The sequence below is a fragment of the Panicum virgatum genome, chromosome 6K (genome assembly GCF_016808335.1).
Source record: "Panicum virgatum strain AP13 chromosome 6K, P.virgatum_v5, whole genome shotgun sequence".
NCBI lineage: Eukaryota > Viridiplantae > Streptophyta > Magnoliopsida > Poales > Poaceae > Panicum > Panicum virgatum.
In genome coordinates, this window is record NC_053141.1 from 34390989 (window position 1) to 34461681 (window position 70693).

Here is a 70693-nt window from a genome sequence, read left to right on the forward strand (position 1 = left end):
CGGTCTCCGTCTATCAGGAGTTCTAGGCTTTAACCATCGGGTGCATCGCTGTGGTTTCGTCTAGATTCACCTACAAGTTATCAGGTTTGCTAGGCTTTAATTACCGGCGCATCGCTGTAATTTCGTCTAGTTTACCTACCAGTTATCGATTTTTATCGTATCTTGTAAAGCCGCATCGTCTGATCGGCTAGATGTGGTAGAATCACATTTATCTTGCCTTGATTAAGTTTGCATCGGCTAATATTTCTATAATCCATCGCCTTGCTATTTGATCGGCTTTAATTAGCTTTTATCCTGTTGAGTAGACGATTGATTATTTAATAGCCTGTTGTGTCTTGAACTTGGCTACCTCTCAAGTGCCGTTGAAATCAAGTTCTGCCGTGATTAAATCTATTAGCTGGCAAAGTTTAGATTAACCTTTTGCTGGCAGTATTTTTAGATTGCAACTTCCGGGCGCATCGCTGTCGTTTTATCTAGAAAATACTGATGGTAAAGTTAGTTGAAGCTTTATTGGATTATGGTTCCATTCATGGTGGATTAAGAGATGAATGGCGCCCTGTTTTCTATCGGCTTCCTAGCCTATAGCTTTCGAGCCGTATTGCCATTAATTGCACAGATCTAGTTCGGAATCAGCCTTATGGCCGATTATTTATTTATCACGCTTCATTATGTTATGCTGTTATCGCTGCTAGTGCTAGGATCAATTCGGCCTGATCGGCGGATCGCCTCTAACCTTGAAAGGATTATTTTCACCTTGTCAGTTTATAGGTCAAATTGACTGGCACGTTTGGTTTATTTCTAAAGCTTGGCGGACGGTGCCTTCAGATTCCAGTGTGTTGATTTTTGCGTCAACAAAAATGTAACGGAGGTGAAGCATGGAGGGGGTAGTTGCCAGTGTACTTCTCCTCCGTTCTCCTCTCTGCTCAGTGTTGAGCCAGTGCTGAAACATCCGTTCCTAAGTTTAGAGACCAAAGAACCATGAGAGTTTTAGTTGAATATAATTTGTCCATATTAAATTTCTCTAATATTTTTTAGATATAGATTGATGCACTACTACTCTACTCTAGATTGAAGGCGCGAAACTCAAGGGAGGAGGGGAAGGAAAATGAGAAAAAAAGTTCAAAACTTAAAGTGAGCCTCAGAAGGCCTGCTGGAGTTGCCTCTACTCCATCTAATAAAAGTACGATAACGAGATATCTATGTTAAAATTGTCTTGGATATTGACGACATTGAAAGTTTGTCTTACAATTTTATAAATATTATCTACAAAATAGAAAATGATTATTTATGATGAATCTATAATAATGAGTTAATGCTCAATTTACCTATTTCTTAATATATGTTTTCTAGGGTATATTTGTTAATATATTGATGGAAATTAAAAAGGTATACCAGCTAAAAATATTAAAATGACTTCTTATTTCTTACCGAAAGGAGTATTAGCTTAATGGCAATATGTATTTCCAAAATTGTTTGTTCAATCGTTCTTAAATACCATAGGCATAGTACCTGATCCCTATTAGTACTTCAATTGTTCAAGTCTTTGTTGAATTGTTCATAAATATTGTATTAATGCTTAATGAACTTGGTCCCTATTAGTACTTGATCCAAAAATTAGCATGTTCTATTCATTATGGATCATTATCAACATATCCAAAAAATTGTTGGGAAAAGATCCAAAAACTGTAGACACCGTCATGCCTGTAACATAATATTTTATATCAGCAGTAATTATATGGTCCTTATCAATTTCGTTCCACTTTTCAAAGTTCACAAAAGTTGAGGAGGGCTCAAAAAATTCTTGAGGAAATTTATAGATGCCGTTTGTCATATACTTTAACGTATTTGAAGCATATTTGACTAAGGCTTTGTATATGGCAGCATCAGATACATCCTTGGTGACCCAGTTCTTTGCAATATTGGCGCCCTGCACCCCGGCCTCCGTAAACTTGGATGCAGGGGTGATAATGGTCCTATTTGGTTACTGTTCTAGAAGTCCTAGAAAGAATTTTGACTGCTAATTAGAAGTGTCAAACAAAGACAGTTTATAAAATCAACTCCAAAACCCATACACTAGGAACCTGACAAATCTAACGAGGCATTTGACCTTTATAAAACCAACTCCAAAACCCATACACTAGGAACCTGACAAATCTAACGAGGCCTTTGACCGCATGATTTGAGAATGGTTACTATAGCATCACTGTAGCCAATCATCGATCAATTACTGTCATTAGATTCGTCCTGAAAAATTACACCCATTTGTGAAGAAGTTTTGAAAATAGATTTTATTTAGTACTTAATGCATGAAAGATTCTCTTCTAGAAGTTCTGAAAAACCAAACGAGGCCGGTGCCCATAGGGGGGCACTTTTGGCCGGGTGGCTGGCGCATAGGTGATCCCTCCCATCTGGACCTCGGTGGCGCCGGTCATGCCATGATGATCTCCTTAGGGAAGTAGCTGATGATCTGTTGGCTGAGGAACACCTACCAGTTCTCAGTCTGGCCATCCTGTATCACTTTTTGTGTTGAAACACTTGTGATGCTCGCATTGTATGTATTGTGCATTAATGAATCTTGTGCAATGAGATGTCAGATGCGAAGGGTCGGGATTGCATTCAGGTTCAGTGGCTACCTTGGAGATATTGACACCGACTGTTCCACTTCCAGTTGGAAGGACCATGCGAGGACCAGCATTTTGGCTGAGCACCACAAAGCTAGGGCAGAGCAAGTTGAAGCACCCAGTCGTTTTGTATTGTAGTCGTCAGCCTGCACCACAGGATCTCAATTTGTTAGATTGTACAAATAAACCACAAGAAAATTGATAGCTACATTTCAAAAAAAAAGAACGGAAGAAAATCGATAGATATAGCTATGCTTTGAAGTATATAACATCTGAAACAGCACTTATTTGTGATCAGAAAGAGGGTGCCAAACCATAACGTCCAGTAATTCATAAAACGTGTTTGGCTGTTGCCTGCGAGATCAGGAGTGACCTGCACGATCGTAGTCAAAACAGACAATGTGTGAGACGTTTCACATAAATTGCCTAGGCTTTACTTGTGAAACAAAAATGCCAAAGGGGAAAAAAAGGTTCATATGCGTACCCTAGCTTTCTTGTGAGTTGTGATAAGGTTAGGTTGAGCAGACATGACCTTTTTTAGAGAAAAATGAGCAGACATGACTTACAAGCCATCCCACGACGCTGACTCGGCTGGAGCTATCGTCGACGAGCAGTATCTGAGCTGACGAACGCTGGCCGGTTAGCACCGTCACTGTGTCGACCTCGACGATCGCGCCGGCCGCTTGAAACCTGGAGCCTTCATCGCTATCGATCAGCAATTGGGCGAACTGGTGGATGCCCCAAAAGGAATAACAAACAGAGAGAACGGGCGTCTTTTACTTACTGCTCATTTTCAGGTAAAAACTGCTGCGTGAACAGCCCGGGCTCACATGCTGTCCAGCAACTCCGCGAGACTCCTTGTCCGGTCTGAACCTTGACAGTGACAGGGACAACGATGCGCTTGTCTTCGCGAGGTCCCGCCACCGTATCCGTATGGGAACGGTTCCATCGGGGCAGCTCTCTCGCAAGCCGAAACAGATGCTGGGTTCTCCAGATGTCGATGGATCGGCCCCGGTGCTGCTCACATCGGAGATGAGCTCTTGGCGATGTCAGGTTCAGATTTCCAAACAGAGTTAGTCCATGCACTTTCGTCTTTTTCATTCAGTGCATGTCAGGAGTTTCAACATACTAGCCCAGGTTGGTGATGAACTTACTACTGATGGGTTTCACAGATTTTTAACCCATCTAATTTTACTATCTGGAGAGTTTGTTTCTCATGATGCAATAAAAGTGCAAATTATTGATCCTGCAAAATGCCAACCACCTACTATTAATAATAGCAAGTTATCTTAGTCTACATATATACTCTCTCCATTCACTTTTGATAGCCATATTTCAAAAACTCAGATATTCAAAAATAATAGCTATATTTGCTATTGGCATGAACTGTGACAATAAATAGCGCTAGTAACGAGGAGTTTCCAGTTAAAATATTGGAGGACCAACAAAAAAGTCTATGTTGCATTTATTAGATTGATAAGCACACTTGATGCCCTTGGTCATTGTGTCATATGAAAATATATCAATCAAAACTGAATGGAGGGAATATGTGGCAAAGCCCTATGAAATGAGGGTTGTATTCTTGTAGGTAATGTTGTAGTAGGTGCTAGGTTCACTTTCTTTTGGGATCACACAGGCCGAAACTGAGCAGAAAAGGTAAATAGAGGGCTAAAACTCAATGTAATAACCTTAGAGTGAGAAACTCAAGTGAGCAAGTGGCCAAAAGTTCTCTCCTCTAGGCCCTAGAGATCTATTTATAGGGATGAGGAGACGGTTTTTATATTTATTCTATTAGTGAGGTCAAATATTATAAGAAGGTTTCTGAAAATTTATAAGGCTCCATTTGGATGTCGATATTGGAGGCCTTGGCATTGAATTGGGTTCAATGCCAAATCAGCCTAGTATTGGTATTAGGTTATAATATCAAAGCCATTGTTTGGATGTGGATGAAATCGCAAGATGGAATCGAAGCAGCTGGCGAATACCAACGCCGAGGGAGGCAGGGGAGGAGCCACGCGGCCCGCCAGTGAAGGAGCGGCGCAGGGCTCGCTGTGGAGGGGGCTATGGGAGGGGCGCCGCACGGCTCGCCGTGGAGGGAGGCAGGGGAGGTGTGCTGCGCGGCTCGCCAGCGGAAGGAGAGATGGAGCCACGCCACGGAGGTCCTCCTTGCCGTGCTCGAGCTTCTTGCCCCGGAGCTCCTCCCTGTCGTGCTCTTGCTCCCCATTCTCCTTCGCGTCGATGGAGAAAGGTAGGAAGGGGCAGCACGGCCTGTCGGAGAAGGGAGATAGGGGAGGATGGGCAGCCCCCTGGATGTGTACCCCCGCCGGTGAAGGGAGGAAGGAGAGGGGCGGCCCGTCGGAGAAGGGAGGCAGGGGGCGCAGGGTTGGCTCGCCGCTGACCGTCAGAGGGGGTGCCGCTAGCTGTCGGAGGGGGAGCGGGGCTGGCCAATTCCTCCCAATACGGAGGGGGAAGGGTCTGTTTTGAGGAAGGGGTATTTTAGTTGTGGGTTGATTCCATGGTATTGACTCCTCAATACCAACTCTCAATTCCACTGACATCCCAACAGCAGTATTCGTGGTATCCAATTCCAATTCTCAATTTCTGAGCTCCAATGCTAACATCCAAACGGGGCATAAATGAATCTCTAAAACTTACAAACAAATCTCTGGATGCTATAACTAAATCTCTAGACCTCACTGACAAGACTGTAGACCTCTATTTAATTTGGAGGCTCTTTTGTACACAAAGGCGGTCCTTGTCTTAGAAAACCTAAGGCGTACCCCAACACTTTCCCTCATAAATTGGTTATGAGATATTATGGTCTCCTTCTTCCCACAAAAATTATTATTATTATTTGTAGATTGCAATATATATTATAAATCCAAACAGCAATAATGAAAGACAATAGTGGTGCTGTCCGGTCGGCACCTGAAGTGTGTGGTTCTTGAGCAACGGATGATCCAACGCAGGCTGCTTGTACATGTCCACGCAGTCAAAATCTACACCGTACTCGTCCTACAATTCCACCAAATAAAGACGAGGTCACACCTGCAAACATGGCCGGCGTCCGTCTCCATGTCCTCTCAAAACAAAAAATCGAAGAAAAAGCGTGGACGTGAAGGTTACCTTGAAAGATTTGACAAAGGGTTTGTTGAGCATCTTGAGCTGCATCTCCTGCACCAAGTCGTCTTTTTCAGAGAGGAGTGAACTTGTCCTGTCCCATGGCTGCGTAGGAGCCGATAGGAGAGCATGACGAAGATCAAAGAGTGCTTCATTCTAACTGTATCGTTCACGTTACTATTGAAGCGCCTTCTGAAATGCTTTGTAATACTACCATGGCTGTGTTTAGTTTCCCCAAAATTTCCAAACTTTACATTACATCGAAATCATATCAAAACATTAAATATAGCAAATGACGCCTACATGGAGTCCTAAATGTGAGTAAACAAAATAATTTATTGCGCAATTTGGATGTACGTTGCGAGATGAATCTTTTGAGCCTAGTTAGCCCATGGTAGGACAATATTTATCACATACAAAAGAAAAGTGCTACAGTGCTTTTCAGCTTCACTTTTCGCATCTAAACACAGCCCACATATATGTACAGTACCACGTGCATGCGTCTTTTGGGGAAATATTAAATGTCATTTTTTCAGGAAAATAATGTTATATCTGTAAGATAAACTTATTTTCATACTTTCTGATTTGATAGCCGCCCAACCCCCCCCCCCCCCCCCCCCCCAATTCCAAACTTCAGCTGCCATCCCAGCAGTGACGGGATATTTTGGTCGTGATTGTTAACTCATGTCCAAATTTGTCTTGGATTTAAACGTCTCGCCTCTTTGGACCAGGAAATGTATAGTCAAAATGGAATGTATTGAGTATTAATAGAAGTAAAACAATATCAAATATATCATCTATTATGTACCTTGGAAATACATATTGTCATTAAGCTAATACTCCTATTGAAAAAATTATAGAAATCCTTTTAAGATTTCTAGCTGTTATACTTTTGAATTTCCATCAATATATTAACAAATATTCTCCTGCAAAAAAATATATTAAGAAATAGGTAGATTGATGCATCATAAATAATCATTTTTATGTCGGATATAACATTTGTAAAATTGCTAGACAACCTTACAATGTCATCGATATCCTAGACAGATTTTTTTTCTGACGAACTATCCAAGAAAGATTCAAAAAAAATATCCTGTTATCTCGCTTTTATTAGATGGAGTAACACTTTCATCTTACTATGCTTATAAATATTTTCTTAATATACACAGGCAAAATTGGTGTCAGTGTATCAACAGTTTTGCTTAGCTTTTTTTATATATAATAACAGAGTTTGCTTAGCTTGTTATACACTTTGTATACTTGCTCATGATCATGGCTATACGTTTCCATGTTATAAACTATGACGGTAGTGAATTGTATGCTCCATGACTTCGCCTGACACACACATTTGATTCGTTAAAATTAAAAAAAAATCTCGACCACAAATAGAAACGTCCCTTGCTTTGTCTTAAGAAACATCGAGCTCTTTCGGAAGGTTAAGGGGGTATTTGGATCCAAGAGGCTAAACTTTGGCCCACTAATTTACATTACTAAATAGTAGAAGTAATCAACTAAACATGAGCTAATTGCTTATCTAATTACACAGATGATAGCTGATTGGTCCTTAAGAGTCCATTAGCTCTAGATTAGATCTCATTATTAGCTCAAGTTTAACCCCATTAGAACATCTAGAGCTAAACTTTAGCACCCTGTTTTATTAGCACATCCAAACATCCCCTAATACATGACCTGCCATCCTGCTCGAGTTCATAAATAAAACATAAACATTCTGAAAAAAAAATGTCAATAAACATAGTGGAGTAGAAGCTTCCAGCCCAAGTGTACCATAAGCTAAACCAGGTCGTAATTGAAGATAGGTCAGGTCCTTATTTTTTAAATTAAATTTGGACCAAAAAATATAAAAGTTCATTGAGTTGCATGCACCAACCAGCTCAACCCAAAAACTTAAGCTTATGAGGAGAGGTAGACAATTCTCTTATATTCCAACACTCCCCCTCGCGTGGAGGCTCGCTCATGCCTAGCAATTATTTTTTATTTAATTGAGCTAACATGGATTCAAACTGAAGACTTCTGTCTTTGATACAATATTAAGTTGCATACACCAACCAGTTCAACCCAAAAGCTTAAGCTTATGGGGAGCGGTGGGCAATTGACTTATATTCCAACAAAGTTGTACAAATAATTTACACCAATTAACAGATAAAACGTATTTATCGTCCTGCTGATACTTATACTCCAGAATAATTTATAGCACGTTAGTAAGTCTTCAATCAAGGCAACCACATATATCAACACTAAAGAGAAGTTGATAAATTACATAATTGTAACATATCTGAGGCTATATACAAAGAAATGAGATAATATATGCCATAATGAGGTCAGTCAAGTTAGACCTGTGTATTCACAGATCATATGACACGTCCCTTGAGCAAAAGTAGCAGCCCTAAGAGCAAAGGGCGCCATGCACAGAAAGAAACCTGTAACAACAAATTTCAACTTTTATCATGAAATCATCAAAGATAATTAAGTATTGTCCACCAAACACAACTATAAAACAGTTTACTCACCATTTGAAGTATCAGACTAAGGAATCCCATCATAAACTTCTGGATAATCGCAGCTCTTAGCTTGCTTTAGTAGCAGAGAACATTATATAGAACCCATTTCTGACAAATTTGAAATCAACCAACCCACATGCTTTGCAAAGATCTTCAAATTCCACTTCAGATAAGAAGGTATTATTGCCAGTGATTTGGCTAATGTACTGCAAGATAATTCCAAGCGAAAGAGTAAGGCAACAAAGCAAGGCAAAGTGAATCTACATATAGCAAAACCAGATTATCCAAAGTTTAACCTCCCGCGCTCTGACTTGGAGGTGTCATAACACTAAAGAATACTTGAGGTTTAACATTACTTGATCTATTGTGGTCACATGAAAACCACTGCGTGTGCATGATTAGGAGTAGGGCCATTACCGGGCGTCCAATCCTCAATAACGGGATAGCTGGCGGAATAATATCTGCTACAAATGTAGAAGCAACGAAAACTCCCCCTGGGCGAAGGACTCTACTGATTTCTGCAACCTATGAAAAGATCACAAACATAATAAGAATTTTCACCAACCATCACCAGGTAGGGGGAAGAGAAGTTGGATAAACAACATTGTTGATGGACGGATCACTGAACATCAAGTTTCATGAGCTTGTAGTAAGTATTCCCTCCATTGTTTAATGTTTGATGTTGGTGGTTAATTCAAGTGTTCGACCAACATCAAACATATAAGAACGGAGGTAGTACCCTGAATTTCCTGTGTTGTTGGGTTACTTATTTGGTGGTTGAGTTCATGCACTCACATGCTTGTGAAACTGGGGAAGGGAAGGGAAATACAGGGACACAGATATAAAATGCATGTGGGTTCTAACCTTCAAGGCGCAAGAGTAATGTTTGCAATGCATGTACATTTTGAAGGAGCATTATGGAAGTTGCAAACTAGTGTGCTGGCATGAATTTGAGTGCACAGAAGAATGTGCAGCAACACCGTAGATATGTTAATACAGAAAATACATGAAGTGAACTATTTTTTTAGGATGTAGGGAAACTAGCATGTTGTCATTACTATGAGTGGAAGAAGGGATTATTATTATTAAGCTCTTCAGCATTGCAATTAAGAAACACGTAAATCAATGAGAGCCTTTTGTTTGACATAAATTCGCAATTCATATAGGGATCTTACAGCACAAGCTGGGGATGGCCAACAATGAATTGCAGCGCCTGCATGCACAGCATCAATTGAGCCACTCACAAAAGGGAGCCTGGATATGTCAGCCCTCACCAATTCTAATCTCCTGAAACAGAAGCAGAGTAACACTAGAGTTTACATTTGATGTTACAATAAACTAATAACAATGGTCACAAAACTAGAAAGCATGAATACTGACATGACGGAGTAAATGACAGCTACATCTTAATAGAACATGACAAGTAGTTACAGAAAAAAAGACAATGATCAAAATCATACTCATCTGAAATATTTTCCTGCTTGATGTATTCATTGCACTGCTTCAACATATTCTCTGAGAAATCTAGTGCCACGACAAGAGAATATAGTCCGCTCTTAACAAATAATCTTGAAAACAAGCCACTTCCACAACTAGCATCAACAACAGTCCCTCCAATTGTCGGCTTCAAATAAGTTTTTGCCATTTCAAACTGCAGGTGTAGCAATGCTCTTTAGAAAGTCTAAAAAGTTATATTTATATGGTCATACAAATGATACATAAATGCTTATATGTAGACCAAAGCAGGGGCGGAGCTGCAGCTTCTCACCGGGGTCCGCCAACCCCAACGAATTTTGTAAAATGCAATGGAAATCACTGTTCATACTTGTTAATAGTGCTTGATGACCCCATTGTTTGATAGATAGGACCCAGTGAACTTGTGGTCTGGCTTTGCCCCTAGACCTAAGCAGCTAAAGAAACTAAACCTGGCTCAAGCTTTGGATTGTGTGGGTTTACATCCAAGCTAAGACTGACATTAGAGGCTTGTTTACTTACTACTAAGGGATAAGGCTACACCCTGGCCAAAACCCAGCTCACCTGAAAATGGCCTGGTGCCCAGAATAAAACAGTCAGCAGTGTAGGAAAGGTAGGATGCGTATATTGCGTGGATTGTATTACAATGAGCCCTTTGGGCGGTATATATAGGAGTACAAGGCTTGGAGGGCAAGACACCTCCCCTAGAGATAAGGAAGGCTATCATGGGATTACATCAATCCTAAACTACCATATCTGGAGTTGCCTAATATACTCTAACATCCCCCCGCAGCCGTAGCGGTAGCAACACGAACGGTCAGACTGGAGAACAATGGAGACGTATCCCCCTGCAGTCGGAACGCCGGTGCGAAAGCTTTGACTAGAGACTCATGCAGATGATAGCCCTTTAGTGTCGTAGTAGCCGAAGTCGAGGTGGACGTGGTCGAAGCCGTGGAGGGGGCGCGGGTTGAAGCGTCGTCGAGGTGCTCGAGTACACAAGCTCAGCAGCTTCTTGCCGAAGACAGCAGCAGGACGGTGCGGCGGATGATGAAGGTAGACGGCGCGGTTTGCGACTTAGGTCACGCTCAGGACAGGGGTGGCGACGGCGCAGGTTGCAGCAAGTGTCATGCTCAGATCAGGGGTGGCGAGACGTCTTCCTTCAGGAACATCGGCGGCGATGTGCCTAATATACTCTAACAAGCAGCTCAACAGCTAAAATGGGCCCAACTTGGCCGCAACAGGGCCATTTTTTCTAGCATGGCCATTCCCAGAAAGTTCTCATGTCTGAGTAAAAGATTATAATCATATGGTTTTGAAGAATTGGTTGCAGCTTACCACCACAGTAAGTAATGTTTTTTTTTCGTGTGTGTGTGTAAGGGAAGAGTATGTACTGATTGACAGAGCTCTTGAGTACCATTTTTTCTCATGGGAAAGAAAAAGGAGCTACTAATCAAATTACATTGTGATGACTATGATGTTAGATGTATCCCCCTTGTTGTAGTTAGATACAGTGTAGGGGGCTTTCTGCATATTGTACATGCTGTATACATCCCGTTTGGGGCACCACATTGAGTTGAGTTGCTATTCCTAACATGTGAGACTGTTTCACAAAAGCAATCGAACAGCCTTATGCATACAACATAATTAAGCAGCATGACCTCTCTCTCTAGGCCTGGGAAACCACCCCATATGAAATTTTGGCGCCATCCTCTCTCGTAAAGAAATGATACCAGCGGAGTCCTGTTTGAATAATCATCTGTAAGGGCTAAGAAGTAATCTCGGTAGAACTAGTTGACAAATGCAGAGTCATATTCTTGGTACCCAGCTCCCAAGCAAAAAGAGTTCGGCAGACATCAATACTAGTAACACCTTATATTGGAGCTTTTTTCCAAAACAACCATTTATTTGATCATTCCCTGTCTCCAACTCTATGCACAAGAAAACATGTTTGCTGCAATATTTTCAAGGCTTCATAAAGACGTGACGATTTCTTGCACTACAGATTTAGAATCTTAGGCATGCTTTCAGCTTTAGTTAGTAGAAACTAGAGAGTAATTGTTAAAAGAATTGCAACTCTCTTTAGACCTGAAGCAGAAGGTCCAGTGAATCATTTTGCCCATCTGAAGCAGAAGTTGAGTGAATTATGCCCGTAATATGAATAATTTCAGGTTGCAGCAGGTTAATTTCCTCATATAATTAACTCAGCCCCTCGTTTCACCCAAACTCACCATGCTAACGAATTCCAGAAGAAACAAACCTCTTTACCTGAATAATTCAGTTGCTGCCGGCATGGACTCCGAGTACTCGGACGAGCCAACTGCCACAGTAAGGTCCCAGTAATCCTGCTTATTGGGGTACACCTTTTTGCAGGTAGAACACTCGAGACTCGAAGCATCACTAGAAAGGAAGAAACCGTCAAACCGGGAAGCTGCGCGATAAACAATTGGCAGGTAAGATGATGCGGGACGAAATACGGAAACCTCGCTTACCCTGACTGATCGCTCGCGCTCACGAGGGGATAGTAGCAGATTGGGCACGCCAGCTTGCTCAGCTTCGTCTCCGGCGCCGGTTCCACTTCCACCAGAGGTTCCTGGAAATAAAAAAACCGTATTCAGTTGCCGCGGAGCGTGCGGCCCGAATGGGCTCCTCGCTTGCTCGACGGAATGCGTCAGCGACGCTGGAGGGGCGGAGGGCACTCACCGCGGCCGCCTCGTCGGGCGCGTCCGCTGTGACGGCGGGTGAGACGCCCGCGCGCAGCTCGAGCCTCCTCGCCGGGACGGCCCGGCCGCGGCGCGCCGCGACGCGGTGCCGTGGGTGCCGGTTGTTGCCGCACGGCGCCGCGGGAGCCGCTGCGGGGGTGGTCGCGGCGCCCAGCGCCGCCATGGGAGGTCGGGAGAGGTGGTGCAGCCCCGGAGACGTGGCCGCGTGGGCGTCCAGGGACGACGGAGGAGGCGAAGCGGAATCCGAACAGCAGCGGGCAAGCGATGGAGGGAGCAGCTGGGCAGCGTGGCTTACGGGGCGTCGGGGCCGCCGGGCCTCCACGACAAGACACTGTTTGTGGTGGTGAGGACGTGAGGTCGTCGTGCGATTCTGAGTGGGGCCCTTCGCTCAGTGTGATATACGGTTTTTTTTTTTGAGGGAGCGCTCATTGAGATATACATATACGTATACATTTGGTTCAAAAAAAAGATATACATATACATGTCCATTTGGGCCACCCGGCCGGCATGAGCCCTCGTGCCTGGCTCGGGCACAAACTGATCAGGCCAGGCCCGGCACGACCAAGCTATCGGGCCGTGCCATACCGCTTGTCATGTCACGCCCTCGCCCAAGCACGAGCCTATGGGCCCATTTCGTGTCATGCCGGTTCGAAAAGCATAGGGCCTTCGTCGTGCCCGCGTCGTCCGTGACCCACGCGCTCCAAGCTGTTGTGCCTGCCAACGCTGCCGTGTCCCCGGACCTCCCCTGCACCTGCCGTGCTCGCTGGTCGCCAGCCGCGCTGGAGGCTGCGTAAGCCTGTCGTGCCACATGTCGGAGAAGCCGAGAAGGAAAGGAGGCTTGAGGCCAGAGCGCGGAAGGGCGAGGACCAAACCGGTGAACAGGGACCGCCGGCGGCGGAGGGGAGGCGACAAAAAGGATAAGTGAGAGAGAGAAGTGCGAAGAGTGGGAGTTAGCCGGTTAGAATTTGGACTATAGTTTCGAGAGAAGGTATTTGGCGGGCTGGTGGGATTGAAGTATTATAGGGGCCGTTAATGGGCTGATCCTAAATATGAAGCCGTGGCGTGATGTTGGCTGTGCTGCACTGGCGGTCCAAGCATGGCAGGCCATACTAGGTCGAGCTAAAAACTTGGGCCTCAAGCTGAGTCGTCGTGTCTCATGCCTTTTGGTCGTTGTCGGGTACCACGATTAGGGATACCCTAATCGGGGAACTAAGACCGCTTTAAAAATGCAAACGCCTGTTAGAGCGACTGGGCCCACAAAGGCCCACGGCCTGCTTCCCATTCGGAAAAAGGGAAAGGACTCAAAGAAGCCCGGCGTGCAGCCCATGCGCATCCACCTCGAACCCGCGGAACGATCTCCGCCCCGCTCGACGGTCCCTCTCGGGCCCGCTGGACAATCTCCGCCTCGCTCGAGGGTGGCGAATCTACCCTCGAGCGGGTGACTCATCTCCACCTCGCTCGAGGCCACCCCTCGGCACAAAGGACGAACAGCCCCGCCGCCCAACTGCTCGCCGTACGAAGGCATTAAAAGCCAGCCACTCCGCCACGGCACCAAGGATAGGCGGCGTTAGGCCGCCATTCCCACAGTGGATGTGACCGGGGTCCCATCAGCTGACTCCGGTCACCGCTCCGCCATCCCGGATGCTGTAGCAGGGCTTTGGGACCTGCGACGCGGGACAAGACAGGCTCGGCACTGCTCCCGTCACTATGCTGCCGACACCGACCATTTAGACCCGCCTCTCACTGGGGAAGGGTCCGGCGACGCCACGTGTCCTTGAGGAATCCGGGACCTCCATGCGTCCCCCGGACCTCCAAGTGTGCACGCCCGCACTCCGACCAGGGGGTCCGGGGCCGCCACGCGCCCCGCTACCACTGGTGCTGGTGCATGCAGGACCCTAATCCGTAGGGCCCACCGAATGCCCTCGCGCCGTATATAGAAGACCATACATCAGCAACGACTACGCCGCCTGCAGGGGCTGGCAGGACGGCCGGCACGATCTTCGCAGTACCAAGAACGATACCCAGGACGACTGCGACGCACGCCGCCTAACCACAGTGTACTTCCTACAGTATCCGACCACTGTACCCCGCGATACAGGGGAAAACGATGACTTCCATGCCCCCACTCATGTGCATCGCCCCTCCTTGTAACTATAAAAGGAGGAGGCGGGCTTCCTTTAGCGGGGCTGGGAGGGTTGGTCTCTCGCTCTCTGGCTTCTCTCTTCCAAGAGGACGTTCATGGACTACTGAGCACTCATCTCCACCGACTCCACTTCTAGCAGAGACTTGGGAGCTTCCCTCCCTCTCTCCCCTCGCTTGAATCCCCTGCTACAAGCACTCCGGGTGCAAGATAATACAGTGCCCTCGCACACCCCCTTTGCTGGACGTATGGCCCCGCGGCCGGAACCAGGATAAACCGTGCGTTACTGTGTTGCCTCTTGCATCATCATCTGGAACGAGGGAGCACGCAGCATTTACTAGTTCGGATCCGGGACCCCGGGTCGGGACACCGACAGTTGGCGCGCCAGGTAGGCTAGCACTACGTGACATTTTCTCTCTTTTTCCCATTTGATCTCCAGGGATGGCGGGCAGATCCAACCCATACCCCATGGGTGTTTCGGATCCGCTTCCAGCAGGACGCGTGATCTCGTTCGGGAGTCTCGAGTTCAGAGCAACCGGCAACGGTTACCTCATGCAGCTCCTCTTGCCCGGGCGCAACCCCGTCACCCCAACTTCACCAGCCCGGCGCAACAAGCACTCAGGCCAACGTTCGCGACAGGCACGGGCGGAGCGGCGTCGCGCGGCACGCCACAACTCCCACACGTGGGTCGAGGCTGGCATGTCGCTGCTCAGCATCACGACTAGCGGGGCCACCGCCTCGTCATCACGTGCCTCGGCGTCATCTGCACCGACATCGTCACCTGCTGCAGCACTAGTGCCTCCCAGGGGGGCTTGACTTCGGCGTCGCCCTTCCCCTTTGGAATGCGCAACGCTGCCGCCCACGCCTCATAAACCAGCGCTAACTTCATCGAGCATGAGGATCTGCCGGGTCATCATCTTCTGTCGATCCGCAGCCTCATCGCGTCGTCTCCTGACGAATCCTGCCCCGAGACGGCGAGCTCGATCGCCGACGACATCGACTTCTTCATGAACAACTTCACGGCCGAGAAGGTCGAGGACTACTCCGGGGTCCGCGACCCCGACGCTCTCCGCACGTTCCAGCTGGCGACGGCTTACTGCCTCACCTGCTCCGAAGACTCCAGCGAGGGGGATTTCGATCCTTCCCGAGAGTGCTTCATGGCGGACCTCGCGGATGAGCAAAACGACAACGCCCCGAGCAACGACGGGGACGGCGGGGCGGACGCGCAGGCAAACCCACCGCTGGTGCCGCTTGCAGCCCCTTCTTCGTCAATCTCGGCGGCGCGACAAGCTCAGCTGGCACAGCTCAATGAGCTTCAAGCCAAGCTCGACGAGCAGCGTCAACAAACCCAGGAGCTGCACGCCACACTCGAGCAGCAGCGTACCGCGCGTGGTGTACACGCCCAGGCGGCGGGACGTGTTGCCCGGGAGCGCATCCTGGCCGACGACAACGTCGACAAATCTCTGGAACTGAAGACGGCCGGCGAAAAGCTCGCCGCTGCGGCCTACCTACTTCAAGCCATGCCCGAGCCATCGACGCCTTCGTGCCGCAACCTGCGCCGCGAGGCACAGGAGCTCATCGAGCAAGCTGCCGTGCAGCAGGCCGAGAGTTCTGTGTCTCGTATACGCTCGAAAGCCCCGGAGCAGCCTGATGGTACTGCGCATCAGGACCACGAGGTGTCTGTGCACACACCCCCAGCAGGGAAGGGCAAGGCAGCCATAGCGCCCGGTGCGAAGGCACCCTCGGTGCACGAGCGCATCGGGAGAGTTCCCGTGAGGGAGCGAATCCGTGACACTCGCGGGCACGCTGGCGACGGCGACGCCCGCAACGTCATCGACGGCAGGAGGTACATCCCTCAACGGGGTGGACGCTTCGACCCCGAGCACGACAGGGGTGAGTCACCGGAGCCTCCAGGCACCCGGGTGTTCAGCCGGGAGATTCGAACTGCATCCTTTCCCCCGCGCTTTCGACAACCCAACACCCTCGTCAAATACTCGGGCGAGACTGATCATGCAGTCTGGCTCAATGACTACCGCCTAGCGTGCCAGCTAGGCGGCGCGACGGAGGACGCGGTCATCATCCGCAACCTTCCTCTTCATCTTGCTGACGCCACACGAACGTGGCTCGAGCACCTGCCTGCGGATCAGATCCACAACTGGGCCGACTTGGTCCATATCTTCGTGGGCAATTTCCAGGGCACGTACGTGCGCCCTGGGAACTCCTGGGACCTCAAAGGGTGTCGCCAGAAGCCCCGCGAGTCCCTGCGTGACTACGTGCGATGCTTCTCCAAGCAGTGCACCGAGCTCTTTAGCGTCACCCACGTCGAGGTCATCAACGCTTTCCTCGAGGGTACGACCTGCAGGAACCTGGTGCATGAGCTCGCGAGAAGCCGACCCGTCAACACCAATGAGTTGTTCGACGCTGCCACCAACTACGCCGCCGGCGAGGAGGCCGTTGGTGCCCTCTTCGATGACAAATTGAGCAAGCGCAAGGACGATGCGCCCGCGGAGGGCAGCAATGTCAAGCCCAACGCTCCCGCCAAAAAACTGAAGCGAGGGAGGAGGGGAAAGAAGCCGGTCCCACCGAACCAGCGCGGGTCGGGGCAGGCAGAGGACTCCGAGGAGGCCTTCGCTGCCGCCCCAGACCGCAAAGGACCTCGAGGCCCCCTCGAGGTGGTGGTGGCCAGTTCGACGACATGCTTAAGAAGTCGTGCCCTTACCACAAGGGTCCGGTCAATCATACCCTCGAGCAGTGCGAGATGCTCAAGAAATACTACAACCGCGTCGCGCACCGCGACGAAGACAAAAAGAAGGATGCTGGCGACAAAGATGGAGATGACGAGTTCCCCCAGTGGAGAACGCCTTCTTCATCTTTGTAGGAGCAACGACGAACATGACTTCTCGGCAGCGCAAGCGTGAGCGCCGGGAAGTTTTCTCCGTCACCAAGGCCACGCCATCCTACCTCAATTGGTCGAATGATACCATCACCTTTGGCCGCGAGGACCACCCTGACTACGTCCCACATCCGGGACGGTATCCGCTCGTTGTCGACCCCATCGTCGGCAACACTCACTTCTCCAAGGTGCTCATGGACGGAGGCAGCAGCCTCAACATCATGTACGCCCACATCTTGGAGCTCATGGGGATCGGACTGGACAAGCTTCGCCCCAGCAAGTCGCCATTTCACGGCGTTGCGCCAGGGAAGCGAGTCCAACCCCTCGGCCAGATCGATCTGCCTGTATGCTTCAGCACAGCAGCCAACTTCCGCAAGGAGGTACTCACTTTCGAGGTGGTGGGGTTTCGAGGATCCTATCATGCCATCCTTGGTCGGCCTTGCTACGCCAACTTCATGGCCGTCCCCAACTACACCTACCTCAAGCTCAAGATGTCGGGTCCAAAGGGCGTCATCACCATCGGCTCTTCGTTCGAGCACGCCTACGAGTGCGACGTCGAGTGCGTTGAGCGTGCGGAAGCTCAAGCGGAGGACGAGGCCCTCGTAGCCACCCTCAACAAAATGGCAAGCGAGGCCTTGGATCCCACGCACCGACACGCCGGGAGCTTCGAACCCGCCGAGGGTATCAAGAAGGTGCCCCTCGATCCGAGCCACTTCGACGACAAGGCGTTGCAGATCAGCGCCACCCTCGACGGCAAATAGGAAGTGGTGCTCTTCGATTTCCTCCGCGCCAATGCAAACATCTTTGCGTGGAGCCCCTCGGACATGCCTGGCATACCGAGGGGGGTTGGCGAGCACTCCCTTGATGTCCGACCCAACTCCAAGCCGGTGAAGCAGCGCCTACGATGCTTCGACGAGCTCTAGCGCCGGGCGATCGACGAGGAGTTGCAGAAACTTCTGGCGGCCGGCTTCATCAAAGAGATATTCCATCCCGAGTGGCTAGCTAATCCAGTATTAGTGAAGAAAAAGAGTGGAAACTGGAGGATGTGTGTAGATTACACTAGTTTAAATAAGACATGTCCGAAGGTTCCCTTTCCTTTGCCACGAATTGATCAAATTGTAGATTCTACTGCGGGGTGTGAGCTTTTATCCTTTCTTGACGCTTACTCCGGTTACCACCAAATCAAGATGAAAGAGTATGACCAGCTCGCGACTTCTTTTATCCCACCTTTCGGCATGTACTGCTACGTTACGATGCCCTTTGGTCTCAGAAACGCCGGAGCTACCTATCAACGGTGTATGCTCCACGTTTTCAGAGACCATCTCGGGCGGAGCGTAGAGGCATATGTCGATGATATCGTTGTAAAATCCAGGAAGGCGGACGACCTGGTTGCCGATCTCAGAATCGCGTTCGATTGCCTACGGGCCAAAGGGTTGAAACTCAACCCCGAGAAGTGCGTGTTCGGGGTGCCTCGAGGCATGCTCTTGGGCTTCATTGTCTCCCAGCGGGGCATCGAACCCAACCCTGAAAAAGTCTCGGCCATCACTCGCATGGGACCGATCCGAGACCTAAAGGGGGTACAAAGGGTCATGGGATGCCTAGCGTCCCTTAGTCGGTTCATCTCGCGTCTCGGCGAGAAAGGCCTGCCCCTGTATCGACTCTTGAGGAAAACCGAATGCTTCACATGGACCCCCGAAGCTCAAGAAGCCCTCGAAAGGCTGAAGGCGTCGCTCACTCATGCCCCCATTCTTACGCCACCCACGGATGGTGAGCCCCTCTATCTGTACATAGCTGCGACGACCCAAGTGGTCAGCGCGGTAATCATGGTCGAAAGACAAGAGGAGGGCCATGCTTTGCCCGTCCAACGGCCGGTGTACTACATCAGCGAGGTGTTGTCTGAAACTAAGACACGCTATCCCCAGATTCAGAAGCTGCTCTACGCAGTGTTTTTGGCTCGGCGCAAGCTGCGCCACTACTTCGAGGCCCACCCCGTCATCGTGGTCTCGTCTTTCCCTTTGGGAGAGATAGCCCACAACCGAGAAGTTGAGGGTAGAATCGCCAAATGGTCTGTGGAGCTGATGGGAGAAACTCTCGCCTACGCCCCCCGCAAAGCGATCAAGTCCCAAATCTTGGCCGACTTCGTGGCTGAATGGACGGACATTTAGCTACCTTTGCCACAAATCCAGAGCGAATGCTGGACTATGTACTTCGACGGGTCGGTGATGAAAACCGGCACCGGTGCCGGCCTCCTCTTCATCTCACCCCTCAGAGAACACATGCGGTACGTGATACGCTTGCATTTCCCCGCTTCGAATAACATGGTGGAGTATGAGGCCCTCCTCGGTGGCCTCCGCATCGCCATCGAACTCTGCGTCAAGCGCCTCGACGTACGCGGGGACTCTCAACTCGTCGTCGATCAAGTCATGAAGGAGTCTAGCTGTCATGACCCGAAGATGGAGGCGTACTGCAATGCAGTGCGCCGCCTCGAAGACAAATTCGACGGCCTTCAGCTCAATCATGTCCCGCGCAAGTACAACGAGGACGCCGACGAATTAGCCAAGATCGCGTCGGGGCGGACCACCGTCCCCCCGAACATCTTCGCTCGCGACATCATCAAGCCCTCCGCCGAATTCAAGGATCCGGCGGAGCCAGGCCTCTCGTCCACCGGGTCCCCCAGCGGGAACCCTCCGGCGGACGGGGTCGAGCCCATGGACATTGACTTCGGGACCACCTCCGCTGACGAGGCCGAAGCAATGGAAGTCGACGAGGCCCCCACTTCGCGAGACTGGCGCGTCCAGTACATTGACTGGATGACTCGAGGGGTCCTACCCTCGAACCGCGCTCAGGCACGGCGCCTCGCTAGGTGGGCCAAGTCCTTCGTTCTAATCGACGACGTGCTATACAAGCGCAGTCCCTCGGGCGTCATGCAGCGATGCATCCCCGTCCCCGAGGGCAAGGAGCTGATCCGCGACATCCACGCCGGCATATGTGGCCATCACGCTGCGCCGCACACCCTCGTGGGTAACGCGTTTCGGCAAGGTTTTTACTGGCCCATCGCGCTCGCCGACGCCACCGACGTCGTGCGGACTTGCGAGGGTTGCCAGTTCTACGCTCGAAAAACACACCTCCCGTCTCATACTTTGCAGACCATCCCCATCACGTGGCCGTTTGCCGTGTGGGGACTATACCTCGTTGGTCTGCTGAAGAAGGCGCCCGGGGGCTTCACCCACTTGCTGGTGGCGGTCGACAAATTCTCCAAGTGGATCGAGGCTCTACCCATCGGCAAGATCAAATCCGAGCAAGCAGTTCTATTCTTCACCGACATCGTCTTCAGGTTCGGGGTCCCGAACTCGATCATCACCGACAACGGCACCCAGTTCACAGGCAAGAAGTTCTTGGCGTTCTGCGACAGTTTCCACATACGTGTGGACTGGTCGGCTGTGGCACACCCACAGACGAATGGGCAAGTGGAACGTGCCAACGGCATGATCCTCCAAGGACTGAAGCCGAGAATCTTCAACAAGCTGAACAAGTTTGGCCGGAGATGGCTCACGGAGCTACCATCGGTCATTTGGAGCCTGAGGACGACCCCAAGCAGAGCCACGGGTTTTTCCCCGTTCTTCCTCGTCTATGGCGCCGAGGCCATTCTCCCCACTGACTTGGAGTACGGGTCGCCAAGGCTCGAGGCATACCAAGAGCAACAAAACCAACAAGCTCGCGAAGACTCGCTAGACCAAGTGGACGAGGCTCGAGACGTGGTGCTCCTCCACTCTGCGCGCTACCAGCAGTCCTTGCGAAGGTATCAAGCGCAGAGGGTCCGGCGCCGAGACCTCAACGAAGGGGACTTGGTGCTGAGGCTTCGACAGGACAACAGGGGCCGCCACAAGCTCTCTCCTCCATGGGAAGGGCCGTACATAATCGCCGAGGTGCTCAAACCCAGCACGTACAAGCTGGCGAACGAAAAAGGCGAAGTCCTCACCAACGCTTGCAACATACAATAGCTACGTTGCTTCTATCCTTAAAATTTCAAGCTATTTGTACATCGTTTGCACTCACATTTTCAATTTCCCGAAATCATAAAGAAGTACGATTTACTTGTTTATTTTTGGGAAACATCCGGGCCCTCGAAGGCTAGGATGCGTGCTAACACTGAGGTACGCTCGGCTTTACCCTCGGCAAAGCCGAGCCTCCCTCGGGGGCTAATACGGGGGGAACCCCCGAACGTCCCCAAAAAGTCGCCAATGTTTTTTCGAAATATTTCCGTTTCGACCCTAAGCTTCTCGTATCCTTGGAAAAAACAGACGCGAGGCGTAAGCAACTATGGTACGGGGCTGTCCGAGTCGTGGGGCCGCCTACGCCTCCGGGATATGGCACCCCCCTCACCACCCTACGCCTACGTTGCTTATGAACGCGAATTTTCTCGCAGATGTTTATCTAAGTGGCATATGAAGAACACGGAAACAAAGTAAAGAAATATAGGCTCGAATGCACGAGGCCTCGACGGGCCACACATTCAAATTATGAAAATAAAATCTCTTATATTCATAGGATGCGATTACAAAGCGCGACTATGATATATTCACTAATCTATTACATGGGCTTCGAGCCCCAGTTTTCCTACAGGCTACCATCCCCCCTTGCGGGCCCTCAGGGGCGTCGAATTCGGCGATGGGAGGGATGTCTGCTTTGAGCTTCTCGGCTAGGACAGTGGCGAACTCCTCCGCGGCTGCGTCGGCTTCATCCATGATGACCGACACAGCGTCCGCATCAGCATCATCGGGAACGACGTACCCCGACGACACCTTCTGGAGATCCATGAGGTAATGCGTCGAGGCCATAGCGAGAGCCTGTAGGACACCAAGGCGGAAGGTGCTCTTGGCGTGTTCGGCAACCCGGCCGCCGAGCGCGCACAGGCGGCTGATCACCGAACTTCCCGAGACGGCACCCTCCCCCTCGAGCTCTTGACACACGCTCCTGGCGGTCTGCTCCAGCTCAGCAAACTCCATCTGTGCCGCCGTGAGTGCGGTGTGGACCGCTTCCTTCGCCGCAGTCTCATCCGCCACCTTATGCCTCAGCTCTGAGCAAAGGAAATCAACGTCAGCTACGAAAAGAAACAAATCGACAAAAACTCGAAGGTACTCACCCGTGATGTTCCTCTGCGCCTCCTCCCTCTGGGCTCGAGCGGCCTCTTCGAGCGAGGACAAGGAGGCTTTCTTCTCCTTAAGGGTAACCCCCATGTTCTGGAGAGCCACCTCCTTCTCCTCAAGGGCCTCGCCCTGTTCCCGGAGGGTCCCGGTGAGCGCAACCACGGCTACCTCCTTGTGGAGGAGCTCGGCCTTCTGCTGCTCGAGCGTGGTGCTGAGACGCTGCAGCTCGGCGCTCTGCGCCTCAGCCTCCTGAGCTCTATCCTCGAGCGCCGTCCGAAGGCGCTGCAGCTCGGCAGCTTGTGCCTCGGCCTCCCGGGCCTTCTCCTCCGCTGCCGCCCTCTGGACGTCCCGCTCACCAGCAACCTGCGCCAGCTCCTCCTCCAGCGCCTGCTAACGCGCTCCCAGATCCGCCATCTTTGTGTTGGCGTCAATGTTCTTGAGTACCAGCTCGGTGTTGTGCTGCCCGAGCTGGCTCATCTGGGAGTACAGCCGGGTCATCTCGGCGCTCTTTTCGTGCGAGATTTCCCTCAGCTCCTGCAAAGGGGAGGGTGTGGGTCAAGGCACGTTAAAGTTAAAACTGAGTCCGAGCAATTTTCGGGGGGAAATATTTACCTGGCTGACCTGGTAATCCACGTTCTGGTGGAGCTGGAAGGCGCGGTCGAGGGCTTGCAAGATCTCGCGACCGACGCTCATCTGCTTGTTCCAGGCCTCCTCCTCCTCTTGCTCCTTGCGGAGGAAGTCCGAGGGGACCCCGGACGGGATGATCGCCCCGAGATGGCCCCCCTCAGACGTCCCCACCTCGAGCATGCCCGCGCTGGCTGACACGAACTCGGCGATGTGCGCGGCGGCGCTTGCCGCAGCAGAGGGGTCGATATCCATCGAGACCCCGTACTCCTCGCTGCTGTCCGGCAGCTCCACCACCGCTGCCACGCTCCCCTGTGCCGTTGGCACGGGCACTACAGCAACGAGACCCTCGTCCCGGGCCTCGGTGGGCTCCGAGATGGGGGCTCCTTCCGCAACTGGCACCTCCTGCGCCGTCTCCTCCTCTGCGACGCCCTCTCCCTCGGCCCTCGAGGGCTCGAAGACGAGGGTCTCCTCCTCTACACGGTTGGCAGGGCGCTCTTGCGCGCCCCCGCCAGTTTCTCCTTCCGTATCCGGTCGAGCGGCGCTGGCCGCGTCGCCCAAACCGGCCTCAACTTCAGTGACGGCTAGGGCGGCACCGTCCACGCCGCCCTGGCCGGCCTCCTCGGCGTCGGCAGCATGAGCGGCCGCTTCGGTACCGCTCTGGCCGGCGTCGCCCTCCTCCTGTGCCCGAGCTTGCTGCGCCGCCTGGGTCCCTCGAGCCATGGCCTCTCATAGCCTCGCGGCCGCCGCCTCGAGATCCACAGCAGGCAGGGGCTGCGGCGCTGTGTGCGGCGTGTAGGGTTGAAAACGGTCGGAAACGGTAATTATTCGGTAATCAGTTTTTTGGTCGTTTTTCTTTGATTGCGAATAAATAGGATATAGAATCTTGTATACAAATTTGTATTCTTGTTTTGAGCATTGAGCTTGTAAAGATTCAAAAAAGGTAAACCTCAAATTCATCCTATATTTTCTCAAATGATAGATATAAAATTCGGTACGGATTCGGAAACAAATTCGGTATTTTTTCACTTTTTTTTGTTGTAGGGAGCAAATAATGCATAAAATAATTTATGCAGAATTTTATTCTTATTTGTAATAATGTGCTTGATAATATAAGAAATGATCACCATCTAATTTTATACATATCTATTTTAAAATATTAAATTTGTTCGAACAGTTCAGATTACCGTTTTCAACCCTAGCGGCGTGCTGCGCGCCCCGGTCTTGAGAGCCTTAGCCGGGGCGAGCTGCACCGCATCCTTGGGGACGGCCCCTGGGCTGGAAACCAAGGAACACGAGTTGAGGACAACAGGATCGAGAAATCCACCAAACACGTAACAAAAATGAAACCCAAGTTTACTTACCCGGATCGAGCACTCATGCTCCGCTTCCTCGTGGCGCTTCTTCGGGCTCGAGTCACCGTGCCGCCCCTCGAAGACTGCCCCGAGGGCACCCCCCTCGTGTTGGCCTGGGGACTCGAGGCTGCCAGCACGGATGACTCCTCGCCCGCCGCAGCCTCGTCACCGCGGATCGGCACCCTGGGAGCGGGCGTCTCCTCACTGGCTGCCGGAGGCGACGACCCCCGCTCAGCCCCCTCGAAGTATGGGTGCGCCGAGGCAATGGCCCTTGTCTTTTCCGGCGCCGCCGGCTCCCCCTCGTCCTCGTCCCACAGGTAGAACGGTGGGGGGCTCGCGCCCGCACCTTCCCCGTCGCCCCTCAGAGCGTGGTCCTCGGCATCCGAGGCCTCCTCCTCGTCCTCCTCCGAGGACTCGGGCGTGGCGGGCTGCGGCTTCCCCTCCGCGCAAGCGAGCTTGCACGCCTTGTCATGCCTCGCCTTCCTCTTCCTCTTCCTCTCGACCTTCGCCTCCGCCGCGTCCTTCCGCCTTTTCATCTTCTCCACGTGGAGGCGATTGATCAGGCGTTGTTCCGGGACCGGAGGCTTCGAGATGCCGCTCCTCAACCCCTGTAAAGCACGTCCGAGATGGAGTCAGGAAAGGAGGGCTACACAACGCACGCCGGATTCAAAGTCAAAACTTACCAGAGAAATATACCCCGGCTCGGGGCGCATCTTGATCCTCCAAATATCCTCGGGATTTTGGGGGAACTCCACCACCGCGTACCTTGCCCTCCGGGCAGTGGTGGTGCGGGGGAGCAGCTTGTTCGACGTCCTCGAGCCCTCCACCTGGCTCCCGGGGGTGAGCTCGAAAATCAGCAGGGCCCTTTCCACGAGAGGAATAACCCTTTGCCGGTGGAAGTTCGCGATGACGGCTGCTGCCGTTAGCCCCTTCTTCGCCAGATGCACCAGCGCGTCGGTGAGGCCCTCGAGCTTGGCTTGTTGCGATGGGGGCGACACCCCCCAATCCCACTTCGCCGGTCGCTCTCGGAGCACCCTGTTGGTGGACGCCGGGAGCGCGCCCCTGTAGTTCCGAAGGTAGAACCACCCTCGACTCCACCCTGCGTTGTTCGTCGTCATCTTGCTCGAGATGTAGAGGTTCCTCCGGGTCGGGCGGACGTGGAGCGTTAGGCCGCCGGCGCGCGCGAACCGCCTCGGTTGGCCCCGCGCGTTCTCGATGAAGAGTTCGCCGCGGAACAGATGGATCCAGAGGACCCAGTGGGCTTCGATGCCGAGGTACCCCTCGCAGACGGCGACGAAGACCGCCACCTTCGAGATGGAGTTGGGGCTGAAGTTGTGCAGCTCCACTCCGTAGTACTCACACAAAGCCCTCATGAACCTGCTGACGGGGACGCCGAAGCCTCGCTCGTGGAGGCGCACGAAGCTCACGACATAGCCTTGCGGGGGCTTCGGCTCGGTCTCGTCCGGACGCGGGGAAATCCACGCCGGCGCCCCCGAGTCGGTGATCCGCGGCAGCAGCCGGTCGGCGACCAACTGCTCCAGGATCGCCACGGTGGCGGAGGACTTCCCCCACTGCAAAGGCTCCTGGATGTCCGACATGTCTTCGATCCGAGGGGGAATGTGGGAGCGAAGGCTCTGGGATGGCTAAGGTGCTCTTTCTCCCTTCTTTCTCTCTCTCTCTCTCTTTTCTCTTCCTCCTTTCGCTCTTGGCTGCGGGCTCAGGATGCAGGGGAGGCAGAGGAGGTGAAGCAGGAAGGAGGCAAATGGCCAGGTGAACCCAAAACACCCCCTTTCTCTTCATTTTTATTCGCCATGACGGGCGCATCCGCAGCCATGGCCCAAATCTACCGCATTGAATGCGGTAGATTTTGCTATCATTGACTGATGGACCCCACGACCGTGGAGTCTCCCACGCGCGCACGCAGCAATAAATGCTGCACGGTAACTGGCTTGCGTGGTCCCATCCGTCAGCCGCCGCCCACGCCGCTTCGTCTGCCCGAGGCTGTCGCCTGAAAAGGCGTGCCCACACCGCACCGCACGAATCGGGCCACGTCGCCCACCACCAGCGGAAGACCCACGCGCGTGACTCATGACCTTGCGGTGTTTTCGAATCAAGACAGAATATTCCTTCGGAGGTCTCTTTACCCTCGAAGGAATCGCATTCCGAGGCCTTACTGATCAGGGGTTCGAAGCCTGGCCCTTCAGGGGGTTCGATAGGCGCCCCAGATCGCCAGAGTCAAGGACTGCAGGGATGTGCCGTACAAGCTACCCTCGAACGCGGAGTTTGAGACATCCTACGTAGTGTTCAAGGCCAGTCGAGGGTGCCTAGAAGGGGGATCCCCTCGAGGGAGAGCATCGAGCCCTCGGACCCTATCGAATGGGTCCGAGCCCCGCCTAGCGAACCTTCGCAAGCGCTTTATGTGACGTGTCTATGGACCACAAGCCGACCCCTATCGAACGGGGCACGGACGTCCACTTGAACAACCCGCTAACAGCTCACTGAAGCAGCCATGGCTCGCGGCCCGGGCATGGGTAGCATGGTGCGCTTCACCCCTCCTCCCTGCGGAAGGGCGACGAGGGTCGTAATCGAAGTTGAGGGTTCCCCTGAATGCCTTCACATGGGCCTAGGCTCGGGGGCTCCTCGCACACCACGGTTCAAACCGCACCCTCGAATAAGTCAACGACCTTCAATTGGGAAGCTCCACATGTCTAAATAAACCCTCCGTTGTTGGCGTCCGCTCTCCTGATGGTTAAGCTGAACACCAGGCCACCATACCAGCACTGAGAACACCGAGGCCGGCTGAAAGAGTGCCGATGCCGGCTGAAAAAGATGCTGCACGGCCACCCCAGTAAAGCTACCCAGTGGGACAACATTTATAGCCCTTGGACGAGCACAAACTCTCCTCCAAGGCCTCGGGGGCTACACCCGCGGGTGCGCTGACGCGCCCCCACGGAGGAGACTTCACACATATTCGAGGGTCGTAACTCTCTGTACACCCCTATACCCTCGGTAATCCTCCCCGTAGAGGAGAAAGGGGACTTTATTGCTCAAATGCAAATGAAGATTACAAAGGGTTACCGGCGCGAAGCCGTCGAAAGATACAAACACGTTGCCACCTATGTGGCAATTTTCCCTGTCTTGGGGAGGAGCGAGCGACGAAGAAAGGCACCGAGCCCCTAACTGACGCAACAGCGAGGCTGCTAGGGATGCGAGGTACTGCCCCCAGGCCACACGGGACCAGCGAGGGGCCCTCCTCGCAAGCCTTCTTCTAGCGTCTCCTCCACCGAAGACCACGCGGGGGGTCGAGCTGGCGGACAGCGCCCTCCGCATCATCTCCCCGAGAGCAACCTTGTCGCCGGGGGGACGATGCGAAAAACAGCCACCGGACCTGGTGCCAACGCCACGGTCAGGCGTCTCCATCCCCCTTCAGGCTAGGGGACATCGCAGGAGCAGGACCCCACGGGCCCAATGCCCTTCTGCTGATCCCACTTAACCTGAGGGATGGAGCGCACGCCCACTCCGGTCTTCCCCCACCGCTCGCAAGCATTCTTCTAGCGCCAAAAGCCTAAAAAAGCCAGGCCACCCCATCTGGGGGCCGGTCACAAAAAGGCAAAGGAAACATTACAAGAGTTGGGCAATGCTGGGAGAAAGAGTTGGGAGATTGGAGAGGAAAGGGAATCCGACGACCCCTATTTATAGCTGCACCAGGCACCAAGCTTCAAGCCTGTCAAAAGGCGGAGGTTTGGATCGCCCGTGACGGCGCGACAATCCACAAGCAAAGGATGCCCTCGGTCACCGCGCCGAGACGCGACTGAACGAAATAAAGCGGAGCAGGGCCCCTGGACGCTAAGCGGTACAGCATCGGCTCAGGCCGACCGCCCTTGAACGGCGCGCCGCAAGGCAACTAGGGAAGGCAGGGCCAAGGCCCTGAGTGCGGGACAGTGCGACGAAAGCGCCAGCTGCCGAGCAACGGGCGCCATCGTCACCTTGCCCCCCCTTAGCGCGCGGACACGTCTTGTCCTCCAAACAAACAAACAAAGAGGCGCGCGCCTCGAAGTACTCTCCCCGCGGGCGTACTACCCCGACCGGTGTGTTGTCACATCCGCCGAGCTGGCGCTCAGGCGCGTCTGGCGGGTGCGCGGCATTGACTGATCACGTCAAAGGGGAAAATCGCTGGATCACCCTTTGGCCGAATCCCCTGACTCGACCAAAGCCTCGGGGGCTACTGTCGGGTACCACGATTAGGGACACCCTAATCGGGGTACTAAGACCGCTTTAAAAACGCAAACGCCTGTTAGAGCGACTGGGCCCACAAAGGCCCACGGCCTGCTTCCCATTCGGAAGAAGGGAAAGGACTCAAAGAAGCCCGGCGTGCGGCCCATGCGCATCCCCCTTGAACCCGCGGAACGATCTCCGCCCCGCTCGAGGGTCCCTCTCGGGCCCGCTGGACAATCTCCGCCTCGCTCGAGGGTGGCGAATCTACCCTCGAGCGGGTGACTCATCTCCACCTCGCTCGAGGCCACCCCTCGGCACAAAGGACGAACAGCCCTGCCGCCCAACTGCTCGCCGTACGAAGGCATTAAAAGCCAGTCACTCCGCCACGGCACCCAGGACAGGCGGCGTCAGGCCGCCATTCCCACAGTGGATGTGACCGGGGTCCCATCATCTGACTCCGGTCACCGCTCCGCCATCCCGGATGCTGTAGCAGGGCTTTGGGACCTGCGACGCGGGACAAGACAGGATCGGCACTGCTCCCGTCACTATGCTGGCGACACCGACCATTCAGACCCGCCTCCCACTGGGGAAGGGTCCGGCGACGCCACGTGTCCTTCCAAGAGGGGCGCTCAGCACGCATGGACGGAGCCCCGGATCTCCCCCCTTGAGGAATCCGGGACCTCCACGCGTCCCCCGGACCTCCTAGTGTGCACGCCCGCACTCCGACCAAGGGGTCCGGGGCCGCCACGCGTCCCGCTACCACTGGTGCTGGTGCATGCAGGACCCTAATCCGTAGGGCCCACCGAATGCCACCGCGCCGTATATAGAAGACCATACATCAGCAACGACTACGCCGCCTGCAGGGGCTGAAAGGACGGCCGGCACGATCTTCGCAATACCAAGGATGATACCCAGGACGACTGCGACGCACGCCGCCTTCCCACAGTGTACTTCCTACAGTATCCGACCACTGTACCCCGCGATTCAGGGGAAAACGACGACTTTCATGCCCCCACTCATGTGCATCGCCCCTCCTTGTAACTATAAAAGGAGGAGGCGGGCTTCCTTTAGCGGGGCTGGGAGGGTTGGTCTCTCGCTCTCTGGCTTCTCTCTTCCAAGAGGACGTTCAGGGACTACTGAGCACTCATCTCCACCGACTCCACTTCTAGTAGAGACTTGGGAGCTTCCCTCCCTCTCTCGCCTCACTTGTATCCCCTGCTACAAGCACTCCGGGTGCAAGATAATACAGTGCCCTCGCACACCCCCTTTGCTGGACGTACGGCCCCGCGGCCGGAACCAGGATAAACTGTGCGTTACTGTGTTGCCTCTTGCATCATCATCTGGGACGAGGAAGCACGCATCATTTACTAGTTGGGATCCGGGCCCCCCGGTCGGGACACCGACAGTCGTCTATAGATATTTCATGCACTCTTCATGGGACCTCACGCGGGCGGCGGAGCTCGGCAGGAGAAGGGAGGACGCGGGATGGAAAGGAGAGAGGGAGGGAGTGGAGATGAGAGATGGTGCGACTGCAGAGGGAGAGGGATTGGGGGCGCCCAAACCCTAACCTTCTATTTATATATGAGCGGGCCTATTGGACTACTCTTGGGCCTTAGCCTTTTTTTCGAGGCGGGAATTAGGCCCGTCTTTGAAAATGGAGGCATTTTTTAAGACGGATCACTTATAATTCCCACCTTGATTAATAGATTTTATGAGGCGATTATCTTTTAACCACCTTCGTAAATCGATTAATTGAGACGCCGCCGCGGTTAATAAAAAATGACCGCCTCAGTTAATCTGAGACATTAACTGAAGCGGTTATAATTGCTGCCCGCTTCCGAGGCTATTTTTAAAGGTCGCGGTAAATACTTTTTTGTGGTAGTGTGGTGTACAGCTTGCGCTCCCGCACCTTGAGCACTGCCACCATGGCGAGGACATGGGGATGTACGCGCATGACATCGCGGTGGCGCCACGGGAACTCGAGCCTCAGGCACCGCAGTTGCCACCTGGCGCCGCCTCTCGGGGCCGAACAACCCGCCGCGCGTGCCGCGGAACGACGCAGCCGGCAGGGGCCTCCGCGCTCCGCGCCGTTCATAGCACGCAATGGCGTCGGCGGGCTAGGCGAGCGCGGCCGCAGCGCGGCGAACAACTTGTTCTTTTTCTTTTGTTAGCGCCTGAACGTCCGATGGGAACTTTCCTATCGGACGCTTAGTTGAAACATCGAAACAGAGCATCTGCAACATCGAAACTTATAGGTCAAACATTGAAAAATATGCAAAAAAAAACAATTAAGTCATTTGATTTTGGATATGAAAATTCTCGTGGGAACATGAACACCATGTTTCATACAACATTCACCATGAAAGATACAGAAATAATAGTTGCAACATCGAATATCAATTATTGAAACATATGTCGGAGCGATTTTTCTTCTTCGTGCGGACCTCTGTGTCTTAGCATTTTCGCTTTTCTTTTCTTTTGTGAGAACTGTTTTTCTAGGGAATTTTGTAGTGACGGCTTGACAGTTCTGCTGGGTATTGGCGAGCTTATCGCGCACCGAGTTCCAGGCTTCGAGCTTGGCTGTAGGCTCGGCGGGATCTCAGGCTCAGATCGAGTTCGGCTCCCGATGCAGCCAACTCTAGTTGGCAGGCTCGCTCGAGATCGGCTTGGCTCGGCTCATCGACAGCCCTCCCCCCAACAAGGGTTTTAGGGCCTCTCTGTTTCTTCCCTCCCTTTCCCTTCTCTCTGACTCCGCCTCCCTTGGTCTTCCTTCCCTGGCGGCGGCGGCGGCGGCGGCGGCGCCACTCTTCACGTCTTCGGCCAGCCCTTTGCCGGCGACGAGCATCCACCAGGTATGCCCCGCCCCGTCTCCTTCCTTCCGCTATGCGAGACGGACCACCCCAAACCCTAACAAAACCATTTGTATTCGGATCTGAACCAGCTACAATGTATCACCTACTAACTTCGATTTCGTTTGCAAAAACTATGCGCCACGCTAGATCCAGTGACTACTGGTCTTTTCTTCAGCTTTTGCGGCATGATTTCTTTCTTCCCATTCCAATCTAGTTTTCTTCTTGCTTTGTTTCTTTGCTCCCCTTTCTGATGGTCTGTGGTCAGTGCTGATGGCTGTTACTTTCTAGGTCCAAAACGTTTTTTTCATGCCAGTTTTTACATGGTTTTAGTGTACTTTATATTTACTGACTGAGAAACCCAATATTCAGCTTATGCAGAATCTTGTTAGACCTCTTCAATATCTCAATTGTTCGGCAATTGCTTTCTCTGTACCCTATTCTTCATATGGTGGATTAATGTGTGGATGGTCATCATTGACAGAATCTTGCGTTTGCTTTCTGTTGACTGGAGTATCAAAGAGTTTAAATGGGTGCTTTTGTTCTTTTTTTTTTTTTGAAAAATGGAATCATGCACAGGCTGAAAGGTTAAAGAGACTAGTATATGACTGAGTTTGTTTCATTTGATGCAAGGAATGGTTCCTGGGCCAGGAACCAAACCAGACCAGGATTGAGTTGAACAGCAGGAACCACTCAATCCTGGCCCTGAACAGTTCCTGGGCTGGAACGGTTACAGAGCAACCGAACAAGCCCTTAGCTGTAGTTCAAGCCTGTGTATCATGTTCCTTATGAATTAGGCATTTGCACTGTACTTTGTCATGTTTCATCATGAGAAGCACCCAGCATTAGTCTCACTCAGTGGTACAAATTAAGGTTGGGGCTTTGTGGAATCTGAATTCCACCAATCCCTTTATTATTGTTTTTATATAACTTCCTTTCTAGTTTTTGCATTTGCTTCTGCTGATTAATATTTTCTTCTTTTCTTTGGCACACAGTAAAAATGGTGGGACGTTCAAGTGAAGAAGCCCGGGCTCATGATGAAGTCACCATGGATGATGTTGATTCCGATGTGGAAGAATCAGGCTCGGAAGATGATTCAGGGGAAGAAGCTCAGGCTAAGCCTTCAGACAAAGCTATATACAACAAGGAGGCCATTCTTGAAAAACTTGAAGACATAGCCTGGCCCAAGAATGTGGACTGGATGCACAAGCTCACCATTGAGTATGACCAAGGGGAAAAGGTTGATGTGAATGATGATCTTGCCCGTGAACTTGCGTTTTACACCCAAGCTTTGGATGGCACAAGGCAGGCCTTTGAGAAGCTGCAGTCAATGAAGGTTCGGTTCCTCAGGCCAACAGATTACTATGCTGAGATGGTCAAGACTGACGCGCACATGCACAAGATCAAGGGGAGATTGTTGTCAGAGAAGAGGAGAATCGAGGAGGCTGAGGAGAGGAAGAAAGCTAGAGAGGCCAAAAAGATAGCAAAGGAGGTGCAGGCAGAGAAGAACAAGCAGCGGGCTAAGGAGAAGAAGGAGCAGATTGAGTCAGTCAAGAAGTGGAGGAAGCAGAGGCAACAGGGGGGATTCGCCAAGGGAAATGATGATGTGCCAGACCTGAACTTTGAGGGAGAGGAAGGATTTAAACAATCTAAGAAAAAGAGGCCTGGGGTTTCTCCTAGTGATAGGTTTGGTGGTCTTGCTAAGAGAGGTAAAGAAGGAAAGAACAGGAGGTCAAGAGATGCCAAGTTTGGGCATGGTGGTCGTAAAGGGCTGAAGAAGCAAAACACTGCTGAGACCACGAATGATTTCAGAAGCTTTAACAAGGGGGGTGAGTCTCAAAACAAGAAGAGAAAGAGATCTTGATGCAATATTGTAATAATTTGCGCTCAGTTCCTTTTGCCGTTATTACTATTCTTGTTGCAACTTTGCTATGGTGCGTTGTAACCATCTTAAACTTGCTTAGGTTCAAGGTCGTGTGCCTTCGTTGTAAAACTCCTGCTTCTTATTAATGAAATGTCTGCCCAGGAAAGTTCTTGAAAGAGAAAAAAAAAGACTGAACGAACGTGTTGTGGTTACGAGCAGCACCAAGAGTCTTAAGCCAAAGAAATGTAAGAAGCAGAGGAGACCATCCTGAGGTCATGAGGTCCATTTCTAGGCACAGCTAGTGTATCTCAGTGGGATATCTGGAGTTGAGTAACGTGGGTACTGTATTCAGAGATTAGCACTAAAGCAGCTGAGCAACTGTCACAACAATCATTTTCATCACCAGCTTGCACTTTAATATTTTGATGTATGATGTTTATCTCCTTCCTAAAGGCCTGTGGAGTGTGGCTCTTGCGCCTCTGTAAATACATCATGTAACTTCTTCCAAACAATGAAATGGGTCCAGGTCTCCATTGCTACATCTATCATAAAACTCAGATGAAATATGCCTCATATATTAATCTGAAACTACTAAAACATTTTGATCAGGATGAATTCAACAAGACAGCAACGATTGATCATAAGGGAGTTGCACAATTTGTATATGAATTGCCTCAACAAAAATTAAAAGAGTTGACAGTAGCAGCAGTCTGATATCAGCAAGTCCTTGATTGTGATAACCATACGTCATGATCTAAAAAGGGCTATGATGGAAAATAATACTCCATCCGTTTCAAATTGTATGTTGTTTTGGCAATAGATACATAATTATTGCTATGCACCTAGATAAACACTATATCTAGATATATGACAAAATTTATATGCCTAAATTTGCCAAAACGATCTACAATTTAGAATGGAGGAGTATTTTTTTCTGCTGTTCTTTAACAGAAATTAACTGGAAACGATGTGGATTTTGCTCCGTTCTACTCCTACTTTAGATTCCTATAGTAGGATTCTCTCTTGCTCAATCTAAAAAAAAAGATTCTCACTTGCTCTTCTTGTAGTTGTTGAAAGGATGCAGAGAAAAGCAGTGCCAGTAGACCCCCCGGAACCAGCAGCTGTGTTGAGTTGAGATAGAGACCCCATCTCTCCTCTCCTGTGGTAGCAAAGAATCCACCCCTCCGGTCCAATTTATTTGACTAGGATCATGCAAAGATTCTGCTATCCCGCTCGTGAACTGCGCAAACTTTCTGATAGCAAAGAATCTAGTACTCCGGAACTGGGAGGGAGTACATGACATTCACGTGGAAAAGTGTGTATCAGCAAAAATGAGTAGCCAGTACAGTTCACAAAATGGTCTGGAGGATCACACAAAGACCGTCATTTAGTACAATTAGGCCCTGTTTGCCAGGGCTCCGCGAGCTGCTCCAAGACAGGAGCCCTGCCAAACAGGGTCAACATCGTTGGCTCCGGCTCCGGAGCTCTGCAAAATGCGTTCACTGGAGCACTTTGGTGTTGGAGGAGTCACGAAATCGTGGCTTCACTCGGCTCCGTGGAGCTCCAGAGCATCTTTTTACAGGCCTACCCTCGGTGAGAGCGCAGACGAGGAGGGCGGCCGGCGCGAGCTCGTCACGGGGCCGGTCGTCGGAGGCGCGGACGTAGGAGGAGGAGGTGCGAGCTCGTCGTCGACAAAGGGGAGGTGGGCGGGCCGCTCGTCGTCGGAAGGGAGGAGGGCCAGCGGCCGATGGGGCCGGCCGGAGCTCGCCACAGGGGCCGGTCGGAGGAGGCGCGGACGGCAGGAATTGGAGGCGCGGGTGGAGGCGTCGACGAAGGGGAGGTGGGGCGGGCCGCCGGAAGGGAGGAGGGCCGGTGGCCGGCCGAAGCTCGCGGCGGTGGCCGGTCGGAGGAGGTGGCGCCGGTGGAGGCCGGCGGGGCCGCGGGTGCAGGGCCGGCCGGAACGCGCGGCGTCGACCGGCGGGAGGATCTGACGGCGGCTTGCAGAAGGCGCGGGTGGCGAGTAGATAAGGATGAGTGGAGGAAAAAATAAAGAAAAGGGTGAGAAAAAAAAGAAAGGGCAATATAGACATTTTACAATCTTAATGCAACAAATGAAGTCGTTTTGCCAAACGTTTTCTAAAACGACTCCAACTCCACCAGAGAAGCCGCTCCACCAGAGAAGCTGGAGTTGGAGCTTTTTTAGAGGACCCGGAGCCCTGGCAAACAGACCCTTAGACGTAGAAGGAACGAAATTACTGAAAGTGAATCCCTCTAGCAACACGGGAAAATCCCCCTTCTAGCAATTTTTTTTGAAAAGATCTTCTAGCAGTTCTTTTTACCGAGCAGTACCAGCAGTATGTACGGTATTCACATCACACTGCCACTAATTTACCCGTTACCACCCAAGTTAATCCGTGTCATCACGCATTAAAAAAGAACACCCCCCTCGTCGTCGTCCTACCACGCTAGGGGGCGGGGGCAGTAGAGTTTGGCAGCTCGACGGTTTGACGTCTGCCTCCGGGAGGCGGAGACGCACCACGTGACCTTGGTACCAGCTGTACCAACCCATCTTCTTCTCCTCCCAACCCCTGCCGCGGCGGTGGTGGTGTGTGCGGTTCGCCTCCCACTCACTTCACACTCTCTCGCGCGCACACAGTTCCGCTCGATCTCTGTCCGTATATATCGCGCAGGGGATTCCTTAACCCTCCCTCACGCCTCCGTCCGTCCGGACCCCGCCCGGATCCGCCGCCGCCGCCGCCGCCGCACTCTCCAGGCTCCACTCCCAAAGCCCCGCCTAGATCTTCCGCGCCAGCCAGCCCAATGGCGCCTTGGTCGCCGCGGCCCCTGCTGGTGCTGGTCCTGCTGCTCGCGCTCCTCTGCTCCCACATTGCGCTCTGCGCCTCCGCCGAGCCGGGGAAGCCCAAGGCCAAGCCGAAGGCCTCCGGCGGCCGGAAGGCGCTGCTGGCGGCGTCCTCCGCGGGTGACGACGGGGAGGAGGCGCCGGCGGCCAAGCCGGCCAAGATCGCCGCCGCGGCGGCGGGCAAGATCAAGAAGAAGCTCGTCGGCGACGCCAAGAACCAGACCAAGGTCGCCAAGGCCAAGAAGTCGGAGTCGGCCCCCGCGGCGAAAGGGGCCGCCAAGAAGGCCGCCGGGAAGGCGGCTCCGGGCGGGGACGCCGCCATTGCCAAGGTCCCCAAGGCGGACAAGGCCAAGGTCCCGAAGCCGGACAAGGCGGCGGCCGCCAAGGCCAAGGGCGCCGATTCGGCCAAGCCCACCAAGGTTAAGGGCGACGATTCGGCCAAGCCTGCCAAGGCTGCCAAGGCGGGGAAGCCGGCGAAGACGGCGAAATCTGAGGTCGCGGTGGGGAAGGCCAAGAAACCGGCCAATTCGACCGCGGACGCCGGTGCCAAGCCGGCCAAGTCCGGCAAGAAGGCGCCGGTTGTCGCCGACGCGAAGGCGAACGCGACCGCCTTGAGCAAGGAGGCGGTGGCGGCGGAGGTGGAGGAGGACGTGGTGTTCGCGGAGGAGGCGGAGGGGACGGGCGACCTGATCTCCGAGTTCCGGGGCCTGCCCGCGCGGCTGCAGGAGACGCTCATGCCGGACCTGGCGCGCCTGTCGCACCACTCCAAGGCGTACCTGTCCGCGGCGAACGCCGGGATAGCCGACGGCGTGCGCCCGATCCTGGGTGGCCGGTGGGCGGCGGCGGCCGCCTCCGCGGCGTCGGTGCTGGTGCTCCTGCTGCCGCTCTTCATGCTCACCGCGCTGGTCCGGCGCATGGGCCCGTACCTGCCGCTCCTCCACCGCGCGCTGCTGCTGGCGCAGGCGTACCTCGCCATCTACTTCGCGACGCTGGCGCTCGCCGCGGCCGCCACGGGCCTGGAGCCGCTCCGGTTCTTCCACGCGGCGTCCCCGGCCGCGTACGCCTGGACGCAGGCCGCGCAGTCGCTGGGGTTCATGGGTTACCTCGTGCTCCAGATGGTGGACCTCGTGGCGGTCTTCTCCGGCGCGGCGTCCCCCGAGGAGGACGGCGGCGGGGACGCCACCAAGGCGCTGGGCCTCGCGCAGATGGTGGTGGGGCTCGCCGTCGGCCTGCACTACTACGCCGCGGTCTTCCACCGCGCCGCGGCGGGGGAGGCGCCCCGCGCCAACTGGCGCGTGTACGCCGTCTACGCGGCGTGCTTCGTCGTCGTGTGCGCCTGCGCGCGCGCCGAGAGGAGGAAGAAGGCCTACCTCGCCGGCACCGACGGCGCTGCCGAGGAGTGGAAGAAGAGCTGAGCAGAGCGAGGGAGGCGCCTGACGCCTGTGTGAAAAAAACAAAGGAAAGACAAATATGGCGGAAACCAAAGGGTGCCAATGTAAGAAAGAATGGCCAGAATTTAACGAGGAGGAAAAAGGAGGGTACAAAAAGGAAAAGAAGAAGGGGGAAGCTGTTATTTTCCTTTTTTTTTCCTTTCCTACATTTATTATTTATGTCTTCCCCTTTTCTTTTTAAATTATTGGTTTGGGTACAGAGGGATAAAACTTGATAATGGGAGGAAAATAAGGATGGTATCAATCCTTTACTAATGCGTAAGGAATTATGTTGCCCGGTGGGGAAAATCCCCCGAGGCGACTGACCGATGTTGAATTTGTTGAAAAATGGAGGTGTGATTCTAGCGGTGTTTGTTCATATCAAATATATGCGAAATGTTTCTCTGTATGTATCTGAAAAGTTTCAGTTTCTTCATGTTGGAGTGCTCGAATTTCATGAGAATTTCGCGAGGATGCATTAGTTCCCTGGAGAGATCCATGCTACCAAAAGAGTTGGATACAGAATGCTGTCATATGTGAAGTGTTTCTTCGTATGTATGCAAAATGTTTCAGTTTCTATGTGTTGGAGCGCTTGAATTTCATGAGAATTTCACGAGGAAGCGTCGGTTCCTTGGAGAGATCCTTGGTATCAAAAGAATCGGATACAGAATACTGGCACATTACCACATACTGTGCAGTTCTTCCGTGGAAACAAAATCTGCGTGATTCCGTGGACAAGGATGGGTGAGCTAGAGCCTAGAACCGGGAACGGCCGATCGAGATGGGGACGGGTGAGTCAGCGAATGAATGATTGATTTATTGATTGCCGGAGTTCCTCTCCTCCCTCCCCGTGAGCTGGCCCATTTAGCCGTGCGTTGTAAAGTTTTTGAAAAAATATCTTTTTATGTTTGAAGTCCTAAACATAAATTAATCACAAAATAATTTATAGAACTCGTCTGTAAATCGCGTGACGAATGTAATGAGCATAATTAATCCGTTATTAGAAGTTTAATGTAGCATTACTGTAGTAATTTAGCGTCTGATTGCGGCCTAATTAGGTTTATTAGATTCGTCTCGCGATTTACAGGCAGCAGTCGCAATGCGTTTTTTATTTCGTCTAGATTTAAGTCTCCGTACAAGTGTCGGAATTTTTTTTTGGAATTTTGATTTTTGCAAACGGGGCCTGGTCCGGAGAGGGAAAGAGGAGATGGGATAGTTCCCCTTGGCTGGAGACCGGCCGGCGGCTGTCGCGCTCTGCGATCAGGCCGGTGCGTGCGTGATGCCACCACTTAACCGGCAGAAATGCAGGAAAGCCTAACCCCCACCCCCCTGTCCATTCGACATTCGTGCTATCCGTCGAGAATGCAGGAAAGCCTAACCACGTTGCGACCTCTTTGACAGTGCTTTCCTGCCGAGAAAGATACAGAGATCATTTCTTCAAAAAAAAAGAAAAGAAAGATACAGAGATCCCCAACGCTTGGACACTTTGGCCATGTTTAGATCGTTTTACATGTAAACGCAAAAAATTTTTGCGTGGGAATCTTGCCAATTTGAAGTACTAAATGAAGTCTATTTACAAAATTTTTTACATGGTTAGGCTGTAAATCGCGAGACGAATCTAATTATGCTAATTAATCTATGATTAATCAATAATTAGCGGATGATACTGTAGCATCGCTGTTGCAAATCATGGATTGAGTAGTCTCATTAGATTCGTCTCGTGATTTACAGCCCAACCATACAAAAAGTTTTGTAAATAGACTTCATTTAGTATTTCAAATTAGTAAGATTCTTTTATACTTTTTTGCGTTTACGATTTTTTTTTGTTTACAGGGTGAGAACTAAACAGGTCCTTTGATTTTCGCAAGGGGATTCGGTGACAAGCCATTAAGCCAATGGCAGATCTTGCTTGCGACCTCGACGGGATTCACGTTCACCGGGTACATTTGCAGTTGCAGTACAGCAGGCCTGCGACAATCATTCATTCAGGTTCAGAGGGGGCGTCAATGTGCCGCCGTGGGCGCGGCGGATTCAGGCCCAGTGCACTTTACCGTGACAGTTGTTATTTTTTTTTAAAAAAAGCTTTGCAGTAACAGTCAATTTGCCTCGGTAAAATCGCCGGTACAAAATCTGCTAGCTAGAACAACGGGTCACAGATGAGGCCGGAGCCGGAGCGGGAGTGTGGCGACTGAAGCTGAGGCGGAACGCTGGAGCTCGCCGCGTCGACGACGCCTAGAGGCCGGCCCCGTGCACGCTGCGGTGCCGCGCGCCGAACAATCGTCGCTGACCCTCGGCATGGGGTTGGGCCATCATCATGGCGACTGACCCGGCCGGGGGAGACATGCCAAGCCGCCTCCACGGGCACGGCTCCACTCCCACAGTCCCACTCCCGGCTGTCCATCCGTCCGTCCGTGCCGTGCCGGTACGGCGCTTCTCGTGCACTGTACAGCGCCCCAAGAGTTGGGGTGGCTCGCCAGATTCCGTTAGGTGCGTCGCATTTGGTGCCTGCCTGCCTCCACACTGCGCGTCGAATTGAACCGAGACTACCGAGTCATTGACCCGGGCGGACCCCAATCAACCAACCTCGCCGTACTTTCTTTCTTTTGTACCGCCGGGGAAGCGACGCCGTGAGTGGCACAGTCCTCTTCGACGTCCTCCCGTCGTCGCACCTCTATTCGCATGGAGGGAAAAGCGCTGTAGGACAGGGGGGCAGGGCTTGGCTGAGGAATGACCCTTTTCATTACTGGCCCTGTGATTCAGCTTTAGTGTTCAACAAAAAAAACGTCAGTACTTGTAGCCTGCCTGTAACGTGCAAAGTACGCTAGACGGATTATATCACGCCCGGGATTTGTTTAAGGACCGAGGTTGGTGCTGCCCGCGCTGGTACGGGATGACCCTTTCTTTCTTTTGAAAAAAAAAAGGTGAGACGCTAGAGCTCGATGTTGGATGGAATGTGCTGCTCGGGCCCCGCGAAATCTGACCCCGGTCAACAGATGGTGAACCGCCGGAGTTGCAGCGCTCTGGTCGTTGACGCTTGACGGCCGCGGCGAGAGGGCCCTGCGGCGGCGACCGGCCGGAAATCGGGGCCAGCGCCATTAGCAAAAGGACGGCGCGATGAAGACGTACCTACTCCACCACCGCGAGTTTAAGTTGGATTGACAGCGGCCGCCTGGACGGGTGCTCGGTGACCCGCGCGCGCTAGCCACCAGGGCCACGCCAGACGCGGCCGCGGCGCCGAGGGCGGCGGCTAAATGGCATGGCGCGCCCACCATAATCCTCTGTCACCACTCTCTGACCCTGGCCGTAACAAAATCTGATGCCAAAAATCTACCCCCACTCCTCTCCGGACACGGGCTCGATTGTCTGCTTGTGGAAAGCGGGGGGCGCGGGGCACATGCCATTGCGCATCGATACGGGTGGAAGCGGTGGTGGTTAATCCACTCTCAACGCGTGCGTGAGAGCAACGTGACGACGCGACGCTCGCCGCCCTGGTTGCGTTAAAGCCTGACGCCGACGCCACGCCAGCGCGCGAGCGACCGCGGCCATGCTTGCCTTGCCGGCCGCCTGCGGCCTGCCTTCCTCGGCCTCGGCGAGAAAATGTTTCAGTTCCGAGTACGGGGCCGGCCGTCGACCCGTCGTCACGGCTGGCGGAGCGCAAGGGGACGAAGCGGCGCGCCCGGGGCTGGGCAGAGAACAGGAGCGGCGGGGGGCGCTGTTGGGTCACAGGCGCGCGTCGGGATCGGGACGCGCACGCGACGGGGCGGCGTCGCCTTCTGCCGCCCGTGGGGCCCCGGGCGCTCCCACGCGCTTTCCTGGACGGGATCCGCCACCGACACACTGCCATTTATTCCGGCCCAACCATCTTGCTCCTCAGTCCACTGTGTTCGGTATGCTGAAGTTGAAATGGTGTGAGAGAAAAATACTGTTGGCCTGACTGGAGCTGGAGCTGGAGTTGATGGCTGGAGTGGTGTGGGAAGAAAATACTGTTGGGCTAGAGCTGGAGTTGGCTGCCGAACGGAGTGTTGTCGTCTATTGGCCTTGTTTGGATGCGCGTTAGAATCTTAGCGCTAGAAGAGAATCTTTCCTGTATGAAGGACTGAATGAAGTCTATTTGCAAAAGCTTTTTAGGGATGGGTGTAACTTTTCGCGACGAATCTAATGACGGTAATTAATCGATGATTAGCTACAGTGATACTACAGTAACCATCCTCTAATCGCGCGGTCAAAGGCCTCGTTAGATTCTTCAGGGTCACTAGCGCAGGGTTCTGGAGTTGGTTTTATAAACTGACTTTGTTTGACACTGTAATAATCAATTAAAGTGTCACTATTCACTATCACTAACGCGCTACAAAATCATACAAAATTAAACGGGGCCAATTATCTCTCGCCCGCCCTGTACCTGACGTAACTGCGTGCTTCCTGCCAGGCCCCCTGCTGGCCCGATATGCCGCCGCAGTTTCCATCGCGGGGCCATCGGCTCCCGCGCGATCCGACGCAGCGATCCGACGCGGCACCAACCGGCCAGAGCAGAACTGTGTGCTCAGAGCAGGTACAGTAATCGGCGATATCCATGCACGTCAGCGCATTAAGTTGTGTTTAGATTTTGTAAAAATTTAAACAAAATTCACTGTAGTAATTTTCAACCGAAAATTAGAAAGACTAAATCTTAATTATAAAACGAATTATATGGACGGACGGGAAATCACAATACGAATCTATTAACTCTAATTAATCTGTTATTAGAGTTTGTTTACTAGCACAACATTGTCTAATCATAGTCCAATTAGATTTAAAAGATTCAGCTCTCAATTACACTCGGAGTTGTGGAATGAGTTTTTGTCAGTTATCAACATTTAATGCTCCTAAACGAAGTTACTGTAGAGCTGAAAAAATTTTGAGATCTAAACACACCCTAAATCGGACCGGGAGGCTCAACTTGATAGGAATCAAAATTAGAATCACAGAGGTTTATGTATTCTTAGAGCAGGTCTAATGACCACGTCTGTCTGCGGGCATTTGGCGCGTGAGGACATTGGACCTCGCTGGCATTTAATGGATAGGAGAGAGCTCACCGAACCACAGCGTTCCATTCCATCTTCGCCGGCTGTCGGTGTCCTCACCCGGTGGGCCGGACCCAACTAGTGATGATGCTGCGTGTTTCTCGTCCCAAATGTTGATGCAAGAGTCAATACAGTAATACACGGGTTTATCCTGGTTCCGGCCGTGGGGCCGTACGTCCAGCAAAGGGGTGTGCGAGAGCACTGTACTGTCTTGCACCGGGGGTACAAGCGAGGCAAGAGGGGGAGGGAAGCTCCCAAGTCTTCTGCTAGAGGAGGAGTTGATCGAGGCGAGTGCCAATATCGGGGCTCAGAAGAGCGTATGTGCTCTGTGAGTAGTGCTGAGCGTTGTGTTCTACCGAATGGGCGGACCCCCTTAAGGGAAAACCCACCTCCTCCTTTTATAGACACAAGGAGGGACGGTGTACATGCACAGGGGATCGTGGAAGTCGTCGTCTTCTCCCCGAATCGCGGGGGTGCAGTGATCGAGCACTGTGGGAAATACACTGTGGGGTATGGCGCCGGGCGTGGCAGTCGTCCTGGGCATCGTCCTTGGTCTTGCGGAGATCGCGCCGGCGTCCTGGTGGCTCCAGCGGGCGGCGTGGTCGTTGCTGTGGGGGGTACCATCCTCCAGGTGTGGCGGCGTTCCGAGGGTCCTACAGGCCAAGGTCTTGTCCTGGTCAAGGCCGGAGCCGCTTTCGAGGGTCGTGCCCATGCCATTCGAGGGCTCCGCGCAAGGGAAAGTACGAAGGAGGTATGGGCAGTTGGCAGTATACTAGCTGGAATAGTGGAGCAGTGACCGGAGTTGGCGGACGAGACTCCGGTCACACCTACTGTGGGGAATGGCGGCCTGACGCCGTCTGACCCGGGCACTGTGGAGGAGTGGTTGTCATTAATGCCTCCGTACGGCAGGCGGGTGAGCGGAAGGGTTGTTTGTCCTTTCCATCGAGGGGTGGCCTCGAGCGAGGCGGAGGCGCGGGGCGCGGTCGAGGGCTTTGGCGGGGAGCCCTCGAGCAAGGCGGAGATCACCCCCCGGGTCCGAGGGGGGTGCGGATGGGCCGCACTGCGTATGTGGGCCGCGTGTTGGGCTTCTTTGAGTCCTTTCTTTTCTTCCAGATTGGAAGGAGGCTGTATGCCTTCGTGGGCCCGGTTGCCAAACACGTGTTTGCGTTTGTAGGGCAATTTTAGTCCCCTGATTAGGGTGCCCCCTAATCATGGTACCCGACAGTAGCCCCCGAGCCTTTGGTTGAGTCAGGGGATTCGGCCGAAGGGTATTTCGGCAATTTTACCCCTTGATGTGATCGATCGGCGTTGCGCTCGTCGGTCGGGGCAGTGCGCCTGCAGAAAAAGTACTCCGAGGCGCGCACCCCTTCTTGTTTTGTTCCGGGGACGAGACGCGTCAGTGTGCTGAGCAGGCCAAGGTCATGATGGCGCCTACTGCTCTGCAGCTGGTGCTATTGCCGCGGTGTCCCGCGCTCAGGGTCTCAGCCCTGCTTTCCCTGGTCGCCTTGCGGCGCGCCGTTCGAGGGCAGTCGGCCAGCGCCGATGCTGCGCTGCTCAGCATCCAGGGGCTCGGCTTTGCGTTGTTTAGTCACGTCTCGCCATAGTAACCGAGGGCATCTTTCACTCATGGGGTGCCGCACCGTCACGGGCGGTCCAAGCCTTCTCCCTGCTCTAGGCTTAAGGCTAGGCGCCCGACGCAACTATAAATAGGGGTCGTGGGACTCTTTTTCCTCTCCAACTTCACTGCTCTTACTTCTAGCATCGCCTAATACTCGTAATGTGTCCCTTTGCCTTTCACGGCCGTCCCCTGGACGGGGGGGGGGGGGGGGGGGGCTGGCTTCTTTAGGCTTTGATGCTAGAAGAATACTTGCGAGCGGCGGGGGAAAGCTGGAGAGGGCGTGCTCACTGTCCCTCGGCTTCAGTGGGATTAGCAGAAGAACATTGGGCCTGTGGGGCCCTGCCTCTGCGATGTCCCTCAGCCTGAAGGGGCGTTGAGACGCCTGACCATGGCGTCGGCGCCAGGTTTGGTGGCCGTTCTTCGCATAGTCCCTTTTGGCGACAACGTCGCTCTCGGGGAGATGGTGCAGAGGGTGCTGTCCGCCAGCTTGCCCCCCCCCCGCAAGGGCTTCGGTGGAGGAGACGCTAGAAGAAAGCTTGCGAGGAGGGCATGCCGCCGGACCCATACGGTCTGGGGGCTGCTCCTCGCAATCCCGAGCAGCCTGGTCATCATGTCGGCCAAGGACTCGGTGCTCTTCATCGGCGCTCGCTCCTCCCCAAGACAGGAAAAATTGCCACACAGGTGGCAGTGCGTTTGTACTTTTTGACGGCTTCGAGCCGGTAACCCTTTGTAATCTTTGTTTGTAAAGAGAAATGAAGTCTCCTTCTCCTTCGCGGAGAGGCTGGCCGAGGGTGTAAAGGTGTGCATCAGCCCCGCAGAGGCTTAACCCTTCGAGGGTGTGGCTCAAGTACTGACCGCGGCGGCCTTAGTTTGCCCGGCGAGGGCACAACGGTGTTCCGGGGAGCATTGTTGGAGGAGTTTGATCCAGAGTCGGGGTTTGTCGCTGAAGAAGCAGTGAGGTGGCCACTCCGAGTTGCCTATGCAGGTCATAGTCACCTCGAGTACCATGGTTCCGCCGCTGGGCATGTCGACGTCGTGCTGCTGAGGGCGTTCGAGCAAGCCTGCAGAGGATTTTGGTCCTCGAATATGTGAAGTTTCCTCCGTGGGGGCGCGCCAGCGCACCCGCGGGTGTAGCCCCCGAGGCCTTGGAGGAGTGTTTGCACTCATCCAAGGGCTATATACATCGCCCTACTTGGTTGCTTTACTGGGGTGGCCGTCCAGGGTCTTTTTCAGCCGGCATTGGCATTCCTTTCAGCCGGCCTCGGCATTTTTCGTGCTAGCGCAGCGACTCAGAATCATACTGAACCATCTGGCAGGTGCGCGTTAAGAGTGGGGGTTTTGGTTAAACACGTGGAACTTCATAATCGACGGTTCTCGATCCATTCGAGGGTGCGGCCTGAGCCGCGGTGTGCGAGGAGCCCCCGAGCCCCGGCCTGCATGAAGGCGTTTAGGGGACCCTCGACTTTTATTACGACCCTCGTCGCCCTTCCGCAGGGAGGAGGGGTGAAGCGCACCATACTATTCATGCCCGGGCCGCGAGCTATGGCTGCTTCAGTGAGCTGCTAGCGGGTAGTTCAAGTGGACGTCCGTGACCCCATTCGATAAGGGTCGGCTCGTGGTCCGTGGACACGTCACATAAAGCGCTCGCAAAGGTTCGCTTGGCAGGGCACAGACCCGTTCCATAGGGTCCGAGGGCTCGATGCTCTCCCTCGATAGGATCCCCCTGCTAGGCACCCTCGACTGGCCTTGAACACTGCGTTGGATGTCTCGAACTCCGTGTTCAAGGGTAGCTTGTACGGCACATCCATGCAGTCCCTGACTCTGGCGATCTGGGGCGCCTGTCGAACCCTCGACGGGCCAGGCTTCGAACCCCTGATCAGTAAGGCCTCGGAATAAGGTTCCTTCGAGGGTGAAGAGCCCCCGAAAGGAATATTCCGTCATGGTTCGCAAACGGCGCGGAGTCGCAGGTCGTGCGCGCGGGTCTTTCGCTGGGATTCGGCGTCCCCATCGGCAGATTCATGTGGGCGCTGTGCGAGTACTACGGGGTGGAGCTGCACAACTTCGGCCCCAACTCCATCTCGCAGGCAGCAGTCATCGTCGCTGTCTGCGAGGGGTATATGGGGATCGAGGCGCACTGGGATCTATGGATCCATTTGTTCCGCGGAGAGCTCTTCATCGAGAACATGCGGGGCCAGCCGAAGAGGTTCGCCCGCACCGGCGGTCTAATGCTTCACTTGCGCCTGTTGTCGTTCAAAACCCACCGGCGAGTAGCGACAGGCAACACGAAGAGCCGGGAGGTCGCCGGGGCGCTGGCAGACACTGCTCCCTCGTCAACGGCCCGCAATCCTAGCACACGCCGCGGCTTTCTAAGATGCAGGGCGTGCCACTTGACCTATACCCAATCAGGAAGGTGCGAACATGCTCGCGACGATTTGCCTGCATACACAAACACGTGCAAACACAAGTCCGAGCCGTGGTCGGCTCCCCGAGACAACTCTTGCATCAGCTTCTAAAGAGCTGATCGAGTCCCGGTGTCAGATCAGATCTGTATATATCCAGATATTAATAAATAAAGCAAATAACTGTAAAACTGCTTCAATTAAATCTAACTAATCTAATCCACGACGGTTAAAGCTTCACTGCTAGATCGGAACATCCTACACGTAATTGGGCCTAATGAATGTAATAAATAACTAAACCTTAACCAGAATAGAGGCCTAAGAATAAGCGAAAGCCGATTCCCGGATCAATTCCCTGTTAAGACTAAGGCAAAGCATCTAATACGTCACCGGATCATCCAACCCGTTTGCAAGGCCTAACCTAGCAGATATTACACCAATTCTTACGTATAAGAACAAACCATAACAGATTAGATCTACTAGATAGAAAAGAAGCAGGGTGTCATCTCTACGCGACTAATTTCATGCAACGAGAATTAGTATAAGATTAAAACATGATCACGCAGAGATGACATGATGTTCGTAGATGATAAGCAACAAAAGCACAATGAATCTACTAAAATTCATGCTACGAAAATCAGGATAACTAGTACTACTCGCCATCAAAAACGCTTCAGTACGAGTAATACCAAGGTAAAAGCAAGAACAACGCTGCCCTGATCGCAGGAAGCGATCAGGGCAGCATGGCGCTTACTTGGATGAAACCCTAGAATTAGGGCTGGCGGTGCGCCGAGAGTTGTTGTTTGCAAAACGTGATGACGTTCTTCTTTCACAAATATCATCGGGTACATATTTATAGTCCGGAGACTTGGAAGACAATCTAAACTAACGTGTCCATATCAGACTCTATCTCTAACTCAATCTGAACTAAATCTAAGGATACATGGCCCACATGGCCCAAATTCTCACGCAGGAGCCGATTCGTAAGCCTCCTTCATTTTCTTCATTAAGTCCAACTCACTCGCAGTCCATTAATTAACCTGTTAATTTATGGCGATAACACATGCCCCCTAGTTTTGGCAATGATAATTTCAAAACCACTTCGTCACTTTATCTTCCCGTTGATGCTCATTAAAACACACTACAACCACCATGGAAGACGCAACGTCTCTGCAACTGGCTCCTCGTGGAATGTGAAAGTGCCGATTCATCTTCCATTTTTTTTCCTTATTTAATCTTACCCTGAACCGACTCCTTTCGCCACAAATTCATCTTCCTCCCTCAGCCAACAGTGCAGAAAACCCCAACTTCCTGTAGCCATGGCGGTCTCCTCCTCCTCTGGCTCCAACTTCATCGGTTCTCCTTCCTCGCCCTCTTCTTCAAGCTCCTCCGTCTCCTCCCTCGACTCCATCCCTGAGAGCCGGGAGCCGACACCAGAGTACGACCCAACAGCGGCGTATGAGGTGCTCGCCCCTCTGCATTGGGATGCAGAGGAGTTCGACTTCATGGTCATCTCCGAAGACGACGAGCCCAAAACTGACGGCGAGGACCTCCGACTCCTGTTCCAAGAGGAGGCGGAGGAGAACAGCGACGATTGCTTCTCCTGGGACGGAGCCAACTCCTCCTCGGAAGAAGAAATCGACTCCTCCTCTGTTGAGGACCCGATGGCCGAAAGGGTCTTCTGGTTCCTTGGTTCCTCCGAGGAAGAAAGCAAGGAAAATAGTGATGGCGGCGGCGGCGGCTGGAGCGGCGACGACAAAGCCAGCAACAGCAGCAGCGCCGACGAGAGCAGTAGCAGCGACGACGACGGCGACGACAGCTAAAGGATTCATCCTTTGTCAAATCGGCTCTTTTGCTTGTAAAGACTTTATCTTTAATGAATAAAGTTCCTCATCTCTTAGTTTCTTGCTCGGACAACCCTCCAACAGCCGATGGCACCGCATCGAGCTTTACCAATAACCAAGAGCCGACGGAATTCAAAATTGGAAGCAACCAGTATAAGAACAGAACATCACCTCCAGTTTGAACCCAACTCGAATAGATATTCCAAATCCGAGTGCAATTCGAGAATCCCGCTTCATAAGTTTGAACGAAAACTCACAGCATCCAAAACTTGAACCAGAGCCCGCAAAACAATCAAACCCTAAGTTAGTAGATCTGAACCATGGCGGACTCTGAAGCTCAAACAACGAGATCTCCAAACATCGATACGGCAATCTTCGGCCTGAAGGTAATATTCAGCCCATCCTTTTAACTTTCTTCAGTTCATTAAACCTTCGAATAAATCAAGCTCTGAAGTATGACACCATATATAAACTTCTGAATCTCCGAACTCCAGATGTCAGACATCCTTCTGCCGCATTCTTCCAATCCCAAATCCTTTTGTCTTGGCCCACGAGTTCATGAAAAACCCACAGATTTAATCTCCTGTGAAGCGAATAGAATCCCTTTCATGAGTCAAGACATTAATTTAAATTCCTGGGCCAACTGCTTAAGAGCCTGGCCTAATCCACCTGAAAGCTGGATTACATGGTATAGCAGAGTAGCAAAAACCTATATGCCCTTGTGGCAAGAACTGAACATAGCTGATGCACTTAGTTATCACTATCACCCCTTGATAAAGATGAAAACCTTCTGAAGACCATCGGCTATTTCTGGTCCGACGCTCTGAACTGCTTTCTCTTTGGTCACGTACCCATGACCCCTACTCTGCTAGATGTTACCATGATCACTGGCCTTGACATCGGATCTCCTGATCCTGCAGCTCACAGAATGGTAGAAGTCCCCTTCAAACTTTCATCTAAAACAGACTGCACAAACTGGAGCACTTACATGAACCAGCACATGAAAACGAAAGGTCCAGCAAGTAAAAAGGAACACACAGCCTTTCGAAATCTTTGGTTAGAACATTTCATCTTCTGTGGTCCTTCCTTAGCCCCAACCAAGAATTATCTTCCTTTGGCTTACCATCTGGCCCATGGCAACCGCACCAGCCTAGGCAAGCTTTTCCTCGGAGAAACATACAGATGTCTCCATTTGATGACAACTAGCTTGCTCAGCCGAAGGAAACTCAGAACTGGAGGCCCCTGGTGGTTCATTCAGTTATGGGCATAACTCTACTTCCAGCATCAGATTCCAAACTTTCAAAGCTTAGCCAAGAATTCCTTCCCTGACGAGAATGGCAAACCAATTAGATGCACCAGCTATGGCCAAGCCCTATTCAGCCTCCCTGGCAGTAAACTGAACTCAACAGATGCAGCAAAATGGTTTAGAGTTTTCTACAAAGGCCTAGAGAATCCCCTCTACTTTCCATTCACTGAATCTGAAGCCTTTGAAAATCCATCTACCTTTAGGTTGGATAGCTTTGCCGATGACAACAACACACGACATCTATATTCTCTAATGATCCAACCTGGCTTCCTTCATGTCGGCATAAGCACTTCCAACAGAATCATCAAACCAGGTTATGAAACCTATCAACCAGTAATAGCAGCTCGGCAATTCGGCCTAGGACAAGTCCCTCCCCACTTCCATATTCACCACTTGGTGGAGAGTAGAGCCGATCTACCTGACGGTATTACCATTTCAAGATGCTACAGCATGTTTGACAATCTCCACATCCCAATACCAGCCGATCTATCCTTTACTCCCTCGTTAATCGGCTTTGACACATGGTGGGGAATGTGGAAAAGAGCTTTAGGCCCTCTACTGCAGCAAATTGATCCTGAATATGCAATCCCCGAGGAAGAGGTACTGAACCCGTGCTCTTATTCTTTCTAAGCCCTCTCCCATTTCTCTTGGCTAACCTTGCTAACCTTGCTTGCAGCAACAAGATGGTCCAGAACGCATGACAAATAACGGGGAGTCATTCCACTTTCTCCCAACCGCCCCTGGTGTTCTCTTTTGCAAGGGATCACCGCCAATGAAGAAAGTGATAATGACTGTTCAGCCAGACTCACCCCAGTGGGCCTCTAAGCGGAGACAAACCTCTGGAAGTGCTGCCCCATCGAGTCCCAACTAAGAAAAGGAAGATCTTCACGAGACGGGTCATCAAGAAGACAACACAACCTCCCTCAGATCGATCAGAATCCAATACCAACCAGGTAATTCACTCCCCGAAACTTTTCTGAAAAATTCCTTTCTTATGCACATGTACTCTGGTTGATTGTAATCTTTCCTCCAGGACACAGCTGAAGACATCCTCAGCACTGGAAGCCCATCACAACAGAGAGCCGCCGCTCATGAAGTCGATACCGGAACAACTGAAGTCCAAGAACAGCGAGAATCACCCATCATCCCAGCAGAAATTCGCAGTGAAGAAACTGCAACAGTCGATGTCGCTGTTGTTGCCCCAACTGAGCCGATCACACTCGGACCGACCATCGCTTCTTCCTCACAACAGGTAACACCGCATGAGCCGATTTTAAATCAGCCGATAACTCTGTTGATATACCTTGCTCCCAAAACTAACCCTAATATCTCCACAGGGCTTCAATATTTCAGATTTGCTCTCCTTTGACCCGGCATCAATGAGTCTGATCTCCCCTGGAGCGAAGGTACCACCACCACAGCATCCGATTGACCTCGTGGATCAGCTTCAACACATCAAAAATCTGCTATCTGCTCCAATCAGTACCCTGGTTGATGACTCCAGTGAAATACAGAAAGTCCTTGAGCAGATAGAATCCCAACTCCCAGAGTCACTTCGGGTCAAGCTCTGGCCAGCCGGCCATCTTCCCTTCTTTCGGGCAGAGGTGAAAGCAGCGCAACAGAGGATAGAACTAAGACATTCTCAAATTCCTCTGAAAGCAGACATCGCTGAAAAGTGCAAGATGCTAAACCAGAAGAAGGCAACTCTGGATGCCTAAGCCGATATCTCAGCGAATACAAGGCGACTCAGCCTCCTAGAGAAAGAACTGGCAGAACTCGAAGAAAAAGTCCGCACCACACAGAGACTGATCCAAGAGGAGAAAGCCTCGATTGCAAACTCCAAGCAAGAAGCCCAAGAAATAACCAAGCAAATACGGCCAGAGTTTGCAGAAATCAACACCTTGAGTCAACAGATAGTAACAGGCGATGACAAAGATGACGAAGTAGTCATAGCGAGAGCCGACGCCATACGCGCAGAAGCCATCCATGCCATAGAAGGATTCCTGAACTAGTAGAATAATTCAGAAAACATTAGTGTTGCCTATTAAACTGAAACTCGTGTCTATTAAAAACATCTTAAGTCGATGGTTACACATCGACTGCCTTACTTCTCATATAATTTTTTACTTGCTGGCCAACTCAACGTGTTGGCCTATCTCATTTTTTTACTGGCCAACTCAACGTGTTGGCCTATCTCATTTTTTTTGTTTTTTTACTGGCCAACTCAACGTGTTGGCCTATCTCATTTTTTTACTGGCCAACTCAACGTGTTGGCCTTTTATAATATAGCCAGATGGATCTCATCGGCTCTTATTAGTCGCCTTCCCACATGCTCGGAAAATATTTCTTGAGGTGTTGGCCTTTGACAGCTACAGGACCTGATCAACCTTGTACGGTCCATGCCAAGTAGGAGACCACTTACTATACTTCCTGTCTTTAGTTCCCAATGGTAGCACTGCCTCCCAAACTAGGTCTCCAACCTGGAATTCTTTCGGCTTGACCTTTTTGTTGTATGCACGAGCAACTTTAGCCTTGTTTTCCTTGATCTTCTCAAGTGACCAAAGTCTTAGCTCTGTAAGATCCTCCAGATTATCGCTCATCAAGGCTGCATACTCTTCAGCCGATAGATCATTCTGAAACTCAACACGCCTTGATCCGGCCGTGATCTCCCATGGCAACACAACGTCTTGACCGTAGACCAGATGGTATGGTGACGTCTTGATGGATCCGTGACACGAAATACGATATGCCCACAAAGCTTCTGACAACACCTCATGCCAGCGCCTAGGATATTCATCGATCTTCCTTTTGATTAGCTTGATAAGTCTATGGTTGGATGCTTCACTTTGTCCATTAGCCTGGGCATAATATGGAGATGATCTGATCAGCTTGAACCTCGTGTCATCCGCAAACTTTCTAAATTCCTCCGATATAAAGACCGATCCTCCATTGGTCATAATGGTCTGAGGAATCCCAAACCTATGAATGATGTGCTCTTTAACGAAACTGATCACATCTTTCGATGCCACCGACCTCATGGGTACCGCCTCCACCCATTTCGTGAAATAATCCATGACAGCAAACACCCATTGGTGACCTTTGCTAGATGGCGGGTTAATCTGGCCAATCATATCCATGGCCCAACCCCTGAACGGCCATGGCTTAATGATAGGATTCGTTACTGATGCCGGCACCATCTGAATCTTGCCGAATCTCTGACATGACTGACATCCCTTGTAATATTTAAAGCAATCCTCAAGCATGGTAGGCCAATAATATCCCGATCGTCTAATCAGCCATTTCATCTTATGAGCCGATTGATGAGTACCGCAAGCTCCTTCATGAACCTCATGCAAGAGCCGATTTAACTCCAAAGGCCCCAAACATTTAAGCATCAGTCCTTCCAAAGTCCTGTACAACATGTCGTCCCCTATCAGAACATACTTCATAGCTTTGAGTCTTATCCTTCTGGGTGCCCCCCGAGCCGAATCCTTCAAATAATTGAAGATATCGGCTCTCCAGTCTCCGGGTTCTAGAAACTGAATCTCTACATCGACCCCATCGGCTGTTTCCTTGTATCCGGAAGCCATCTGTGCCAAGTCATTGGCTTCACTGTTCAAAGTCCTTCGTATCCAGTGGAAATTAATGTACCTGAATCGTGACATCAACTCACGGCACTGCATCCATATCGGAAAAAGAGCCTCGCTCTAACATTTATATTCTTCCGTGAGCTGAGAAATCACCAGTTTCGAATCCCCAAATATTTCCACTGCTTCTGCACCAGCTTCCAGGAGTAATTTCATCCCCTTGCGAACGGCCTCATACTCTACTAAATTATTGGTGCATGGAGTAGCCATCCTAATGGAAAAAGAATAAGTCGCCCCACGAGGTGATACCAAAAGAATTCCTACGCCGCACCCATCATCACAAGCCGATCCGTCGAAAAACATGGCCCAGGCACGTACAAAAAGTACAGACACGTCAGTGTTGACCCTGTCTGCAATGAGATCCGCCAGTGCCTGTCCCTTGACTGCCTTTGCAGGTTGATATCGGATTTCAAATTCTGACAACGCAAACATCCATTTTCCTAGTCGGCCTTTTAGAATAGGAGCCGACAGCATATGCTTGATGACATCCGATTTACATAGGACGATCATTTCCACCGAGAGCAAAATATGTCGAAGCTTTATACATGTAAAGAATAAACAAAGGCAAAGCTTTTCAATCTCAGGATACCTGGTCTCGGCGTCCAACATGTGTCTGCTGAGGTAGAAGACAACCCTCTCCTGATTTTCATGTTTCTGAATCAGAACTGAGGCGATGGAAGTGTCACCCACGGACAGGTACACGTAGAAAGGCTTGTCCTGTTGAGGCAGAACCAATACTGGAGGCTTCGACAAATATTCCTTGATTTCATCAAGAGCCTGCTGCTGTTCTGCCCCCCCAGTGAAACTCATCCTCAGACTTGATCTTCACCAGGCCCATGAACGGCTTGATACGCCCAGACAGATTGGAGATAAATCGTCTGACAAAGTTGATTTTGCCGATGAGCTTCTGTAACTCCTTCTTCGTAGTAGGCGGCTTCATTGTCTTTACCGCTTCTTGACTCTTCAAGCCGATCTTGATTCCTTGCTCATGTACCAGGAATCCTAAGAACTGACCGGCCGATACGCCAAAGGCACACTTCTTCGGGTTCATTTTGAGCCCAAACTTCCGAGTCCGCTCCAAAACCTTACGCAAATCTTCCAGATGCCTCCCAGCCGATGTGGACTTGACCACGACATCATCAATGTAGATTTCTACCAGCTTGCCGATGAGATCATGAAAAATGTAATTCATGGCGCGTTGATACATTGCACCGGCATTTTTCAATCCAAAGGTCATAACCAAGTACTCGAACAAGCCGACTGCACCTGGTACTCTGAACGCGGCCTTGCTTATATCCTCTAGGGCCATGAAGATCTGTTTGTATCTGGCGTTACCATCCATAAAGGTCAGCATTTTGTGACCGGCAGCGGCGTTGATCAATGTTTCCGCCACAGGCATCGGATATTCGTCCTTTGGCATCGCTCTGTTAAGGTCTCTGAAATCCACGCAGACTCTCCATCGGCCATCCTTCTTCTGTACAGGGACCACATTGGAAATCCATTCTGTATACCTACATGGCCTGATGAACCCTGCGTCCAACATCTTTTGCACCTCTTTCTTGACCTCCTCCAGGACTTCAGCCTTCATCTGCCTTGCTCGTTGTTGAAACGGCCGAAATCCTTTCTTAAGCGGGAGTCGATGTTCGACGATGCTTCTATACAGACCAGGCATTTCGGTATAATCCCACGCGAAACAATCCCGGTATTCCCTCAACAGTGCTATCATCGGCTCACGCAGGCTCGGGTCTAGCTTCTTGCTGATAAATGTTGGTTGCGGCTTATCCCCGGGACCGATATCAACTTCCTCCAAATCGTCAGCTGATGTAAACCCGTACCCCAACTTGCAGTCGCCTGTAAAATCGACTATGGACGCAGGCGATTCGTCATTATCTGCCACGTCGGCAGCAAACACGGGAAGATAACAAAAGAAAATTTTTGGCCGACCGCACGGGCCGGCCGTCTCTACATTACCCCTCAAAACTGAATGCTTATTAACTAACCAACTGCCAGAGCAGGCTAAAGTATGTCCGCAATGTAACAATTTTGACTCTAAACAAGAATTGTCTATTTTTTGGGGCCGGTCGCTGGGACCGGCCTCACTAAACCTGCTAGGATCCGTAGCGTGCCAGGATGTATTTATTCTGTGAGGCCAGTGGATAAGACCAGCCTCAATCTATTTTTTGTCGCTTCGATCCGATCACAGTCTTCCACCGCGATCCCTGAGATCGGCTCTTGCCCTCACTGGAGTCATCTTCACGGACCACCTCCACTTCATCGCCATCCCATTGGAACAAACACTGGTGCATCATGGAAGGAACACAACAATTGGCGTGAATCCAATCCCTCCCAAGCAGCACTGTGTACGTACTCTTACTGTTGACGATGAAGAATGAGGTTGGGATGGTTTTGCGGCCAACTGTCAACTCCACATTGAGGACGCCCTGTGCCTTCGATGGCTGGCCGTTGAAATCATTGAGCATCACATTGGTCTTGATAAGATCAGCAGCAGAGTGACCCAATCGGCGCAGAACTGAGTACGACATCAGATTGACCGCGGCGCTAGTGTCGACCAACATCCTGTTCACAGGCTTGTCGTCGATGAGGCCCTTGAGATATAATCCCTTCAGGTGCTTGTAGATTTTCTCCTTGGGCTTCTCGAAGATGATCGGTTGTGGGCCAAGATCCAATTGTGCGACGGCCAATTCTTCCGGTTGGGGCGCCCGAAACTCCGACGAGAGCACGAACACCATATTCACATCAGCCGATGGCTTTTCATCGGCTCTTGGCTGCTTGGGGCGCCACTCCTTCCTTGGAGGGCGCCTTTCCACCCTTCGCGGGTGCCTGACTTGCTCCGCGAGATCCGGACGCGCTTTCCTCAGCACGTCGAGGTACCTTGCTTCTGCCTCCTCTAGATTGCGTAAGCGCTGCACTCTGCGCTTCTGTGAGTGGCTGAGCCCGTCAGGACACCACCGTGGACGATGATACTTATCTTCCCCTCCTAGCTCAAGGTCATCCCTGGATGGCCGCTCAATATGGTCGTCGTGACACGCTTTGGGCCCCAAGCACTGGAACACCGACGTCCCGCCTGGCTGGCGCCCCCGAGGCCTGCACTCCAAGCAATCATCGATAGTAGGCAATCGGCTCATGCCGGAATTCCAACAGTACCTGAAGAACGGGCAATGCCAGTGGTCGCGTATAGCCTGGCGCCTCCCCAACGTCCTCCCTGTGCGGTGCTCATACTCCTCCTCTTCCGATTCATATCGGCGGCGCAACTTGTACTGATACTGGTATTTTTCCAGAAGCCGATTGGAAGCTGGGAGTTAATTGCGGATGTGACGCACTTGTTCTTCAGTAACAAGTCGCTGCTTCGGCTCATCTTCATCCTGGGGCCGTTTGCCAGAAGCGGCCTCTTTCCTCTGCTCGTTACGGCGGCGCATGGGCCCCGCCATGTTAATCTGGAATGCCAAGTTCTGGCCCTCTGGTCTAAAATCCGACAGCTCCACCATGTTAGCTTGTGGGAATGATTGACTGTCCACCTTCATCGTGTGTTGGGCCAGAATTAATCAGCCTTGCTCGATAGCCGATTGGATCTGCCGACGCAGCTCCTTGCAGTCATTTGTGGCATGTGTGAACGAGTGGTGCCACTTGCAGTACAGCCTCCCCTGCAGCTCTTGTGCCGTTGGCAGCTTGTGATTCTCTGGGAGCTTCAACTGCTTTTCCTTGAGCAGTAAGTCGAATATCTGCTCTGCCTTGGCCACGTCAAAATTGAAGCCCTTCACAAGCCCCTTCTGTTTGACCCACTTGCACGGGGCGGGGTTTGCCCCCCGGATCCACTCTGCCATAGCCACTTCTTGTTCCCCGCTAGAATCATCAGAATCATCTGCTTGGGCCATATTCACATGGCGCTTGAATTTTTCTTGGTACAGCTCAGGGTGGTGGTGTTCATACGTCGTGAGCTTCTGTACCATGTGCGCCAGAGAGGTGAATTCCAACTGAAAAGCCAGATCCTTGATCGGCTTAGCGAGACCCAGAACTGCCAAATCGACTGCCTCCTTTTCTGTGATGCGCGATGAGTAGCATCGATTCTTAACCTCTCTGAAGCGCTGCACGTACTCCGACAAACTTTCCCCTCGCTTCTGCTTGACTTGGGCGAGGTCGGCAATCCCGGCTTCAGCAGCCTCTGAATGATACTCGGTGTGGAACTGATCTTCTAGCTGCCTCCAAGTCCGGATCGAATCTGGGGGCAGTGACGTATACCACCCAAAGGCTGAACCCGTGAGAGACTGGGAGAAAAACGGACGTTTAGAGGATCCGACACTGAGACCATCCCGAGCTGCATTAGGTATCGGCTCACATGCTCGATAGAGCTGGCCCCTTCTGACCCGTTGAACTTGGTGAACTCCGGGAGCCGATACTTGGGTGGCAACAGGATCAAGTCGTAGTCACTTGGGTACGGCTTAGAATAGCCGATCGCCTTTCTCTTGGGCAGGATGCCGAACTGGTCCCTTAATATTGCACTGACCTGCTCCACACTCAGAACTCCTGGGGCCGAGGGCTCAGCACTTGACCCGGTTGCATACTTCGCTAGCCATGCATGTTTCTCCGCATCTGCCCCTGAAGCTGCTGTATTCGTGCGCTGTCCCGCTCGCGTTGGGTTGATGTTATCAGGTATGTACACGCACGTGTAGCCGTGCAGGATCTCCTTAGGAGGCTCGCTCAGGAACTGGCCTTCTCCAGGGTCACCGCCGATCTTGTAGACGACATAGATCGGCGAACCTTGTGGTCCTGGGGCCGTGAGCGAATAGGATATTGGCGGCCTAGACTGAAGTGAGGCCTCTCCCCTGTGACTCCCCAGGATTGGTCCTGATGGGGAGTACTGGTTCTTGATCACCTCCTGGACGACACGATGTGCCACACGCTCGAGCTCATTCACCAGGCTATCTGAGTGCCGATGAAGCGTGTGAGCCACCATGTAGTTCATCCCCTGGCGCAGGGCTCTGGTGTGCTCCTCTGATGGTATAGACAAGTCAACGTTGTCGAGAGCGCCTTCGGGTGAGAACCCCTTCCACCTGATGCCGTGGTTACGGGTCCTCTCGAAAGAGCCGATGAGATCGGCTTCGAACTGAGCTTTGACCTCATCATATTTCTGCTTGTGTTCTGGAGTCAGCTCTTCATACGTGACAGGTTTGGTGACCGGCGGAATCGGTGCTTGGTCCTGAGGTCCAGTCATTCAGGCGGTGGACGTTTTTGCTGATGAGGGTCCCACCGGGCGTGCCAGAATGTGTTGTGGGTCAAAACCCACCGGCAAGTAGCGACAGGCAACACGAAGAGCCGGGAGGTCGCCGGGGCGCTGGCAGGCACTGCTCCCTCATCAACGGCCCGCAATCCTAGCACACGCCGCGGCTTTCTAAGACGCAGGGCGTGCCACCTGACCTATACCCGATCAGGAAGGTGCGAACGTGCTCGCAACGATTTGCCTGCATACACAAACACGTGCAAACATAAGTCCGAGCCGTAGTCGGCTCCCCGGGATGACTCTTGCATCGGCTTCTAAAGAGCCGATCGAGCCCCGGTGTTAGATAAAATCTGTATATATCCGGATATTAATAAATAAAGCAAATAACTGTAAAACTGCTTCAATTAAATCTAACTAATCTAATCCACGACGGTAAAAGTTTCACTGCTAGATCGGAACATCCTACACGTAATTGGGCATAATGAGCGTAATAAATAACTAAACCTTAACCAGAATAGAGGCCTAAGAATAAGCGAAAGCCGATTCCCGGATCAATTCCCTGTTAAGACTAAGGCAAATCATCTAATACGTCACCGGATCATCCAACCCGTTTGCAAGGCCTAACCTAGCAGATATTACACCAATTCTTACGTATAAGAACAAACCATAACAGATTAGATCTACTAGATAGAAAAGAAGCAGGGTGTCATCTCTACGCGACTAATTCCATGCAATGAGAATTAGTATAAGATTAAAACATGATCGCGCAGAGATGACATGATGTTCGTAGATGATAAGTAACAAAAGCACAATGAATCTACTAAAATTCATGCTACGAAAATCAGGATAACTAGTACTACTCGCCATCAAAAATGCTTCAGTACGAGTAATACCAAGGTAAAAACAAGAACAATGCTGCCCTGATCGCAGGAAGTGATCAGGGTAGCATGGCGCTTACTTAAACGAAACCCTAGAATTAGGGGTGGCGGTGCGCCGAGAGTTGTTGTTTGTAAAATGTGATGACGTTCTTCTTTCACAAATATCATAGGGTACATATTTATAGTTCGGAGACTTGGAAGACAATCTAAACTAACGTGTCCATATCGGACTCTATCTCTAACTAAATCTGAACTAAATCTAAGGATACATGGCCCACATGGCCCAAATGCTCACCCAGGATCCGATTCGTAAGCCTCCTTCAATTTCTTCATTAAGCCCAACTCACTCGCAGCACATTAATTAACCTGTTAATTTATGGCGATAACAGCGCCCAACCCGGAGGAATTTGTACATCCCCAACAGGATGACGACGAACAACGCCGGGTGGACCCGAGGGTGGTTTTACCTGCGCAACTTCGGCAACCGGCTCCCGGCGTTCACCAACAAGGTGCTCCGGGAGAGGCCGGAGAAGTGGGACTGGGGGGTATCGCCCCCACCACATCAGGCTAGGCTCGAGGTGCTCACCAACGCGTTGCGGCATCTAGCGAGGAGGGGGTTGACGGCAGCAGCCGTCATCGCGAACTTTCACCAGCAGAGGGTGATTCCTCTCACGGAGAGGAGCCTGCCGATTTTCGACCTCACCCCCGAGGCCTTGAGTGCGGGCTCGAGGACGTCGTACGTGCTGCGCCCCCATGACGTCGCTGCCCGGAGGGCGAAGAACGCGGTGGCGCAGTTTCCCGACAACCCGAACGACCTCTGGGAGATCAAGATGCGCCCTGAGACGGGGTACATTTCTGTGGTAAGTTCCGATTTGTGCTACTCCTCTCCCCACTCTCTGATTCTGACATGGTTGCATTTCGCAGGGGGTGAGCTGCAGGGGCTATATCTCGAGGCCTCTGGTCCCGGAGGAATGCGAAGTCAACCGCCTGCACGCAGAGGCGGTGAAGAAGCAGAAGGACGCGGCAGAGGTAGCCACCGCCAGGAAGAGGAAGAGGAGGGAAAAGCACGAGAAGGCATGCAAGATTGCACACGCGGAGGGAAAGCCCCGGCCCGCCATGCCCAAGTCCACCGAGGAGGAGGGAGAGGACTCCTCGAGCGCCGAGCTCACCTTCTCCGACGACGACGAGGTGGCGATAGGCGCGGGTTCCCCGCCGGTCTATCGAGGGGCTGGCGACGAGGATGTGCCAGTGATGCTGGGTGAGGCGAGGCTCACATCTGGGTCGTTGGTGGATCCGCCCCTCGTATGGGCGGGGCGGATGTCGCCCACGCCAGCGGCGGGACGAAGGTCACCCACGCCGGCAGTGGGCAGGAGATCGTCTACGCCCATGACAGGACAGAGGTCGTCTCCACCGGCGACGGGTAGGAGGACACCCGCGCCCGCGGTGTCGACGGGTGGCGGGGGTCCGCGGCGAGCGCGGAGACATCCGCACAGACAGCCTCGAGGCTCCAGGCCGATCCGAGGACGACACCCTCGGGTCAGTCGTCGAGACGTGTCAGTGTGCCGCAGGCCCGAAGGAGCGGCTTGGGCAAGCGCAGCATGAGCGCCCGGTCAGGGTAAGTGATTTTGATTTTATTCTTCGCGTTTGTTGAATCAACCCCCCAATCCTGCTAACTTCAGCGCTTCTTCCCCGATTACCAGCTCCGGGGCCATCGCCAGGGATGCAGCCCAGCTTGCGCCGACCAAAGCCCTTAAGGCTGGGGCGCGCGCCACGCCGCACACGGCACCGCAGCCCCTGCCCGTCGTGGACATTGTGGCGGAGGCCGCGAAGCTCCAGGAGGCGATGGCTCGAGGGGCCCAGAAGGCCCAACAGCCTCGAGCGCCGGAGAGCAGGGGCGATGCCGGCCAGGGCAGCGCTGTAACGGCCGCTCAGGCTGATGCCAAGGGGGAGGTCGACCGGGGTGGCGCAAATGATGCCACCTGGCCGGACGTCGAAGTCGAGGCCGGTCGGGGTGACGCGGATAGCGCCGCCAGGCCGGTCGCAGGAGAAGGACCTGGTGGGGACGCCCCGGAGTGCCCCGCCAGCCAAATAGAGGTGGAGACCCTCGTCCTCGAGCCCCCGAGGGCTGGGGTCAAGGGTGTCGCGGAGGAAGACTCGGCGCCAAGGGCGCCGGCAATGGAGGAAACCTGCGTCCCGGAGCCTACAGAGGCCGGGGACAAGGGTGTCGTTGGAGCGGCGATGGCATAAACGGTGCCGAAGAACGTGGTGCCGGTGGTGCAGCTGCCGGAGAGCAGCGAGGAGTTCGAGGACTCGTGGCACATCGACCCTGCTGCTGCGGCCAGCGCCGCCGACCGGATTGCCGAGTTCACGTCGGCCTCCGAGGAGGTACTCAACGCGGGGACGTCCGAGGGGCCCCGTCACGGGGCGATCATCCAGTCCGGGGTCCCCTTGGAGTTTCTCCGCAACGAGCAGGAGGAGGAAGTCATCTGGAAGGCACAGTTCGAGGCCGGCTCTCAGATTCTGGGCCACCTCGACCGCGCCTTGGAGCTCCATAGAACGACGGATTTCAAGATCAGCCAGGTAGGTGGCTCCCTCCCTGGAATTGTTTGTATTTGGCCTTGATTTTGTGCGTTTCATTCACGCTCTTCCACTTGCAGCAGCTGAGGGACAACGCGCGCCAAAAGAGCGACGAGCTGACCCGGCTGCACTCCCAAATGCGCTAGCTTGGGCAGCACAATGCTGACTTGGTGCTCCAGAACATCGACTCCAACACCAAGATGACAGATCTGGGGGCGCGTCAGCAGGCGCTAGAGGAAGAGCTGGCGCGGACCGCCAGCGAGCGCGACGTCCAGAGGGCCGCGGCGGAGCAGAAGGCTCAGGAGGCCGAGGCGCAGACTACCGAGCTGCAGCGTGTTAGGACGGCGCTCGAGCAGAAGGAGGCTGAGCTCCAGCACAAGGAGGCCGAGCTCCAAGGCAAGGAGGCCAAGCTCCAGCGCGAGAAGGTGACTATCGCCACGCTCTCCGGGACCCTCGAGGAAAAGGGCAAAGCCCTCGAGGAAAAGGAGGTGGCCATCCGGAACGCGGAGGCCGCCCTCAAGGAGAAGGAGGACTCCTTGTCCTCGCTCGAGGAGGCCGCTCGAGTCCAGCAGGAGGAAGCACAAAAGAATATCGCGGGTGAGTGCTCGAGATTTCGCTGTTGTTGGATTCTAATTTATTGCAACTTATCTTGGTTCCTTTGATCAGAGCTGAGTCAGAGAGTGGCGGACGAGACTGCGGCGAAAGAGGCGGTCAACACCGCGCTCATGGCGGCACAGGCTGAATACACTGACTTGGAGCTGACCGCTGTGAGCGTGTGCCAGGAGCTCAAGGGGGAGGGCGCCGTGTCTGGTAGCTCGGTGATCAGCCTCCTGCGAGCACTAGGTGGCCGGATCGCCGAGCACACCAAGAGCACCTTCCGTCTTGGTGTCCTACGAGCCCTCACCGTGGCCTCGACGCACTACATCATAGACCTCCAGAGAGTGTCATCGGGGTACGTGGTCCCCAATGACGCCAGCCTGGACACTGCGTCGGCCATCATGGACGATGCTGACGCCACCGTCGAGGGGTTCGCCACCGCCCTGGCCGCGAAGCTGGAAGCCGACATCCCCCCATATCTGAATTCGATGCTGTAGAAGACCCGCAGGGGGAGGATGATAACCTGTAGGTAGTCTGGGCCTCGGAGCCCATGTAATAAGTTAGTACTTTATTGTAATAGTACTCGCAGATGTAAGAAATTGGTAATTACAAATCGACAGTGTGGCCCATCGTGGCCTTGTGCATTCGAGCCCTCGTTTTCTTTACTCTATTTCCGTGTTGTCGTATGCGACTTTGGTAAACTTCTGCGAGGAATTTCGTGTTCATAAGCGACTTAGGCGTGAGGTGGTGAGGGGGTGAAGTATCCCGGAGGCGTAGGCGGCCCCACGGCTCGGCCACCGCCGTACCATAGTTGCTTATGCCTCGCGTCCGTTTTTCCCAAGTATACGTGAAACTTAGAAGCGGAAATTTTTTGAAAAAATGTTGGCGATTTTTTTGGGGACGTTCGGGGGTTCCCCCCATAGTAGCCCCCGAGGGAGGCTTGGCTTTGCCGAGGGTAAAGCCAGGCGTACCTCAGTGTTTGTACGCCTCCGAGCCCCCGAGGGTCCGGAAAGTTCCCAAAAAATAAACAAGTAAAGCATACTCCTTTATTGTTTCGGGAAATCGTAAATGCGAGTACAAACGATGTACAGATAGCTTGGAATTCTAAGGATAGAAGCGATGTAGCTGCCGTATATTCCAAGCAATCATGAGGACTTCGCCATTTTCGTTCGCCAACTTATACGTGTCGGGCTTGAGCACCTCGGCGATGATGTATGGGCCTTCCCACGGTGGTTAGAGCTTGTGGCGGCCCCTGTTGTCCCGTCGAAGCCTCAGCACCAAGTCCCCTTTATTGAGGTCTCGGCGCCGAACTCTCTGCGCATGATATTTTCGCAGGGACTGTTGATAACGCGCTGAGTGTAGGAGCGCCACGTCTCAAGCCTCGTCCACTTGATCCAGCGAGTCCTCGCAGGCTTGATGGTTCTGCTGTCATGGGTTCGATCCCCACGGACAGCGCCTACACCCGCGGGTGTAGGCCCCGGGCGCCTTCTGCAGCGGGCCAACGAGGTCCAATCCCCACATGGCGAACGGCCACGTGATGGGGATGGTCTGCAGAGCGTGGGCCGGGAGGTGCGTCTTTCTAGCATAGAACTAGCAACCCTCGCAAGTCCGCACGACGTCGGTGGCATCGGCGACCGCGGTGGGCCAGTAAAAGCCTTGTCGAAACGCGTTACCTACGAGGGTATGTGGCGTGGCGTGGTGACCGCAGATGCCAACGTGGATGTCACGGATCAGCTCCTTACCCCTCGGGGATGGGGATGCATCGCTGCAAAACACCCGAGGGACTGCATTTGTACAACTCGTCGTCGATTAGGACAAAGGACTTGGCCCGCCTAGCGAGGCGCCACGCCGGAGCGCGGTCCGAGGGTAGGATCCCTCGAATCATCCAATCGAGGTACTAGGTGCGCCAATCTTGCGAAGTTGGGGCCTCGTCAATCTCCATTGCTTCGGCCTAGTCCATGGAGGAGGTCTCGAAGTCAGTGTCCATGGGCTCGGCCTCGTTCGCCGAGGGGGCCTGGCGTTCGAGGGACCTGGTTCCGCCAGATCCTTGAAGTCGACGGAGGGCTAGGTGATGTCGCGAGCAAAGATGTTCGGGGGGACGATGGTCCACCCTGACGCGATCTTGGCTAGTTCATCGGCATCCTCGTTGTATTTGCGCGGGACGTGGTTGAGTTCTAGGCCATCGAACTTGTCTTCAAGGCGGCGTACTGCATTGCAGTATGCCTCCATCTTCGGGTCGTGACAGCTAGTCTCTTTCATCACTTGGTCGATGACGAGCTGAGAGTCACTGCGTACGTCGAGGCGCTTGACGCCAAGCTCGATGGCGATGTGGAGGCCACTGAGGAGGGCCTCGTACTCTGCCATGTTGTTAGACGCAGGGAAGTGCAGGCGTATTACGTAGCGCATGTGCTCTCCGAGGGGTGAGATGAAGAGGAGGCCAGCGCCGGCGCCGGTTTTCATCACCGACCCGTCGAAGTACATGGTCCAGCTTTCAGCTTGGATTTGTGGTGGGGGTACCTGAATGTCCGTCCACTCGAAAGACTTGGGACTTGATCGCCTTGCGAAGGGCGTAGGTGAGAGTTTCTCCCATCAGCTCTACGGACTACTTGGCAATTCTACCCTCGGCTTCCCTGTTGCGTACTATCTCTCCCAGAGGGAAAGACGAGACCACGGTGATGGGATGGGCCTCGAAGTAGTGGCGCAGCTTGCGCTGAGCCAAAACCACTGCGTATAACAGCTTCTGGATCTGCGGATAGCGTGTCTTGGTTTCGGACAATACTTCGCTGATGTAGTACACCGGCCGTTAGACAGGCAGAGCATGGCCCTCCTCTTGTCTTTCGACAACGATCACTGCGCTGACCACTTGGGTCGTCACAGCTACGTAGAGATAGAGGGGCTCGCCGTCTATGGGTGGTGTGAGAATGGGGGCGTGAATGAGCGATGCCTTTAGCCTGTCGAGGGCTTCTTGAGCCTTGGGGGTCCATGTGAAGCGCTCAGTTTTCCTCAGGAGTCGATACAGGGGCAAGCCTTTCTCGCCGAGACGCGAGATGAATCGGCTAAGGGACGCTAGGCATCCCATGACCCTCTGTACCCCCTTTAGGTCTCGGATCGGTCCCATCCGAGTGATGGCCGAGACTTTCTCAGGGTTGGGTTCGATGCCCCGCTGGTAGACAATGAAGCCCAAGAGCATGCCTCGAGGGACTCTGAACACGCACTTCTCGGGGTTGAGTTTTACCCCTTTGGCCCTTAGGCAATCGAATGCGATCCTAAGATCAGCTACTAGGTCGTCCGCCTTCCTGGATTTTACAACGATGCCGTCGACATATGCTTCTACATTCCGCCCGAGATGGTCCCTGAATACATGGAGCATACACCGCTGATATGTAGCTCCGGCGTTTCTGAGGTCAAAAGGCATCGTGACGTAGCAGTACATGCCGAAAGGTGTGATAAAAGAGGTCGCGAGCTGGTCGGACTCTTTCATCTTGATTTGGTGGTAACCGGAATAAGCATCAAGAAAGGATAAAAGTTCACATCATGCAGTTCAATCTACGATTTGATCAATACGCGGCAAAGGAAAGGGAACGTTCGGACATTGTAAGGATCACCGGGGTGTCCGACCCTAGAGGGGGAGGGGGTGAATAGGGTCGCTAATCGCTTTGTATCCTAGGGCTCAATCTATTTGCATGAGATAAGCCTAACACGTCCTACATATACTAGTTATGACTAAGGTTTATCTATGCTACTCTCTACTTACCCCTAAAAGACTTGCAACCTATAGCCAATCCTAATCAAACTAACTAGGAAAGTAAAGGCACACAAGATAGAGTAAATGCGGAAACGTAATACGGTAAGTAAAGAGGTAAGGGAGAGAATATGCAAACTCCCGTGAAGACACCAAGACACACGATTTAACGTGGTTCGGTTAGGACACCAAGTCCCTCCCTACGTCCACGGCCACTTGTCCAACAAGAACAAGTGTGATGCCAAGTCTCTTCGCTTGATCACCGTCTTGCGTTCGCCACCAAGGCTTCTGGCAAGCAAAGGCTAAGTGGCGCCAAGTCACCAAGACAAGGCCACCGCCACCGTCTCTCTCAAAGCGTCACCAACGACACCGTCTTCACTATTGGAGCTTCTCACCAAGAGGGGTCTCCTTCCCTGCTGTAGCAAAATGGCCTCTCATGCCATATTTCAATATAATGTTTTGGTGATTGATATAGACAACACAACACTTGGACTAATATGATTGTTAAGATGACTATTCTCAGGCTTTTAGGTTCAAGTGATGACAAAGAGAAGATAGGCGTAGCTAGGCCCGACGGGCCGCCCCTACGGTGGTTCCAAGGATAGAGAATTTAAGAGACCGTGAAGAAATCAAGTCAAAACGAACAAGATAGAGACAATTTACTATCACCGGTTGAACCGACGATAGGCAAATTGTACTCACCGGTGCAATGGACTCAGAGAAGGCAAACTCAGGAGAGTACACCGGATGAACCGACGAGGAGCAGAGTAAAGGCGTCGGTGCAATAAACCCAGAAGCTGAGGCTAGGGTTTTGCATCGAATGAACCAACGATGCCTAAAGACAACGCGTCGGTACAATGACTTGAAGTGAAGATAGACCCAAAGGCACCGGTTAAACCGACGATAAAGAAAAAGTGAGCGTCGGTGCAGTTGTCTAGAGACTCCATTTTTCGGGGGGTTTCTGAACTTGTACTCACCGGTTAAACCGACAAAGAATTCAAGAGCGTCGGTGCAATTGATCAAGTAGCCGTTGGAGCAGTAACGGCTAGTTGCTGGGAAATAGCATTCACCGGTTGAACCGGTGTTGACAAAACTGGAGCGTCGGTTTAACCGGCGTTAAGGAATTTCGTTAGCCTTTCCAAACGGCTAGTTTTAGAGGTGTGGGTTATATATACCCCGAAGGCCGGGTCATTTGAGTGTGCTGGAGTTGCTGAAGCATACTACACTTGAAGAACATCTCCAACCACCATAGAGCTTCATTGTACATCATATATGTTTAATCACACTTGTGAGAGTGCTTAGTGCTTGTTTAGGCTTAGTTCTTGAGAGAACTAGCATGAGAGAAAGTCTTGCTGCGGCAAGCATCTTGTGTACTCGTCGTGTGACCCTCTGACTTGGTGTGGAGAGGCAACGACACTTTGTGCGGGGAAGGATACCCCTCTTAGTTAGAAGCTCCAATAGTGAAGACGGTGCCATTGGTGACGCATCGAGAGAGACGGTGGTGGTGGACTTGTCTTGGTGACTTGGGGTCACTTAGCCTTTGCTTGCCGGGAGCCTTGGTGGTGAACGCAAGACGGTGATCAAGCGAAGAGACTTGGCATCACACTTGTTCGTGTTGGACAAGTGGCCGTGGACGTAGGGAGGGACTTGGTGTCCTAACCGAACCACGTTAAATCGTGTGTCTTGGTGTTTTCACGGGAGTTTGCATATTCTCTCCCTTATCTCTTTACTTACCGTATTACGTTTCCGGATTTACTCTATCTTGCATGCCTTTACTTTCCTAGTTAGTTTGATTAGGATTGGCTATAGGTTGCAAGTCTTTTAGGGGTAAGTAGAGAGTAGCATAGATAAACCTTAGTCATAACTAGCATGTTTAGGACGTGTTAGGTTTATCTCATGCAAATAGATTGAGCCCTAGGATAGAAAGCAATTAGCGACCCTATTCACCCCCTCCCCCTCTAGGGTCGGACACCCCGGTGATCCTTACACCCGCACAAAGTGTCGTTGCCGCTCCACATCAAGTCGGAGGGTCACACGACGAGTACACAGTTGGTTGCCGCAGCAAGACTTTGCTCAAGGTTGATCTCGCAAGATCAAGTCCTCACAAGCACTAAGCTTTTCAAGCTCACACTTGCACTAAGCTATTCTAAGCTTGAATGTGGCACTAAGCTCAATATGGTGGATGGAGTTGATGTTGATGTTGATCTTCAATAGAACTTTCAGAGTCTCCAACAACCTCAAATGACCCGGCCTTGGGGGTATATATAGGCATCACAAGCAAATATAGCCGTTGGAGAAAAGCTGCCAGAAAAATACTTAACGCCGGTTAATCCGATGTACCTCCAATAGCCATCGTCGGTTCAACCGGTGATACTAAACTGCCCACCTCAAAAACTAACCGTTACGTGTACGGGCAATCAACCGATGCAGCATCGGTTTAACCGGTGAGTGTAGTTGTCCTGTGAACTCTAAAAAACCAACTCTCTGGACAACTGCATCGACGTTCACCAAGACCCAATCGTCGGTTCATCCGGTGTATATACCTTGCCTCAGCTTCTGGGTCCATTGCACCGACATATTCAATTTCCCTAACGTCGATTCAACCGGTGAAACCAAAATTCCTGGTGTGCTCCAAGTCAATGCACCGACGTATGTGATTTTCTCAGCGCCGGTTCAACCGGTGATTCTAAAGTATCTCTGTCTTGATTTCTTTGACTTGGATTTCTTCACGGTCTCTTCAATTCTTGTCCTTTGGACCGAAGAGGTTTCAGGGCACCTAGCTACGCCTATCTTCTCTTTGTCATCACTTGAACCTAAAAGCCTGAGAATGGTCATCTTAACAATCATATTAGTCCAAGTGTTGTGTTGTCTATATCAATCACCAAAACATTATATTGAAATATGGCATGAGAGGCCATTTTCACTACAGACATGCTTTATTTAAACTAGTGTAGTCTACGCACATCATCCAACTTCCATTCTTTTTCTTCACTAATACAGGATTAGCTAGCCACTCGGGATGGAATACCTCCTTGATGAATCCAGCCACTAGAAGTTTCTGCAGCTCCTCACCGATCGCCCGGCGCTTGAGCTCGTCGAAGCGTCGCAGGCGCTGCTTCACCGGCTTGGAGTTGGGTTGGATATCAAGGAAGCGCTTGGCGACCTCCCACGGTATGCCAGGCACGTCCGAGGGGCTCCATGCAAAGATTTCTACGTTGGCGCGGAGAAAGTCGACGAGCACCACTTTCTATTTGCTGTCGAGGGCGGCGCTGACCTGCAACGCCTTGTCGTCGAGGTGATTCGGGTCGAGGGGCACCTTCTTGATACCCTCGGCGGGTTCGAAACTGCCCTCGTGTCGGTGCATGAAGTCCAAGGACTCGCTTGCCATCTTGTCGAGGGTGGCTGCGAGGGCCTCGTCCTCCGCTTGAGCCTCTGCGTGCTCAACACACTCGACGTCGCACTCGTAGGCGTGCTCGAATGAGGAGCCGACGGTGATGACACCCCTCGGGCCCGGCATCTTCAGCTTGAGATAGGTGTAGTTGGGGATGGCCATGAATTTGGCGTAGCAGGGACGACCAAGGATGGCGTGGTAGGCCCCCCAAAACCCCACCACCTCGAAGGTGAGCACTTCCTTGCGGAAGTTGGCTGCCGTGCCGAAACAGACGGGTAGGTCGATCTGGCCGAGGGGTTGGACTCGCTTCCCCGGCGCAACGCCATAGAATGGCGACTTGCTAGGGCGGAGCTTGTTCAATCCGATCCCCATGAGCTCCAAGGTGTGGGCGTAAGTGATGTTGAGGCTGTTGCCTCCGTCCATGAGCACCTTGGAGAAGCGGGTGTTGCCGATGATGGGGTCAACAACAAGCGGGTACCGTCCCAGGTGTGGGACGTAGTCGGGGTGGTCCTCGCGGCCGAAGGAAATAGTGTCCTACGACTAGTCGAGTTAGGATGGCGTGACCTTG

General features: G+C 52.6%; 3 protein-coding genes and 1 pseudogene across 3 annotated transcripts; 2 read left to right on the top strand and 2 right to left on the bottom strand.

The window, feature by feature from the left end:
- Nucleotides 1-2265: 2265 nt before the first annotated feature.
- Nucleotides 2266-2762, bottom strand: LOC120713416 (annotated as a pseudogene).
- Nucleotides 2763-7794: 5032 nt separating this feature from the next.
- On the bottom strand, nt 7795-12756 carry LOC120712306 (uncharacterized methyltransferase At1g78140, chloroplastic-like). The gene is made up of 9 exons (XM_039998066.1): nt 12434-12756; nt 12223-12323; nt 11999-12130; nt 11392-11473; nt 9721-9911; nt 9436-9547; nt 8678-8785; nt 8270-8466; nt 7795-8179 (listed from the first exon to the last, which is right to left on the bottom strand). The coding sequence occupies exons 1-8, from the start codon at nt 12614-12616 to the stop codon at nt 8326-8328; spliced, it is 1050 nt and encodes a 349-aa protein (XP_039854000.1). The 5' UTR covers nt 12617-12756; the 3' UTR covers nt 7795-8179; nt 8270-8325.
- Nucleotides 12757-31526: 18770 nt separating this feature from the next.
- LOC120712309 (probable rRNA-processing protein EBP2 homolog) lies at nt 31527-33728 on the top strand. The gene is made up of 2 exons (XM_039998068.1): nt 31527-31679; nt 32672-33728. Exon 2 carries the CDS (start codon nt 32677-32679, stop codon nt 33538-33540), a length of 864 nt encoding a protein of 287 aa, XP_039854002.1. The 5' UTR covers nt 31527-31679; nt 32672-32676; the 3' UTR covers nt 33541-33728.
- Nucleotides 33729-35854: 2126 nt separating this feature from the next.
- LOC120712308 lies at nt 35855-38239 on the top strand. Its single transcript, XM_039998067.1, has one exon. The coding sequence runs from the start codon at nt 36361-36363 to the stop codon at nt 37813-37815; it is 1455 nt and encodes a 484-aa protein (XP_039854001.1). The 5' UTR covers nt 35855-36360; the 3' UTR covers nt 37816-38239.
- The last annotated feature ends 32454 nt before the right edge of the window (nt 38240-70693 follow it).

Bases quoted from the DNA above. Each gene is read 5' to 3' on its own strand.
- LOC120712309 (XM_039998068.1), top strand. From the start codon at position 32,677: ATGGTGGGACGTTCAAGTGAAGAAGCCCGGGCTCATGATGAAGTCACC.
- LOC120712306 (XM_039998066.1), bottom strand. From the start codon at position 12,616: ATGGCGGCGCTGGGCGCCGCGACCACCCCCGCAGCGGCTCCCGCGGCG. The intron at 9,912-11,391 runs GTCATGCTGCTT...CTACACCTGCAG, and splicing joins TCCCAGGCCTAGAGAGAGAG to TTTGAAATGGCAAAAACTTA. The intron at 8,467-8,677 runs GTAATGGCCCTA...ATTATCTTGCAG, and splicing joins TATTGAGGATTGGACGCCCG to TACATTAGCCAAATCACTGG.
- LOC120712308 (XM_039998067.1), top strand. From the start codon at position 36,361: ATGGCGCCTTGGTCGCCGCGGCCCCTGCTGGTGCTGGTCCTGCTGCTC.